Source organism: Gorilla gorilla, chromosome 1 (genome assembly GCF_029281585.2).
Source record: "Gorilla gorilla gorilla isolate KB3781 chromosome 1, NHGRI_mGorGor1-v2.1_pri, whole genome shotgun sequence".
Lineage (NCBI taxonomy): Eukaryota > Metazoa > Chordata > Mammalia > Primates > Hominidae > Gorilla > Gorilla gorilla.
The window spans coordinates 207,620,071-207,689,803 of NC_073224.2; the positions used below are offsets into that span (position 1 = coordinate 207,620,071).

Consider the following 69,733-nt stretch of genomic DNA (forward strand, 5'->3'; position numbering starts at 1 on the left):
GAGGAAGGACCAGAGCCAAGTCAGACAGGTTGTCAATGCCTCTGAGCCTTGGCCTTTCAATGGGGATGGAGATGCCCTTCAAGGTCACAAAGTCCCCCACGTGGGACTTTGCAGTGGGTCCAGGCTGAGGGCAGGAGGGCTTCAAGGTGAATCCGTCTGTCCCCACTCAGAATGACTGGCCACCAAGGGACTGAAAGGAGGAATGAGGGAAAGGCCTCACTAGTCCGACCAGAGTGACCCCGAGGCAAGTCAGAGCCCTCCGCTCCCCGGCTGGCCATGGCAGGCAGGCAGGGACGTGGGTGGGACCTCTGACCGCTCTCCAGGCCGGAGCGGGTGCCGAGCCCAGCGCAGGGGCCCTGCAGCTTCTATGACCACATTTCTAGAGTATAATTCAGGACCAGCCATCTGACGAGTCTGGTCGTGTGAGCCCTTCGAAGGGTTCAAGCGGGAGACTGCCAGCGGCTGCAGGACCAAGGCGTTGGGGGCGCTCCAGGCTGCGGGGGCGCCCACCGGAGAGGTGGAGCGGAGAGGATGGAATGACTGCCCGTCTCCTTCCTCCAGGCCCCCCGCCCCGCCCCGCCCCGCCCCGCCCCGCCCAGCTCGCGGGAGGACTGGCCTCGCTCCTGCCCACACCGGACTCTACCTGCCCCTGGGATTCGGGTGGGGTGGGGGGTACCCGACCGCCAGCGTCGCCTGCTGCGCAAGTGGGGCCTGCGAGCCAACCCCGCCTCCGCCCCTCGATTGGGCGCGCATTTAAATGTCCGGCCCCGCCCCGCGCTCCGGGCGCTTATATATAGGCAGCTCGGCGGGCGGCGGACGGCATTCTGGCGCGGAGCGGAGCGGCGGCGGGCGCAGCTAGCGGGTCGGCCGCGGAGCGGAGGTGCAGCTCGGCTTCCCCCGGCACCCCTCCCCCTCGGGCGCCAGCCCCACCCCTCCGCCGGCCGGGCCGACCCCGCCGTACTATCCCCTGCGGCGCGAGCCCGGGGCGGCTCCAAGCGCCCCCCAGCAGACCCCCATCATGGGCAGCCAGAGCTCCAAGGCTCCCCGGGGCGACGTGACCGCCGAGGAGGCAGCAGGCGCTTCCCCCGCGAAGGCCAACGGCCAGGTGGGTACGCTTGGCCCTGCCGGCCCCAGCCCCTCCTCTCGCACCTCGCCCCTTCTAGGGCCCGGGGCCGGGGCCGCGCGCTTTGTCCGGCCCGGGACACGCGGCGCCCCCTCCCCCGCCCGGTCCCTTTGTTCTCGGCGCCGCAGCCCCCGCGGGCGAAGCGAGGGGAGGGGCAGGGAGGGGGCGCCGGCCGGGCCCTGCCGCCTTCTTTGTTCGCGGCCCCGGCCCCCGGCGCTGCCCCCCGGCCGCCCCGAGTGCCGCGCGGGGAACAAAGGCGCTGCTGGGCCACGCCAAGGGGGCGCCCAGGGGCCGCGGAGCTGGGGCCCGGCGGGGAGCGCACTCCACCCGCCGACCCGACCTCGGTGGCCCACGGTCTTTTTTTTTTTTTTAAGGGGGAGCCGAGATGCGGGAGAGCCTGGGGTGGGTGGGGGCCACTTACACAAAGCGGGAGGCTGGGAAAATAGGCCGTCCAGGTGCAGAGAGACAGCGCCCCGGGGCGGCTTCCCGCCCAATGTCGCCTAGAGCGGCTCGCCCGCCTGCCCGGGATCCGCACAGCAGATCCGGAGCGGTTCCGCGCGGAATAGAGAGCGCGCCCCGGGGGACGGGGGTGGGGGCCACGGGACCCCAGCGCCTCCTGCCGGTCGCGCCCTCTGCGCGCTCGCTCCCCGCGCGCCCGTGAGGGGCGAGAGGGAGGTGTTTGACGGGATCCTGGGTGTGGGTGAGGCTGAAGCCAGACTTTCGGGTTGCAGTAGAATCGAATCGAGGACCCCTTCCTCTAGAAGGGATCAGAAGCGGGCTGGGGGAGGGGAAGCCCCTGCCCTCATTGCTATCCCTTCTGCCCTGCAGGAGAATGGCCACGTGAAAAGCAATGGAGACTTATCCCCCAAGGGTGAAGGGGAGTCGCCCCCTGTGAACGGAACAGATGAGGCAGCCGGGGCGACTGGCGATGCCATCGAGCCAGCACCCCCTAGCCAGGGTGCTGAGGCCAAGGGGGAGGTCCCCCCCAAGGAGACCCCCAAGAAGAAGAAGAAATTCTCTTTCAAGAAGCCTTTCAAATTGAGCGGCCTGTCCTTCAAGAGAAATCGGAAGGAGGGTGGGGGTGATTCTTCTGCCTCCTCACCCACAGAGGAAGAGCAGGAGCAGGGGGAGATCGGTGCCTGCAGCGACGAGGGCACTGCTCAGGAAGGGAAGGCCGCAGCCACCCCTGAGAGCCAGGAACCCCAGGCCAAGGGGGCAGAGGCTAGTGCAGCCTCAGAAGAAGAGGCAGGGCCCCAGGCTACAGAGCCATCCACTCCCTCGGGGCCGGAGAGTGGCCCTACACCAGCCAGCGCTGAGCAGAATGAGTAGCTAGGTAGGGGCAGGTGGGTGATCTCTAAGCTGCAAAAACTGTGCTGTCCTTGTGAGGTCACTGCCTGGACCTGGTGCCCTGGCTGCCTTCCTGTGCCCAGAAAGGAAGGGGCTATTGCCTCCTCCCAGCCACGTTCCCTTTCCTCCTCTCCCTCCTGTGGATTCTCCCATCAGCCATCTGGTTCTCCTCTTAAGGCCAGTTGAAGATGGTCCCTTACAGCTTCCCAAGTTAGGTTAGTGATGTGAAATGCTCCTGTCCCTGGCCCTACCTCCTTCCCTGTCCCCACCCCTGCATAAGGCAGTTGTTGGTTTTCTTCCCCAATTCTTTTCCAAGTAGGTTTTGTTTACCCTACTCCCCAAATCCCTGAGCCAGAAGTGGGGTGCTTATACTCCCAAACCTTGAGTGTCCAGTCTTCCCCTGTTGTTTTTAGTCTCTTGTGCTGTGCCTAGTGGCACCTGGGCTGGGGAGGACACTGCCCCGTCTAGGTTTTTATAAATGTCTTACTCAAGTTCAAACCTCCAGCTTGTGAATCAACTGTGTCTCTTTTTTGACTTGGTAAGCAAGTATTAGGCTTTGGGGTGGGGGGAGGTCTGTAATGTGAAACAACTTCTTGTCTTTTTTTCTCCCACTGTTGTAAATAACTTTTAATGGCCAAACCCCAGATTTGTACTTTTTTTTTTTTTTTTCTAACTGCTAAAACCATTCTCTTCACCTGGTTTTACTGTAACATTTGGAAAAGGAATAAATGTCGTCCCTTTAGTGGTGCTTTAATGAGTGGTCTTCTGGGGGTAGGGTGAGAAGATTGGTGGAAAGTAGTTCACCTCAAACCTCAAGGGAGGAGTTAAGGCAGGCAGGTAAGTTTATGGGGTTTTCTTGTTCAGGGGGTTGCCCCAATACTCATGGACACCAGAAGGGCAGGGAAGTAGAGTTGAAACCAACCCAGGGACACATAGGAAACAAGCTCAGGAGGATATAGAAATGTACCATTTTATTACAAAGAGGCTCACAAAAATGAAAATAGTATCTCAAAAAGGAAACTAGACTAGCAACCTCCACCTGCAGAATTAGGAGAAGACAGAGGGCAGGCAGTGTTTCTTGGCTCACTTGAGGCCAGTGGGAAGGTACGAAAACAGAACCAATCTAAAAATGGCTGATGTTACTTTAGGAGCCTGAAAAGAACAGGAGATCCTTGAAGACCCAACCACCCCTTCTAGAATGTTCAATAAGGGCACCTTTCCAAAGCTACTAAGCAGGCACTTGGCATTTCAGGATTTTGTCTTATGGTTGCATAAAAGTATCCCTTTCACCCAGACCTGGCACCCTTTATGGTTCAAAGTTAAGAACTGGGGAAGAATGGGTGGCAAGGTGGCTCCTGGAAGAGCTCACCCAGCACAGCTGCCCTGGGCTCGGGGCCTTGGTTTCTGTCCCTGGGGATATTTATATTTAATAAATTTTTATATAAATACACAGAGAAATAGAAAATATAAAATCTGAGGGGTTGGGGAAGAAACGTGAGGGACTCGGCAGGAAGCCAGAGCTGGAGAGGTCTGTTCAGGCCAACTTGACCTCCTCCTTGACCCTGTGGAGAGAGTAGAGACTAGCATGAGATGACCCAGCCCAGAGCCTCGGGGCAAAAGTGCAGACAGTGACTTCCACAGGATCCTAGGTGACTACTGGGGGCTGGGGCTCCTAGCTCTGCCTAGAACTGCAGAGCTGGACAGACTGGTCCCTGAAAGAGGCCTTTGTAAGCTGGACCAGCTGTCCCTGTGCCTTTCCTCAGAGTGGTGGGACAAAGGGGCTGGTGCTCCAATGCCAGGGAGATGGCCACAGGCAGCTCCTTCCTCACCCTTTGGCTTCTGGCTTCTCCTCCTTGGTTTTCTCCTCTTCAGTGACTTCTAGAACACAAGAGTACAGGGATGGCCAAGGGCAGCACTTCTGGGAAGACCCATGAGGTCTTCATTTACCCTGAGACCCCTTCCCCAACACTACAGCTCACTGGACATACAAGAGAGAAAAGCCCATCCCTGGTACTCCCAGTGAGCCCTGTTGAGAACAGGTTGGACCGGTTTCCCAGCCTGCTACAGCCAGAACCTGGTGGGCGGAGGCAGCCCCCTGGGAAACTGGGGTGCAGTGCTAGGAAAAGGGCTTGGGTGGTATGTGAGAGCCGTGCTCGGGCAGTAGAGGTTCATTGTTTTGTGGGCTCTGTCACTTCTGGGAGCCACTGAAAGGCTCAAGGAACTGAGGAAGAGCCCCACAGGAGCTGACAGGGCCTGAGTCACTCCCTCCTCCCACTGCCCTACATAGATTCATCCTCTCAGGCTGGAGACCCAAGTCCCGGCTGAACCCAAACCCACCTTTCTTCTCCTCTGGGTCTTTCTCTTTTTCATCCTCTGTTTTGACCCTCTTGGCTTTTTTGAAGTTGGAAGAGTTCTTGCGGCCCCCCTCTCCCTCCTCTTCAGAATCGGAGAACTCTTCCTCACAGGCAATTCGTTTGTCAGAGGAGCAGACTGGGAGGGAGTGGGAAGCATGGGTGAGAGGGCAGGCGGGTGCTGATTTAGCTCAGCGTCTATGCCCAGTGCTTCCCTGCGTGTCCTCCAAGAGACACCAAGGGAAAGGGAACCAGAAGAGGGAGGAACTCGGGCTCCCTAACCTGTTCCTACAGGCACTGGAACTCGAAAACAGATTTCTCTACAGGTGGGGAGCTTGGAGGGAGTGTGCAGCCAGGAATGGTGGTGGAAGTGGGAGCTGCCTATTGAATGGAAGGCATAGGGCTCTAGGTCCGAGTCTCACTCGAGATGCGCTTCTCAGGGTCTTCTTCGTCCTCATCGCCACTCTCCTCAGGGATGGCGTCCTCAGGAATCGCCTGCATTTGGACCCCAGGTGCGTGCGGCAGCATTCTAAGGTTCTCAAACAGTCGCTGTCTGTGGCCAATGGGAGAGAGTAGCAGGGCTCTGGTCAGGGACAAACCAAAGTCAGGAATGTTCAACCAAGGGGTGGCCGGAGGATATACTCACTTGATCTTCTCCAGGTACTCATTGGTGTTCTGGTTAGTCATATTGGAAGGACTGATGTGGAGCTTGAAATCTGGTCCAAAGTATTCAAAGTAGTCGTTGTATGGAAGCTCTGATTGGGGCAGGAGAGAAGACCGTCAAGAGACCTGGCCACCGCACCCTAACCATTTGCACGTAAGCACCCTAAAGCATTTGTAGGTTTCTTTGGGCCCATTTATCCAAACAGAGGAGAATGCCTCCAAGACACTGTGAGACACGGTACCTATGGGATTTCCATCTTTTTAACATCACTCTCCTATGTCTGTACCAGTGGTGTATATGTCGCTAGGAGAAGGCCCATGTCCCTGGTTTAGGACACTTGAGGCCATGCTCATTATGAGCGCTCCCTTCACTCGCTACTCCAGTTACTCTACAGAGTAGAAATTCCAAAGCTGTAAATTACCAATGAGAACTTTGTCCAGACCAAAAGCAGGAGGGAGAGGGGAGAGAGCTAAAAAAGACTAGGGAAAAAGTGATGGTATGGTCTGCTGATCACAAGAGGACAGGCAGGAGACTCAGTGACTAGTATCAGAAGAGGAGCAGTCATGTGACCAATGGGGAAGGGGTTATAAACTTAAGGACAGATGAGCTCCAGCTCCCACCCAGCCCAGCCGAACCTGGCCCTGCAGCTATTACCATTAGGGATCTCTGTATCCAGGGCCACAGCTGTCTCGTATGTCCAGCACCGGGCAACATTACGAATGGTGTAACCACCGCCTCCCAGCATCAGCATAGGCAGGTTAAAGCTCTTGACAAATTCCACACACTTGGCGTGCCCTTTGGTGGGAGAAGGGGAGCTGAGTTACAGGAGCACCAAGCAGGACCCCGCCCACCCATCCTTGTGCTACCTGGTCTCACCTTTGATAGTTAGATTGAAGCAACCTAACCGATCCCCAGATAGGGAGTCTGAGCCACACTGTAAGACCACCGCACTAGGCTGGAACATCTCCATTACTTTGGACATGACCTAAAATGATACATCCTGGTCACCACCAACCTCAAGAAAGCAATACGAGGTTTGGGGTGGTAAGGCTGGGTGCAACACTTTCCCACCCACTCCTACCTTTCCACTCTCCCTCATGCTATGTGGGAGAGAAAAGGGAGTGCTAGGCTGGAGCTCTTGCTTGCCCACTTGGGATTTCAATTTTCCAATTTAAAAAGTTCTCTAAGACCCTTCTAACACTCTAGTAACACTGAACCTAGAATGGCCTCCCTGTCAACTCCCTAAGTCTCTTCTGTTGCCCAAGCTCTAGTGCCACTTCCTCCAGGAAGCCTTCCTGACCTTTAGCTGCATCTACTCTACTCATTCGGTCTTACAGACTTGAAGCCTTACATTATTAGCAAGCACTTTTAGTTTATCTTATTCTCACAAGCAGAGTCTAATAATTACTGAGACCGAGACCGCAACTCCCACTTCTGTAGCCCTTATTAAATACTAGGCACATAGTGAGCAGTCAGTGTTTGCTGAATGACTACCTGACCTTATTAGGTTAAGCAGTTTCTTACTGTTTATAAGTGAAGATTTAACTCCTTGGCATGGCATTCAAGGCTCCCTTTGAAATACTGAGCCCAGCATACACTTCCCACCGCCTCCTTCAGCACTCCTCCCATACACCACACTGGCCTACATGCTGCCACACTGGCACCTCTGCACTTCTGCTAGTGCCGTTCCTTCTACTAAATGCCACCCTTACTGCTGTCACCTCCTTCTTTACATGGGCACCTCCTCGTTTTCCAAAGTCCAGCTTAAACATCAGCACCTCTGTGACATCATCCCTGGCTACCCTCCTGCCAGCCCAGGCAGTAGTTTATCTCTCATTCCTCTGATCATCCCTCAAAAACACAGGCACTAGGCCAGCCTACCCATGGAACATGCCACACAGCCTTTCCAGAATCTCTGGATGGGCTGACTGGTGAAGGGCTTTCCCAGACAAAGCCAGTCTGCAAAGACTGGAGTAAGTCCCTACTTCTTCTAATGTGCAGACATCAATGTAAGGCAATGAGGAACACAAAAAAACCAAGGAGACATACCACTACCAAAAGAACACAATAATCTCCCAGCAGCCCAAAGAAATGGAGATACAAAAACAGTACTAATCATAGACTACTGGGTATGTGCCTGCCTTCCCCACCATAGTCCGTGAGGGCAAAGATCACGTCTTAGATATTTTTGTATCCAGCAGAAGACCTGACCCATAGAAGGAACCAATAAATATGGGTGTTTGTTCCCCTAACTGACCACACAGCAATCCAGGGTTCAAACACTTCTATCTCCCCACCAGCTTTAGTAAGGAGAGATTCCTGAGGTATGGTGGGGGTGCTTTGCTCCCCTCCACCACCGACCAATCCCCTGTTTGTAGCCCAAGGGGTGGATAAAGCCACTTACCGGCTTGAAAATGGCCTCATAGGACTCGTCATCAATCCCGTCTCGGAGCGGGTAGTTAACAGCATAATACTTGCCTTTGCCAGCCCCGATATCCTAATTAAAAAGGCCATTAAAGTAAAACTGAAGGATGAAGCTTGAAGGAAGGTCAAGGATAGGGGCTGGAGGGATAAAGGAAGAGGTTCAAGAGAGACAAGCTAGGCCCGTGATGTGGGCCAGGACAGAACAGAGGTACCTTGTTAGTACCATTCTCTTCACTGGCAAATCTAGCTTCACTGGCAAATCATCTCTGGACATAGCATTAGCCAACCCCCAGGCTGAGAGCTGTTGATGGGACCAGAGATTGAATAGCCTACCCTATAGCACAAGATTTCTACCTTGGGATTGGGTTAGAGCTGGCTGGCAGGTGGGTCACAGAAGTGACAGCCACCCTAGACAACCCTTTCCACTCCAGAGAGCTCTAATGCTCACTCCTCTTCCCCCATGTTCCCTCTCTAGGGTGTTGTGGAGGGAAGGAGAGAGGTAAGAAAGTCCTTCCCAGTAACCTCAAAATAGTGAGTGCGCCTATTTAAGTCCAGCACTTTGGGAGGCTGAGGCGGGTGAATAACTTGAGGTCAGGAGTTCGAGACCAGCCTGGCCAACATGGCAAAACCCCATCTCTTTTAAAAATACAAAAATTAGCCGGGCATAGTTGCACGCACTTATAATCCCAGCTAAATCCCAGCTATTCGGAGGCTGAGGCACAAGATCGCCTGGAGGCAGGAGGCGGAGGCTGCAGTGAACCGAGATCACGCCACTGCACTCCAGGCTGGGTGACAGAAAGAGACTGTCTCATAAAAAAAAAAAAAAAGTGAATGCTCATTTATTCTAACGCTTGCCATGGCAAACAACTGAATTAGTGCCACTTTTTTACCCAAGGGCTACCGGGCATGGCAAAGCAGCTGATTTCACCACATTCATGCTAATAGAAGCAGATGGAACAGTTCAACGAAGTAGCTTCCAAGGATTCTTATCCTAAGGTTCATGGATGGGCTTCAGTAAGGGGACTTGTCTATTAACTATTCTATATCAGATGTAAAATCTCATGTACTTTTCTGGAGAGACAGTCCATAGTTTTCAGTCAAAAGGCTAAAGGGGAAAGTGACCCAAAAACATGAAGAACACTTGAGATGTCCTTCAGAGTCCCAATTCCTACCCCCAAACTCAAGGCTTATGAGACATAAGAATAGTGTGATGCAACCCAGCTGTGGCCAGGAGGAAAGTACAGTGAGTCAGGAGACCCCTCTTCTTTCTCTGGCCCTTTATGTCCCATCATTCCCTTCCTCCAGAATAAGGAAGGGAAAGAGATCAGGGCAAGTGCTTCAGATTGGGATGTGGTATTCTGATTGGCAGAAGAGGCAGGAAGCAATTTTTAGTGGCATGAGATAGGAGAGAGAAGTAGAGCTGCCAGCTGAGGGTAAGCTGGTTGGCTCCTAAAGGGCGTTCTCACCCGTAGGTCCCCAGTTCCTGGGAAGTACTCTCCATACTTATGAAAGGACACAGTCATGACCCGGTCCGTGGTATAGAAGGCCTCTTCCACGCCGTCGCCATGGTGAATATCAATGTCAATATACAGCACCCTCTGGTGATACCTAGGATCAGAAGGGGGTCAGGGGTCTGGGGGCTCTTTGGGGATGGGACGCGCCAAGGGCGCCAGCTCCCAGCTTACCGGGCTGGCTGCCTCCCTCAGGTATCTCTAAGCACCAGAGACGTGGAAACTGGCTGAAGGAAGGTGGAAGAGCGGCCAGGTGTCTCCAGAGGCCTGACCAAGCCGACCAAGTCCGATCTTCCTACTCTACAGCCAGGGTCAACTCCAGCCACACAGGGACACTCTGGAGGCAGGATCTGAGCAGCATCTGCCCCTGATCATGCCGTGGCTCAGATCAAACCAAGACCCCGTCAAGGAGATGATGGCCAGAGACACTCACCGAGCACATCCTAGCCAGCACATCGGTAGGAAAAGCAAACTAGGGAGGCAAGCCCAGGGGGAGAGGGAAATGGGAACCTGGCCTAAGGTGCTCTTCCAAGAGACAAGGCCAGGCAGGCATACTTTAGCAGTTCCAGGATGGCCAAGACGATATCATTGACGTAACAGAAGCCAGATGCCTCGGACTTCTTTGCATGGTGCAGGCCCCCAGCCCAATTCACAGCGATGTCCGTCTGCTGCTTATTAAGTTTCACAGCACTTGCTGGGCATGAGAAGAGAGAACATAAGCCTGTTACTAAGCCACTCTCCCCTTCCTCCAAGAAGCCCAGGGAACCTAGTGAGAGGTTAAGACCTGCCTATTCAACAGCTGTATTGTACAATTCATAGACCAGTCCCCTCCCTCCCACCCTACTCCAGCAGGGAATACATGATACTGTCTACTCTTAAAAAACGATTTTCCAAACTGAGGGTAGTAACCCATTAGCAGGCCTTAAAATTGATTTAGTGCATCATGATTAGTGTGTTTGTGTATATATATATATATATTTTTTTAATGAAATAGCATAGAAAAAAATATCAGAGTAACAGTAAGGGTAACTGCTCTTTTGCAAAACTCTGGCTTCAGAGTGAGTGAGTGTGTGCATGCATGCATATGTTATATGTATCCTGGATTGCATGTGTAAATTTATTTCTTACTATGGCTCATGGTCAAGGAACTTTGAAAAAATACCAAAGATAGGCCACGCGCGGTGGCTCACGCCTGTAATCCCAGAACTTTGGGAGGCCAAGGCAGGCAGATCACCTGAGGTCAAGAGTTCGATACCAGCCTGGCCAACATGGTTAAACCTCATCTCTACTAAAAATACGAAAAAATTTAGCTGGGCGTGGTGACATACACTTGTAGTCCCAGCTACCTGGGGAGGCTGAGGCAGGAGAATCGCTTGAACCCAGGAGGCGGAGGTTGCAGTGAGCCAAGATCACGCCACTGCACTCCAGCCTGGGTGATGGAGGGAGACTCTATTTAAAAAAAAAAGAAAAAGAAAAATTACCAAAGATAGTGCTGATACACTAGGTCAAAAAGCACTAGCACGAATAGGTCCCAGAAGAAGTAAAAGATAAATACACACCCATGTGTGCAAGTGCATTTGTGGCAGTGTTAATTTGTTGTTGTTGTTTTTTGAGATGGAGTCTCACTCTGTCACCCAGGCTGAAGTGCAGTGGCGCGATCTCGGCTCACTGCAACCTCCGCCTCCCAGGTTCAAGCAATTCTCCTGCCTCAGCCTCCCAAGTAGCTGGGATTACAGGCACACATCACCACGCCCGGCTAATTTTTGTATTTTTTAGTATAGATGGGGTTTCACCATGTTGGTCAGGCTGGTCTCAAACTCCTGACCTCAGGTGATCCACCCTCTTCAGCCTCCCAGAGTGCTGAGGTTACAGGCGTGCGCCACTGTGTCCGGCTGCAGTGTTGATTTTAACAGCAATAAAAGCATAGATTGATCCAAATTATCAAGAAGAGGGACAGATTATATCAACTCAAGTAAATCCACAACATGGAATAACCATAGAGCCACAAGAAAGCAAGCTGTAGAAAACTACAGACAATTTCGTTAAGTAGGAAATGCAGGCATAAAACCATATATATGTGATATGTATATAACCCACTTTTGTAAAATATAGATGTTGTATATGTGTGATACAGATATAAACACACACACAAAAGAATGGCCATACAAACACCAACGTGGTAACAGAGGTTATCCACCAACCCTGTGACTGTGGGTGATTGTGTTTTTTCTGTGCACTTCTTTGTTTTCTGTGATTATATTGGTGGGGCAGCGGGGATGGACACAATGATTATATTGGTGGGGGATCACAGGAAAATAAATATTTGTTAAGAAAGCGTTTAGAGTAATCCTGGAGATAACCCAAAAGTTGCAAATGGAAGTGGGAGATACATGAGGAGTATTTCTGACCTCTAAAGGTAATTACCATACTTTTTCATAGGACAGATTCACAGATGATGACACTTCCATTTCTATAGCACTTTGCAGTTCACAAATTGCTTTTACGTACAGCATCTTAACAACCCCAGGAGGTCTGTGGGGAACGCCTGTACATAAGATCTCTTAGTAGGAAAGGACAGTCAAGCACACCTGTCAGTACCATGTCAGAGATTGAACCTGGGCTGGGACTGAACCAGAAGGACATTTTAGAGGCTTTTTAAACTGTTTTTTTTTTTGGAGGCAGGGTCTTGCTTTGTTGCCCAGGCTAGAGTGTAGTGGTGTGACCACGACTCACTGCAGCCTCAACCTACTGGGTTTAAGCCTCAGCCTCCTGAGTAGCTGGTACTACAGGCACGAGTCACCATGCCCGGCTAATTGTTTTTACTTATTTTATTTTTTTATAGACAGGAGGGTCTCATTATGTTGCCTGGGCTGGTCTTGAACTCCTGACCTCAAGCAATCCTCCTCCTCAGCCTCTCAAAGTGCTGGGATTACAGGTGTGAGACACTACACCAGCCATTTTAGAGACTTAAGTAAAAACCACAGGACCATTCTACATGGTTTCAGATCAGCCAACTAGGATAGCAGCCTAAAAGGCAGACCTCACTAGAACAACCCAGTCTACCCCTGGGGAGAAGATGAATATTCCTTACCCACAGAACCACCAGTAGACAACTGACAGAACTCAAACAGGCCATCGAATACTGGACAGTCCTCACCAACGTTGACTTGAAAGAAATAAGCAAAAGGTTAGTTTCCACAATTTCCTTTAGTTTACATATTTATGAGCTGATGGAAAAAAAACACAGAATTTAAATTCAGGAGGTGTGGGTTCTAGTCCAGGCTCTACTACTTCCTGGCTGTATGACTGCATCAAGTTGTTTAACATCTTTGAGCTTTAGCCCATTATTATTTTTTTATTTTTTAGAGCCAGGGGCTTGCTCTGTTGCCCAGGCTGGAGTGCAGTGGCACAAACATGGCTCATGTGCAGCAGCTTTGACCCTCACCTCCTGGGCTCAAGCAATCCTTCCACCTCAGTCTCCCAAGTACTTTGGACTACAGGTGCATGCCACTATACCCAGCTAATTTTTTTTTTCTTTTTTTTTTTAGAGACAGAGTCTCACTATGTTCCCTAGGCCTCATGCAGTCTTCTTGCCTTGGCCTCCCAATAGGCACGTGCCATCACACCTGGTCTTAGCCCATTATCTATAACAAGCAAAACTGATATCCCACCTCACCCACTGGTCAGAAAATTAACAAAAATCTAATACGGAGAAGCAGTTAGCAACTTGGAAAATGTTGGTTCGTTTCTTGAGGGAGAAAAACTTATCCTCTGGCCCTCACGCCAGCTGACAAACAAGGGGCAAGAACAGACACCCAGAGAACTATCGTTCACTGCGCACTTACAACACGCCAGACACTGCGCTACATGCGTTAAATACCCGAGATCATTCATCTTCACACAAGCTTCTGAGGTAAGATTTGGTCCCATCTTATAAGTCGGGAAACAGGGCCTGGCACAGTGGCTCACACCTGTAATCCCAGCACTTCGGGAGGCTAAGGCAGGAGGATCACTTGAGGCCAGGAGTTCAAGACCAGCCTGGGCAACATGGAGAAACCCCATCTCTACCAAAAACATAAAAATTAGCCAGGTGTGGTGGCAGCTGCCTGTAATCCCGGCTACTTGGGAGGCTGAGGCACAAGAACCACTTGAACCCGGGAGGCAGAGGTTGCAGTGAGCTGAGATCGCGCAACTGCACTCCAGCCTGGGCGAGACAAGAGTGAGACCCTGTCTCAAAATAAATAAATAAATAAATAAGTAGGGAAACAGGTTCAGAGAGGTGAGCTGTTAGTAAATGGCAGAAGCAGTATGCAAGCCTCAAGCTTTGGTTAGTCTGTTTTTTTTTTTGAGACGGAGTTTTGCTCTTGTTGCCCAGGCTGGAGTATAGTGAAGTGATCTTGGCTCACTGTAATCTCCGCCCTCCAGTTTCAAGCCATTCTCCTGCCTCAGCCTCCCGAGTAGCTGGGATTACAGGTACCCGCCACCACACCTGGCTGATTTCCGCATTCTTAGTAGAGACGGGGTTTCACCATGTTGGCCAGGCTGGTCTCGAACTCCTGACCCTGTGATCTGCCCATCTCGGCCTCCCAAAGTGCTAGGATTACAGGCATAAGCCACCGTGCCCAGCCAGTCTGTGTGTCTTAAAAGCCTGTGAAAATATATCCTGGCCCTTTTCCAAGTCCTTTCACATATACAACCTCATTTGATCCTCACAGCAACTCTATGAGCTGGACAAGACAGATATCAACCCCACTGTGCGGAGGAACAAACAGATACCGAGAAGTTAAGTGATTTGCCCAAGGTTATAAAACCAGGCAGTAGCAGAACCAGAATCAGGGTCCCGATGTCTTGACTCCCGTAGTCCAGTGTCTTACTGCTACATTCACAGTGACAAGTGGAGTAAAGTTATTTCGGGCCTAATGGGGTAAAAGTACCAAGTAGTACATAATGTGGAAACATATGCAAACAATAAGGCAAATGAAATGAAAACAGGAAGGAAAGCACACCTGGAGGCTGTAGACTCACAGACCTAGAGGAACCTTATAGCTCCAAATCTCCTCTTACAGAAAAGGTAACTACTGGCCGGGCGCGGTGGCTCACACCTGTAATCCCAGCACTTTGGGAAGCCAAGGCAGGTGGATCACTTGAGGTCACGAGTTTGAGACTAGCCTGGCCAACATGGAGAAACCCCGTCTCTACTAAAAATACAAAAATTAGCCAGGCATGTGCCTGTAATCCCAGCTACTCGGGAGGCAGGAGAATCACTTGAACCCAAAACGTGGAGGTTGCAGTGAGCCGAGATTGCACCCCTGCATTCCAGCCTGGGTGACAGGGCGAGACTCCATCTCAGGAAAAAAAAAAAAAAAAAAGTAACTGCTGAGACATCAATGAGCTACAGGAAGTCAGAGGCAGGTGTGGGGCTGCATACTTATTCTCTTGCTCAGCCTTCTACTGTACCCACTGTTATCAACAAGATTTCCAAAAGTAGAGGAAGGAGCAGCCCTGGGGTGAGAGCAGAAGAGCTCAGTTTGGATTGTGCTGGTAAAATCTCAAGACACAGTTGAAGCTCAAGATCTACAATAACCACAAGAGTTACCAGCTCTGGTTCTGCACTAAACTTGGAGGGTGCCAAGATCCGGTGCTCTGAGGAAGAAGCATGGCTGCATGAGGTAGTGTGCAGCGGGTGGGTCTCTTCCTCACTTCCTGGGTAAACACTGGGAGGCTGTGTAAATAAGAACTTTGGTCCCTGGGCCCCGGCTGTTTATCCATTGGCAACTGATTTCCCTCTCTGGCCACTTCCTCCTGCACAGGGTTTGGCCTGCCTGCGTTTCCAAAGCTTTGTTTATACTCTTATTTGGGATACGGAGCCTCCATGGGAAGGAATGGGTGTTTTGGACGTGAGAAAAAAAATATATTTTTCTTCAGGCACCAAACCAACATGTAGCTCAAATGACCAGCCCTTTTATTCCTAGTGAATAAGCTATATGATTAGAGATGGAAAGGGGGCAAACGGAAGAGCAGATACTCATGTGAGCTAATCTGTGAGGCTAGGGAAGACTTCTCCATGGGTTTTCTCTCTTTCTGCTATAAACGCTTTTCTCATTCTCATACTAGCTTTAGACTAAAGGGAAGCAATACTGGGTGAGAGATGGAAGCAGACGTAGGCAGAGAAGGCAGTCAAATGCTCATTGCAAAGAGATGGGAAGATTAAACACTAACCTCAGGATAGTGCTTATACCTTGGCAGTGCTGGTAATGGGGTGGGAGGCTGGGGGAGTGGGAGAGAAAGGGTATGTGATCAAGGAAAGATGCCCAAGGGGGCGTCAACTGTATTGATAATGTTTTCTTTCTCAGGCTGGGTATTGGGCACATATGGATGTTCATTATATTATTATTATTTTTTTTTTTGAGACGGAGTCTTGCTCTGTTGCCCAGCCTGGAGCACAGTGGCGCAATCTCAGCTCACTGCAAGCTCCGCCTCCTGGGTTCACACCATTCTCCTGCCTCAGCCTCCCAAGTAGCTGGGACTACAGGCACCCGCCACCACACCCGGCTAATTTTTTGTATTTTTAGTAGAGATGGGGTTTCACCGTGTTAGCCAGGATGGTCTTGATCTCCTGACCTCGTGATCTGCCCGCCTCGGCCTCCCAAAGTGCATTATATTATTTTTTGATGCTTTTTGTGTGTGTCTAAAATATGTTTTTTTCTTTATCTGTTTTTTTTTTTTTTTTTTTTTTTTTTTTGAGATGGAGTCTTGCTCTGTCGCCCAGGCTGGAGTGCAGTGGCGTGATCTTGGCTCACTGCAACCTCTGCCCTCCAGGTTCAAACAATTCTCATGCCTCAGCCTCCCGAGTAGCTGGGATTACAGGCATATGCCACCACACACGGCTAATTTTTGTACTTTTGGTGGAGACAGGGTTTCACCATGCTGGCCAGGCTGGTCTCAAACTCCTGGCCTCAAGTGATCCACCCTCCTCAGCTTCCCAAAGTGCTGGGATTACAGGCATGAGCTACCCTGCCTGGCCTGTGTGTCTAAAATATTTTATATACACTATATTTTTTAAAACTACAGAACTGGGGGACTAGAGTTCCATTCTGCATTCTACCATCACCTTGCTGTGTGACTGGGAAAGTTTACATGTCTGTAAAATGGATGAGAATGTCTCCCAATTTTTTACCAATCCCTTTTATCATGTTTTCACCAAAAGCCCCCAAATGCATTTATTTGTGTTCCCATTTTCACTTGCTAAATATTAGGTCAGAACTTCTGGTCAAGGCTCTCAAAGTGACCAGAAAGGGTTTATTACATTTCAGCCACAAGCAAGGAAACCTGATTTACTCGATCTTATCACAAGCATAACTTCCTAGATGAGGTGTGTGGGATGTTTTTGTGTGTGTGTGGTTTTTTTTTTTTTTCTTTTTGAGAAGGAGTCTCGCTCTGTCGCCCAGGCTGGAGTACAGTGGCGTGATCTCGGCTCACTGCAAGCTCCATCTGTCGGGTTCACACCATTCTGGTGCCTCAGCCTCCCGAGTAGCTGGGACCACAAGCGCCTGCCACCACACCCGGCTAATTTTTTGTAAATTTTTAGTGGAGATGGGGTTTCACCGTGTTAGCCAGGATGGTGTCTCGATGTACTGACCTCGTGATCCGTCCACCTCGGCCTCCCAAAGTGCTGGGATTACAGGCATGAGCCACCATGCCTGGCCATGTGTGTTTTTTTTTATTGAGACGAGTTCTTGCTATGTTGCCCAGGCTGGAGTGTGGTGGCTAAATGAGACCATACCTCAATGCAGCCCTGAACTGGGCTCAAGGGATCCTCCTGCCTCAGGCTCCTGAGTAGCCAGAATCACAGGCATGTGCCACCATACACAACTAATTTTTTATTTTTATTTTTTTAAGATAAAATAAGAGATGGGGTCTCACTATGCTGCCCAGGCTGGTCTTGAACTCCTGGCCTCAAGCTATCCCTCCTCCCTTGCCCTTCAAAGCACTGGCATTACAGGTGCATGCTACCATGTCCAGCGCCTAGGTTAGATATTGGTACATATTCTAAAAGGGCAAGCTAAGGAATAAGGAATTTGAGGCTGCAGTGAGCAATGATCTTGCCACTGTACTGTACCCTGGATGACAAAGCAAGACCCCATCTCTAAAAACAAGAATAAAAATAAAAATAATTCTTTTTTTAAAAAGGGCTCATTACTGTCTTGGTAGATACCCCAGGTTATAAAGCACTGTGTTAAGTGACATCTAAAGTCTCTGTCTACTCTGACCCTCCATAACCCTACGAATCAACTCAGTGAGGTACTCTGAAGTTCTTAGAGAGGCTTATTCTTCCTGCCCCCATTTCTGATGACAGAAAAATCCAAGACCTAATTATTTTAATTAGAAAATTTTTTTTTAGAGACCAGGTCTCACTATATTACCCAGACTGGCCTTGAACTCCTGGGTTCAAGAAATCTTCCTGCTTCAGCCTCCTAAGTAGCTGGGACTATAGGCGCCCAGACTGAATTTTTTTTTTTTTTTGAGACGGAGTCTCGCTCTGTCGCCCAGGCTGGAGTGCAGTGGCACGAGCTCGGCTCACTGCAACCTCTGCCTCCTGGGTTCAAGCAATTCTCCTGCCTCAGCCTCCTGAGTAGCTGGGATTACAGGCATGTACCACCAAACCAAGCTAATTTTTGTATTTTTAGTAGAGACGGGGTTTCACTATGCTGGCCAGGCTGGTCTCAAACTCCCGACCCCAGGTGATCTGCTTGCCTCGGCCTCCCAAACTGCTGGCATTACAGGCGTAAGCCACCACACCCAGCCAGACTGAATTTTTTAATGTACAACTTTAGAATGCTGGATTTGGAAAAATTGGCACACCAGAGCAGAACCTGCACACTCCTCAGGGCATAGTATTTTGTCTGCCTTGATAAGTTTGTAAATAATAAAAATAGTAAGTCATAATAGCAAAAGTGATTATGCAATAGCAAAAATAGCAAAAGCAATTCATTGAGGGTAGATATATTATATATATTTAAATATATTATCTTCACTTATTCCCCCATCCTTGACTATGAAATAGGCACTAATGTCTTTTTTTTTTTTTTGGTCTCGCTCTGTTGCCCAGGCTGGAGTGCAGTAGTACAATCATGGCTCACTGCAGCCTCGACCTTCCAGGCTCAAAAGATCCTCCCTCCTCAACCTCCTGAGTAGCTGGGACCACAGGTGTGCACCACCATGCCCAGCTAATTTTTTAATTTTTTTGTAGAGATGAGGGTCTCACTATGTTGCCCAGGCTGGTCTCAAACTCCTGGCTGGGCTCAAGCAATCCTCCCACCTTAGGCTCCCAAAGTGCTAGGATTACAGGCATGAACCGCTGTGCCTGTCCTGTCTTCCTCTTAAAGAGGGAAAACAGGTCAGGCACAGTGGCTCAGGCTATAATCCCAGCACTTGGGGAAGCCGAGGCTGGCGGATCACCTGAGGTCGGGAGTTTGAGACCAGCCTGACTAACATGGAGAAACCTAAAAATACAAAATTAGCCGGGCGTGTTGGCACATCCCTGTAATCCCAGCTACTCAGGAGGCTGAGGCAGGATAATCGCTTGAAGCCGGGAGACGGAGGTTGTGGTGAGTAGAGATCGCCCCATTGCACTCCAGCCTGGGCAACAAGAGCGAAACTCTGTCTCAAAAAAAAGTGGCAGGGGCGGGAAATAACACCAGAGGGGCTAGGAAACCAAGGATTCAAACTAAGACATGAAAGCTTATTTTCTTACTTTAATAGCAAGTTGCTCCTCTAGTGAGAGCCCACTCTGCTGAGAGTAGAGCCTGATCCTTGGCCTAAATGGGTTATGGAAACCTCTAAAGCCACCTAAGGAAAGGCATGAATTTGCCTCATCTTGGAGGGAAATAAGACCCTGCAATTCAGAGAGCAAACACCTCACTCACAGCAGCTGGCAGCTCCTGGAGTTGTCGGTAGCAAAGAAGCTTAATGCTTCAAGGAAGGTCTCTGTGGTTCTGCCATCAATACCACTGTACAGTTATTATTAGTTGTAATAATAGTTATAAATAACTTTATTCCTTGGGAGTAAGACTACCTTGTGGTCGGCAGCAACAAACAAGTGCCGCATATTTTCTGACACTTCCATATAAGCTGTCATAAGTTAATCAAAACTTCTTCTGGACAGTGCTGTTACACTATATGAAGTCTTAGGTGCTAAGAGATAATTTCTAAAATAACACAAGGGGGAAGTCAGGTATGATAGTTTTGTCCCAAATTTGAATACTTTTTTTCCCCCCCTCACAGCTAAAATAATTCCCACGATTCCTACAAACTAAGCGTGGCTTCCAAGATGGGACCTGCTCTGAAGTTCAAGTCCAAGGGATCAGGGGCAGCATCACCTCATCTCAAAGATTACACCATCTAGAATCTGTCCTGAGTGGCCTCTAAATTCTCAATTAATACCCACTAAGTCAAAACAGTTACAGTTGGACAGAAATTAGAGATCATGTGGCCCAGCCCACTTTACAAAAGAAGAATCTGAGGGGAAGTGACTTGCCCACTCAGCTGAGAGTTAGAGTTAAATTTTACTGTATCTATTGTCTCCCCGTCCCAGGTCAGTGCTTTTTCCACTACAATAATTACAGTACTCTTGGGACAGTGTTGTGAACATAACCAGAAAAAGTACTACCTCTATCGTTTACAAATCAGGAAACATGAAAAATCCGACTTGAGGGGAAAAAGCACTCTGGCACCTTTAGGAGGTAGGGGAAATCAGGTGTCCACTGAATGGGAGGTGCGAGGACGGCAGAACGGGCCTCTACAGTGGAAAGGGAGATGCAACTGGGGGCTTCAGAGTGTGAGGGAACAGAATGGACTTACATCTCTGCATCTGCTTGCTGTACTCCGACATGTTATCTGGACGGATGGAGCGCAAGAATTTAATGTAGTCATCGCTGTGGTACTTGGTCATCTCCTCAGCATTGGCTTTGTGAGGGCGCTAGAGGGCAGAAGGGAGAAAGGGCAAGTTATTTTTGACCACGGCCAGTCCACTCAATCTAGTTTGAATATTTATATTTCCTGCGCAGCATGGAGCTAGGTGCTATAAAGAATAAAAAGAAATAACTGGTTAGATTCAGGCTTCAAGAAATTTACAATCTAACTAGGCAAACAAGATTATCAAAGGAGACAGAGTATCAGAAGACCTACAGCAGCTCAAGCTCTGTTGCTTAGGCAAGTTACTGTCTCTTGAACCTCCATTTCCTCATTTACTAAACAGGGACAACATGGACCACACAGGGAAGTTGAGAGAATTGGAAGAGGTTGTTAAATCTCTTTGTAAACTGTAAGGTGCTTTACAAAATTATTACTTTTTTTTTTTGAGACGGAGTCTCGCTCTGTCTCCCAGGCTAGAGTGCAGTGGCGCGATCTCGGCTCACTGCAAGCTCTGCCTGCCGGGTTCACGCCATTCTCCTGCCTCAGCCTTCCAAGTAGCTGGGACTACAGACGCCCACCACCACGCCTGGCTAATTTTTTTTGTATTTTTAGTAGAGACAGGGTTTCACCGTGTTAGCTAGGATGGTCTTGATCTCCTGACCTCGTGATCCGCCCGCCTCGGCCTCCGAAAGTGCTGAGATTACAGGCATGAGCCACCGTGCCCGACCTTTTTTTTCGTTTTTTTTGTTTGTTTGTTTGTTTTGAAGCGGAGTCTCACTCTGTCACCCAGGCTGGAGTGCAATGGCACGATCTCGGCTCACTGCAACCTTTGCCTCCCGGGTTCAAGCGATTCTCCTGCCTCAGCCTCCCGAGTAGTTGGGATTACAGGCGCCCACCACGACGCTGGCTAATTTTTGTATTTTTAGTAGAGATGGGGTTTTACCATGTTGGTCAGGATGGTCTCGAACTCCTGACCTCAGGTGATCCGCCCTCCTCGGCCTCCCAAAGTGCTGGATTACAGGCATGAGCCACTGCGCCCGGCCTATAAAATCATTACTTATTATTATATAAAACTGGCCGAGTGCAGTGGCTCACGCCTGTAATCCCAGCACTTTGGGAGGCCGAGGCAGGTGGATCACCTGAGGTTAGAAGTTCGAGACCATCCTGACCAATATGATGAAACCTGGTCTCTACTAAAAATACAAAAATTAGCTGGACGTGGTGGCATGCACCTGTAATCACAACTACTCGGGAGGCTGAGACAGGAGAATCGCTTGAACCTGGGAGGTGGAGGTTGCAGTGAGCTGAGATTGTGCCACTGCACTCCATCCTGGGCAACAAGAGTGAAACTTCCTCTCAAAAAAATAAATTAAAAAAAATATATATGTATATATATGTATTACAAAATTATGGACAAAATGGCTCCAAGAGTTCACGAAAAAAGGGTATCTAATGAAAACTGAAACAGATGGGAAATCCTTTATAAGTCATCACATCAACAATTTTGATCACATCCTCCCCACTAACACTTCCTTGACAAGCTAATTTCCTGGTTATCCCAACATTCTGACTCCTCCTTCCCTTTTTAAAATTCTTTCCTTTTCCTCCCATCCCTTAAAGGTAGGTCTTCTTCAAACATGACCCTCTGCCTTTCTAATTACCAATACAACAAAAGTCCTCACTTAATGTCATCCACCGGTTCTTGGAAATTGTAACTGTAGACAAAACAATGTATAAAGAAACCAATTTTACCATAGGCTAATTGATATAAATAAGAACTTAAGCTCCTACAGCATACTTCTGTCACAAAAACATCACTAAAATTCTAAATAAAGACCCAAAACACTTCAAACATCAAATACTGAAATAAATGTGAAATATCCCTTTTTTTTTTTTTTTTTTTTTGAGACGGAGTCTTGCTCTGTCACCCAGGCTGGAGTGCAGTGGCGCGATCTCGGCTCACTGCAAACTCTGTCTCCCAGGTTCACACCATTCTCCTGCCTCAGCCTCCCAAGTAGCTGGGACTACAGGCGCCCGCCATCACACCTGGCTAATTTTTTGTACATTTAGTAGAGACGGGGTTTCACCATGTTAGCCAGGATGGTCTCAATCTCCTGACCTCGTGATCCACCCGCCTCGGCCTCCCAAAGTGCTGGGATTACAGGCATGAGCCACCTTGCCCGGCGAAATATCCCTATATTTAAGAAATATTTATAAAAACAAGGAAGATCATTATTTGGCTGGGTGCAGTGGCTCATGCCGAAAATCCCAGTACTTCGGGAGGCTGAGGCAGGTGAATCACTTGAACCCAGGAGTCTGAGACCAGCCTGGGCAACATGGTGAAACCCTGTCTCTACAAAAATATAAAAAATTAGCTGGCTGTGGTGGTACTTGCCTATAGTCCCAACTACTCAAGAGGCTAAGGTGGGAGGATCACCTGAGCCCAGGGAAGTCCAGGCTGCAGTGAGCTGTGATCTTGCCACTGCACTACAGTCTGGGCAACAGAGCAAGACCCCGTCTCAAAAAAAATATACATTATTATTTACCCAATTTTTGGTGAATCACTGAGTGATGGCGGTTGTTGTGATGGTGGATTAAATCAAATAATAAATGTATGCAAAGTTAAAATTGCAAGGAGAACCTTCTACCATCATGCAGTTCAAAAACGAACAATAACAAATATGGCAGGCTCGCTGAGTGTTTCTGTATCACATCTTTTGTTGTTGTGCATCTGTATGATTATTGTCTACTTTATGAATTTTTATTTGACAATAATTTGAATTCAATCATTCATTTCCAAGGGTGGCCAGAGCCTGTCCCGCAGCTCAGCACAAGGAACCAACCTTGGACAGGACGCCATTCCATCACAGGGTGCACTCACACCCATATCCACACTTGCTCAGACTAGGACCATGGAAACATGCCAACTCACCTCACATGCACATCTTTGGGATGTGGGAGAAAAATGGAGTACCCGAAGAAAACCTACACAGACATGGGGAGAATATGCAAACACCATACAGATAGTGGCCATGCCAGGAATCAGTTATTTTTCTCCTCAACATTATAACTAAATGATGCTGAGTGAAGTGATGTTATTTGAGAACCTGCCATATTTTCTGCAGTTTATAAAGCATTTTCAATACACAGCCAACATTTATTGTTTCCTCTGTGACAGTCACTCTTTCAGGCACTTTAAACGCTATCTCATATGATTCTTACAACAACCTTTTAAAGATCTAAGCCCTGGAGGATCGCTTGAGCCTAGGACTTCAAGGCTAGCCTGGACAACATAGTGAGACCCTGTCTTTTTCTCTTTTTTAAAATAATTATCGGGGCCAGGCGCAGTGGCTCACACCTGTAATCCCAGCACTTTGGGAGGCCGAGGTGGGCGGCTCACCTGAGGCCAGGAGTTCAAGACCACCCTGGCCAACATAGCGAAACCCCATCTCCAATAAAAATACAAAAATTAGCCGGGCGTCATGGCAGGTGCCTGGAATCCCAGCTACTCAGGAGGCTGAGGCAGGAGAATTGCTTGAACTCAGAGGCAGAGGCTGCAGTGAACTGAGATCATGCCACTGCGTTCCAGCCTGGGCAACAAAGCGAGACTCCATCTCAAATAAATAAATTAATTAATTAAATTAAATAAGTTATTGGGCAATCTCTCCAGGCCAGAATATGTTCAGATTCCTAAGACCCCATCTCTGAAAAACAAAACAAAACAAAAAAAACACCTTTTAAAGTTCATGGCCAGGTGCGGTGGCTCACGCCTATAATCCCAGCATTTTGGGAGGCCGAGGCGGGAGGATTGCTTGAGGCCAGGAGTTTCAAACCAGTCTGGCCAACATGGCGAAATCCCATCTCTGCAAAAAATACAAAAATTAGCTGGGCGTGGTGGCAGGCTCCTGTAATCCCAGCTACTCAGGAGGCTGCAGCATGAGAATCACTTGAACTTAGGAGGCAGAGGTTGCAGTGAGCCCAGATCGTGCCACTGCACTCCAGCCTGGGCAACAGAGCGAGACTCTGTCTCAAAAAACAAGCAAACAAACAAAAAAAAGTTCATAGCCAGGCACAGTGGCTCATGCCTGTAATCCCAGCACTTTGAGAGGCTGAGCGGGGCAGATCACTTGAGGTCAGGAGTTCGAGACCAGTCTGGCTAACATGGTAAAACCCCATCTCTACTAAAAATATAAAAAAATAGCTGAGTGTGGTGGCGGGCACCTGTAAACCCAGCTACTCGGGAGGCTGAGGCAGAGAATTGCTTGAATCCAGGAGGCAGAGGTTGCAGTAAGCTTAGATCATGCCACTGCACTCCAGCCTGGGCAACAGAGTGAAACTCCATCACAAAGAAAAAATTTAAAAAAAATTTCATACTATTATTATCCTTATTTCACAGGGAGGAAACTATAGAAGAGAGAGGTTAAGTAATTTGCCTGGGGTTACACAGCTGGTAAACTGGAAGGAATCCAGAGATCTGGCTCTGGGTATTTTGACTCTCATTTAATCCTCACTTAATTTAATGAGGCATAATAAGACTGAACGACAGATACTGTTTTATCAAAAACAGCCATAGTGAAGCCAGATGCAGTGGCATGCACCGTAGTCCCAGCTGCTCAGGAATCTAAGATGTAAGGATCACTTGAGCCCAGGAGTTCAAGGCCAGCCTGGGCAAACATAGTGAGACCCTGTCTCTAAAAAGGCAAACCAAAACACCCACAGTGAAAGAAAAAAGACTTAGCTCCAAATACCAAGTTGTTTTTTTTACTATACTAAGCCCTTTACTCTCTTCCTAATGTCATCAAAACTTTGGTCTGGCTATCCCTTCTACACAGATGACTGCACAAACTCCATTTTGATCTTAGTTCTGAGCTCCAGATTCACAGTTCAAATAGCTTCTCAGTCTGCTCCACCCACAAATCCTAAAGGCACTTCAAATTCAACTGGACTCAACAATTTGTTGTTGAGAGCCTAGAAACACTCAAATTCCACTTAACTTCCAGAAGTTCTCTTTCATTATTTTTGTTAATGATACCAACATCCACTCAGGCTGAAAACCTAAGTGTCATTTTAAACTCTGTCCTTTTTTGCCTTCCTGTTTCAATCCATTGCCAATCTCTCTCATTATGCCTCCATAATCTTGATTGCATCTACTACCCTATTTTTCCTATGTCCTTCTTTCCCGGGTTTCCTATTCTCAGCACCAACCACCTAGTTGTTCAAGATCGAAGCCAGGGTATCATCTTTGTTTTTTTTTCGAGACAGAGTCTCACTCTGTCGCCCAGGCTGGAGTGTAATGGCACGATCTCGGCTCATTGCAACTTCTGCTGCCCAAGTTCAGCGATTCTCCCGTCTCAGACTCCTGAGTAGCTGGGATTACAGGCATCCGCGACCACGCCCGGCTAATTTTTGTATTTTTAGTAGAGATAGGGTTTCACCATGTTGGCCAGGCTAGTCTCAAACTCCTGACCTCAGGTGATCTGCTGGCCTTGGCTTCCCAAAGCGCCAGGGTTACAGGCATGAGCCACCACACCACACCAGGCAAGAATCATCTTTGATTCTTCTTTTTTCATCCGCTACATTCAACTTCTCTTGAAACTACCACCAATGTATTATCTGTCAAATCTGTCCACTTCCATCCTGGGCTACCACTTTTTTTGACTTGGATTCTGGCAACAATCTCCTAACTGGTATCCTAGCCTCCTTCTTAACCATTGTTAATTTATGCTGAATACTACAGGCAGAGTTTTCTGTCTCTCTTTTTTTTTCTTTTCTCTCTTCTTTCCTTCCTTTCTTCCTTCCTTCCTTCTTTGTCTTTCTCTCTCTCCCTCCCTCTCCCTGTTTCTTTCTCTCTCTCTGTCTCTCTATTTTTTTTTCTTTTTTTCACCGAGTTTCACTCTTGTCACCCAGCTGCAGTGCAATGGCACAATCTTGGCTCACTACAACCTCCGCCTCCCAGGTTCAAGCAATTCTCTTGCCCCAGCCTCCCGAGTAGCTGGGATTACAGGCGCCCACCACCACTCCCGGCTAATTTTTGTATTTTTAGTAGAGACGGGGTTTCACCATGTTGGCCAGGCTGGTCTCAAACTGCTGACCTCAGGTGATCCATCCGCCTCAGCCTCCCAAAGTGCTGGGACTACAAGCGTGAGCCACTGCGCCCGGCCTGTCTTTTTCTTTTTTATTTAGAGACATAATCTCCCTGTGTTGCCCAGGCTGGTCTCGAACTCCTGGGCTCAAGTGATCTTCTTGCCTCAGCCTTGCTAGTAGCTGGGATTACAAGCGTGTGTCACTGTGCCTGTTATAGAGTTATCAGTCTTAAAATGCAAACTGAATCATGTCACTCCCCTCTAAAAACACTTCAAAGGCATCATTACTCAAAATATCAAGTTCAAACTCTTTAACCTGGCTTGGAAAACCAGAATAATCTGATCCCTGCTCACCCCTCTTACACTCACCTAAATATTTTGTGCTGTATGCCAGGGAACACCAAACTCAAATCACTCATAAGCGCCAGTCAGTTTAGCTAGCTTAAAACAAACATAAACAAAACACTGGTGAGCAAAGGACAATCTTTATTTACATAGCTCTAGCTGATGGCTGCCATGAGGGAATTTGGGCCCAACTGCCAGATCCTTTCTGGACAATTTCATTTTTTAAATGTTGGCCACTAACCTAAAGCCCTTAAAATACTTTGAGTTAAATAAAACATGTTTGAGAGACTGAATTGATCTCATTCACTGTGCCAATCTGCCAAGCACCATTTTGCTTGCACTTCCCCAAGGGCCATCTCTCTCACATTTAGGCCTTTATACATGCTATGACCTACAACACTGTTCTCTTCACACCCTCTACTCAACCTTTAGGTTGCAAATGAAAAGTCAACCCAGGCACACACTTGTAGTCTCAACTACTTGGGAGGCTGAGGCAGGAGAATCACTTGAGCACAGACAGGAGTTTGAGGCTATAGTGCATTATAATCTCACCTATGAATAGCCACTGCATTCCATCCTGGGCAACAGAGCAAGGCTTTTTTTTTTTTTTTTTGAGACTCTGTTGCCCAGGCTGGCGTACAGTGGCGCGACCTCAGCTCACTGCAATCTCCACCACCCAGGTTCAAGCGATTTTCCTGCCTCAGCCTCCCGAGTAGTTGGGATTACAGGCATCCACCACCATGCCCGGCTAATTTTTGTATTTTTAGTAGAGAGAGGGTTTCACCATGTTGGCCAGGTTTGTCTTGAACTCCTGATCTCAGGTGATCCGCCTGCCTCAGCCTCCCAAAGTGCTGGGATTGCAGGCGTGAGCCACCGCACCTGGCCAAGGCTGTCTCTTAAAAAAGAGAGAGAGAGAGAAAGAGAAGAAAAGCCAATTCCCCCAAAAAGCTGTCCTTGACCTCTCAGAATCTCAGTTAAGTAACTCTCTGAAATGCTACCCTGAGAAGCCTGTACTTCCCTTATCATAACACTCACCAAACTGCATAGAAATTGCATGTTTGCTTGGTCTACTCTGGGAGGCCAGGAGCAGGTTCTACCTTTATTTGAAGCAACAAGCATGGTGCCTGACATATAGCAGCTGCTCAATGAATAACTGTTGACCTAACAAATTAACTCTTGGCTGGGCGTGGTGGCTCATGCCTATAATCCTAACACTTTGGGAGGCCAAGGGGGGCAGACTGCTTGGGCCCAGCACTTTGAGACCAGCTTGGGCAACAAGGTGAAACCCCATCACTATAAAAAATACAAAAATTAGCCAGGTATAGTAGCACACAGTGTAGCCCCAGCTACTCAGGAAGCTGAGGTGGGAAGATCACTTGAGCCCAGGAGGGTGAGGCTGCAGTGAGCTGTGATCACATCACTGCACTCCAGCCTGGATGACAGAGCAACCCCCTATCTAAAAAAATAAAACAGGCCAGGCGCCGTGGCTCACGCCTGTAATCCCAGCACTTTGGGAGGCTGAGGCAGGCAGATCACGAGGTCAGGAGATCGAGACCATCCTGACTAACACAGGGAAACCCCGTCTCTACTAAAAATACAAAAAATTAGCCAGGCGTGGTGGCAGGTGCCTGTAGTCCCAGCTACTCGGGAGGCTGAGGCAGGAGAATGGCATGAACCCAAGAGGCGGAGCTTGCAGTGGGCCGAGATTGCACCACTGCACTCCAGCCTGGGTGACAGAGCAAGACTCCGTCTCAGAAAATAAATAAATAAAAATTAAAAAAACAAAACAAAACAAAACCCATACACAAATTAAATCTCACTTGGAGTATTTTTGGCCTCCTAATTGGTCCTATTTCTATCCAGCCGTATCATCTTCCATCTTCCATATTGGTATCACAAAAATCTTAAAACGTTAATGTACTGCTCTCATTCAATGACACCCTGTTGACGAAGTAAATATTCTTTTTTTTTGAGACGGAGTTTCACTCTTGTTGCCCAGGCTGGAGTGCAATGGCATGATCTCGGCTCACTGCAACCTCTGCCTCCCAGGTTCAAGCTATTCTTCTGCCTCAGCCTCCCTAGTAGCTGGGATTACAGGCATGTGCCACCATGCCCAGCTGATTTTGTATTTTTAGTAGAGATGGGGTTTCTCCATGTTGGTCAGGCTGGTCTCAAACTCCCGACCTCAGGTGATCCGCCCACCTTGGCCTCCCAAAGTGCTGGGATTACAGGCGTGAGCCACTGCGCCCGGCCCGAAGTAAAGACTCTAAGCTCTTTGATATAGCAATCAAGAAACTTCACAAGGTTCCTTTCCCAATTTAATTGCCCCTGCTCTCTTTCACAAATATTATACTCCAAACAACTCTTCCTTAAGATCTAGAGAGGTATAGAGCTTTTCAACAGTGTCTGTGCTCATGTTCTTCCTATTATTTGAAATTCATCCCTTATCCCAAATCTCTGAAGGAAAGGGCTCATCTCAAATGCCACCTCTTTTACAAAGTAAAAGCAAATCACCTTCTAACAATCCATCTTCATCCCAGGACTCAAAGTTCCAAAGAATACAGCAGTGACCTCTTATCCTCAGTTTTGGTTTCTACAGTTCCAGTTACACACAATCACTGTCCAAAAATATTACATGAAAAATGCCAGAAACAAGCAATTCATAAGTTTCAAATTGTGAACCATTTGTTATGAAATTTTGTAACATCCAGCTCTGTCCCCTGGGTGTGAATCATCCCTTTATCTGGCATATCCACACTGTACACTACCCAACTGTGAGTCACTTAGTAGCCCTCTCAGTAATCAGATCAATTATTAAGGTATCACACTGTTTGTATTCAAGAAGCCCTTATTTTACTTAATAATGGCCCCGAAGTCCACGAGTAGTGATGCTGGCAATTTTGATATGCCAAAGAGAAGCTGTGCTGTGCTTCCTTTACATGAAAAGGTTGAAGTTCTCAATATAAGGAAAGAAAAAAATCCTGTGCTGAAGTCGCTAAGAGCTAAGATCTACAGTAGGAATGAATCTTCTTTTTTTTTATTTTTGGGAAGGAGTTTCACTCTTGTTGCCCAGGCTAGAGTGCAATGGTGAGATCTCAGCTCACTGCAACCTCTGCCTCCCAGGTTCAAATGATTCTCCTGTCTCAGCCTCCTGAGTAGCTGGGATTACAGGTATGCGCCACCACATCCGGCTAATTTTGTATTTTTAGTAGAGATGGGGTTTCACCATGTTAATCAAGGTGGTCTCGAATTCCTGACCTCAGATGATCCACCGGCTTTGGCCTCCCAAAGTGCTGGGATTACAGACATGAGCCACCACGCCCAGCCAGGAATGAATCTTCTATGCATGAAACTGTAAACGGCTTATTGCTATAATTGTCCTAGTATATTGTTAATTTCTTACTGTACCTAATTTATAAATTAAGCTTTATCAGAGGTATGTACGTATTAGAAAAAATATAACATATATAGGATACAGTACTATCCATGGTTTCAGGAATCTACTGGGCGTACTAGAAAGTATCCCCCCTCAGATAAGAGTGGGCTACTGCATTATCCCACAGTCAAAAATCACAAAATACACAGGAAACACAGTCCAGGATCCTACAGAAACAACAACAAACAACAGAATCAGATCTACATAGACCTTGGTGAATTAGTATATCAAAATCGTAATTAAATTAAAAAGAAGTGCTACTCAGGAGGCTGAGGAGGGAGGATTACTTGAGTCCAGGAGCTTGAGGCTGCAATGAGCTATGACTGTGCCACTGCACTCTAGCCCAGGCAACAGAGTAAAACCCTGTCTCTAAAAGAGAGAAAAAGAGGCCGGGCGCCATGGCTCACACATGTAATCCCAGGACTTTGCGAGGCCAAGGCGGGCGGATCACCTGAGGTTGGGAGTTCGAGACCGGCCTGACCAACGTGGAGAAACCCCATCTCTACTAAAAATACAAAATTAGCTGGCCGTGGTGGCGCATGCCTGTAATCCCAGCTACTAGGGAGGCGGAGATTGCGGTGAGCCAAGATCGCGCCATTGCACTCCAGCCTGGGCAACAAGAGCAAAACTCTGTCTCAAAAAAAAGAAAAAAGAAAAAGAAAAAGAAAAAAAAGTGAAAGGGCAAATAGCCAAATCACTTTTTCAGAAGAACAAAGTGGGAGGACTGTGCTACCAGATAACAAGACTTACTATAATATAAAGCTACTGTAATTAAGCCACTGTGGTATTGGCATATGGGTCAATAAACAGACCAAGTCAACCGAACAGAGAGCCCAAAACCAGACACACACATATTGCCTGGCACAAAGTAGGTGCTTGATGAGTATATATACAATGAATGAATAAAAATGGACATTTAATATATAAAAGAAATGGGTCAGGCACTGTGGCTCATGCCTGTAATCTCAGCACTTAGGGAGGCCAAGGTGGACAGATCACTTGAGCCTAGGAGTTTCAGACCAGCCTGGTTAACACAGCAAAACCCCATCTCTACAAAAATATAAAAATTAGCCGAGTGTGGTGACATGCACCTGTGGTCCCAGCTACTCAGGAGGCTGAGGTGGAAAGATGGCTTGAGCCTGGGAGGCAGAGGTTGCAGTGAGCCAAGATCGCATCAGTGCACTGCAGCCTGAGTGCCAGAGTGAGACACTGTCTCAGGAAAAAAAAAAAAAAAAAAAAAGACAACCAAATGGGAAAATGGGCAAAAAGGTTGAATAGGAATTTCAGTAGGGGAATATAAATTAAAATAATAGTAAGATACCATTTCATGTCTACCTAAATTAGCAACAGAATTGAAATCTGACAAAATCAAGTGTTGGCAAGGACTCAGAGCAACTGCAATTCTCCTACATAGCTGGCAATTGGAAACCATTTTGGCTTTATCTAACACAGGTGAATATGTGCATATGTCCTGACCCAATTCTAATCCTAGTATATCCTTTAGTGAAACTTTAGCATATATGCATCAAGAGACATGTTCAAGGAAGTTCATAGCAGCAGTATTTGCAATAGTCAAACCCCAGAAGCAAATCAAATGCTCATCAAAGAGATAACAGACTAGAATACATTTATTTCAATGAAATACAGTAAAAATAAATACAGCTACATGTATCAACATGGGTGAGTCTCAAGAACATGTTTAGCAAAAAAAGTCAGTCACATAATAAATACTGTATGGCTCCATCTATTTAACAATCAAACATGTAAAACTAAAACATACTGTGCTTGGAACTGCAGGTAAAAAATAAAAATCATTTTTATAATTTTTTAAAAAGAATACAGGCATGGTGGCTGATGCTTATAATCTCAGCACTTTGGGAGACCAAAGTAAGAAGATCTCTTGAGGCCAGGGGTTTGACACCAGCCTGGACAAAACAGCAAGACCCTGTTTCTACAAAAAAATTTTTCTGAGTTAGCCAAGAGAGGCTGGGTATGGTGGCTCATGCCTGTAATCCCAGCACTTTGGGAGGCCGAGGCAGGCGGATTGCTTTGAGCTCAGGAATTTAAGACCAGCCTGGGCAAAATGGTGAAACCCTATTTCTACCAAAAAATTAGCCAGGCATGGTGGCTTACACCTTTAATCCCAGCTACTTGGCAGGCTGAGGCTGGAGAATCACTTGAGCCCAGAAAGCAGAGGTTGCAGTGAGCCAAGATTGCACCACTGCACTCTAGTCTGGGTGACAGAGTGAGACCCTGTCTCAAAAAAAAGAAAAAAATAAAATAAAGCCAGGCATGGTGGTGCCTGCCTGTAGTCCTAGCTACTTGGGAGGTTGATGTGGGAAGATAACCTGAGCCCAGGAGTTCAAGGCTGTAGTGAGCTATGATCACACCACTGCACTCCAGCCTGCAGGGAGCAGAGCTCTAGGGAGCAGAGATAGTCTGCTCCCTAGAGTACCTAAAAATATCTTCTGCCTTTTCTGTTTTTCATTCCCAGCTGCCTTCACACCTAAAAAAGCTCCGTAGTCCCAAGGTCTGTCTACTCCTCTACTTTCCTTCCTTGCTTCCCCAGTTGCCTCCACTGGCTCCAGAGACATGACAAGGCCATCTAGGAAAGAACACTCATCTCCTTTCAGTCTCTGGAATGGTGACAAAAATACCACTGTTGGTAGGTTACTCAAGCTGTAGAAACAGACTTTAACCACAGATTCTTATGTAGTAAGGCAACATCACCTCCAGCCCCTCTTTATTTTCTCATTTGGACTCTTGTAACAGCCACTTACCTAGCCTCCCTGCTTCTAAAATACATGCCCTTTCCTATCTCTCTTTCATTTAAAACCCTTCACTTGTTCCTCCTCACTGTCTCCAGAGAGGTTAAAACTGGGAACCATTGGACCTATTTGGTCTACAGATGTACTAATGTGTTTGGTTTGTATACATGCTTAAAATAAAAACCAAAAAGCAAAAACTCTGAGTTAACTTTTTTTTTTGAGACAAAATCTCATTCTGTCATCTAGGCTGGAGTGCAGTGGTGCAATCATGGCTCACCGCAGCCTTGGCCTCCCAGGCTCAAGTGATCCTCCCACCTCAGCCTCCCAGATAGCTGGGACTACAGGTGCAGGCCAGGATACCAGCTAATTTTTTTCGTATTTTTTGTACAGACAAGGTTTCTTGGGATAACATTTTAAACCTAGGAGATTTTACATAATAATCCGGATTTCCAGCTTCTCTTTAAAATCTCAAAGATCAGTGACAAATCACCTGTAGCTGAATCTACAGGTTAGACCATCTATACTCTCTAATAACTAGAGATTTGGCATCTGCTTCAACATGGTCCCAATCACTCTTATTTAGGCATTAAATTTTTGGTTTTTTTGTTTTGTTTTGTTTTTTTGAGACAGGGTCTCACTCTGTCGCTCAGGCTGGAGCACAGTGGTGCAATCACGGCTCACTGTAACCTCTGCTTCCCAGACTCAAAATGATCCTCCTACCTTAGGCTGCTAAGTAGCCGGGACTACAGGCATGTGCCACCATGCCTGGCTAATTTTTTGTAGAGATGAGGTCTTGCCATGTTGACCAGGATGGTCTTGAACTCCTGGGCTCAAGCAATCTGCCCATCTCAGCCTCCCAAAGTGCTAGGATGACAGGCATGAGCCACCGCACCTGGCTTTGTTTTTTTAAGACAGAGTCTTGCTCTGCCCCCCAAGCTGGAATGCAGTGGCACAATCATAGCTCACTACAGCCTCGACCTCCCAGGCTCTAGCAGTCTTCCCACCTTAGCCTCCCAAGTATCTGGGACCACAGGCACATGCCACCATGGCCAGCTAATTTTTAAATTTTGTTGTAGAGACAGGGTCTCCCTATGTTGCCCAGGCTGGCCTAGAACTCCGAGGCTCAAGTGATCCTCTTGCCTTCACCTCCTGAAGTGCTGTGATTACAGGCGTGAGCCACCATGCCCAGCCAAAAATCTTTATCATTTACAGTACCTGCCTTGTAACAGCAGTCAACATGCATTTGATGAATGAGTGAATGAGTGGTGGAGAAAACGAGATAATGAATGGCATATGGGGAACCAGAGCAGATGAGGTTAGGGAGCGGTAGCACTTCTGGTAACTCACATAGATTTCCATTTTTCGGTAGAGACCATAGTTGAGCAGCAAATTATGAGTCATGCGGATTCGGTGAGGCTTCATTGGGTGGCCTTGTCCATAATAGTAATTTCCAACATCCCCTGAAGAAGAGAGAGTGACAGCTTCACTAACACAGTTAGGCATACACTACCAGGAGAACCCAGGAATTTTTACAGCAAACTCCCAGTCAAATTCTTTCTGGCTCATTTCTAGTTTCCAAGATTCTCTCCCACCTTTTGAAGGGTAACTCCAGAAGAAAAAAAAAAAAAAAAAGCAGGGACCCTGGTGAGGTGAACATTTAAGGTTCAGTCTAGCTCACTTTCTTCTGGAACCCACAGGCACTACATAGCAAGAGGGGTTCATTCCAAAGCTACTGGGGAACAACAGCCAGTGAAATGATTCACCTCACTATACCTCCAAGGAATTCCCTCCCACAACAGAAAAATTACCATTGCTACTCAGAATTATTAGAAGCCACAATTCACCTCTTACATATTGTAACACTTACGGTGTCAAAGCACATTCACTTCGTTTTCTTACTGGATCCTCACAGTAACATGGGTAGGACAGGGGGTATTACTATTCTCACCTTACAGATAAGAAAACTAAAACTTATCACATGCTTAATCTATAACACTAGCCTTCTAATTGGTCCCTCTACCTTCAATTCACACTACCTGCCACACTGTCACCAGAGTTATTTTCCTAATCCACAATTCTGATAACATCACTCCTTCGCTCAAAAAATCCTTATGGCTCCCCATCCCCTACAGGATAAAGAGTAAAGAATAACTTTAATAGAGATAGGCATGGTGGCATGAGCTTGTAATCCCAGTTACTCTGGAGGCTGAGGCAGGAAAATCACTTGAGCCCAGGAGTTCAAGACCAGCCTGGGTCTCAACATTTAATAATAATAACTTCAGAAGACTGGCATTCAAGGACTTTCTTTTTTTTGAGACAAGTCTCGATCTGTTGCCCAAGCTGGAGTGCAGTGGTGCAATCTCAGCTCACTGCAACCTTCGCCTCCTGGGTTCAAACAATTCTCCTGCCTCAGCCTCTCAAGTAGCTGGGATCACAGGCATGTGCTACCATGCCTGGCTAATTTTTGTATTTTTAGTAGAGAAGGGGTTTCACTTGTTGATCAAGCTGGTCTCAAACTCCTAACCTCAGTTGATCCACTCACCTCGGCCTCCCAAAGTGCTGGGATTACAGGTGTGAGCCACCGCACCTGGCCAGCATTCAAGGACTTTCTTTTATTTTATTTATTTATTTTTTTGAGACAGAGTCTGGCTGTGTTGCCCAGGCTGGAGTGCAGTGGCGCGATCTCAGCTCACTGCAAGCTCCGCCTCCAGGGTTCACGCCATTCTCCTGCCTCAGCCTCCCGAGTAGCTGGGACTACAGGCGCCTGCCACCATGCCCAGCTAATTTTTTGTATTTTTAGTACAGACGGGGTTTCACCGTGTTAGCCAGGATGGTCTTGATCTCCTGACCTTGTGATCCACCCGCCTCGGCCTCCCAAAGTGCTGGGATTACAGACGTCAGTCACCGCGCCCGGCCAAGGACTTTCTTAATCTGCCTTTCCAGCTTCATCCAAGGACTTTCTTAACCTGCCTTTCCAGCTTCATCTCCTGCTACCACCCTTTCCCACAACACACACACACTCACTCTCTCTCTCTATTTGCTCTAGACTGGAGTAGGCAAACTATGGCCCTGGGGACAAATACAACTAGTTGCCTGTTTTGGTAAATAAAATTTTATTGGAACACAGCCATGACCATTCGTTTACAGTTCCTCTATGGCTGTTTTCACACTACAGTGGCAGAGCTGAGCAGTTTAGTTGCCACAGACACCCCACGCATATGGCAAAATAAAGCCTAAAATATTTACTATCTGGCCCTATATAGAAAAAGTTTGCCAACCTGTGCTCCAGACACACCAGATTATGATCAGTATCCTGAACATGACATTCACCTTCACACCACAGTATCCTCTGTGCAGACTATTCCTTTGACCTGAAATGTCCTCCTTTCTCTGATGATGCTCATACTACAAAGCCCACCTCAAGCTCCAAACCCTTTCTTGATGAAAATAAATGGTCTTTTCCTCTACATGCAATTTGTATACAGCACTTCATTAGTTTTCTTTTCTTTTATTTTTTTATTTCTTGAGACGGAGTCTCACTCTGTCGCCTAGGCTGGAGTGCAATGGTGCTATCTCGGCGGCTCACTGCAACCTCTGCCTCCCAGGTTCAAGCAGTTCTCCTGCCTCAGCCTCCTAAATTGCTGGGATTACAGGTGCGTGCCACCAAACCCAGCTAATTTTCGTATTTAGTAGAGGTGGGGTTTCACTATGTTGGCCCGGTTGGTCTGGAACTCCTCACCTCAAGTGATATGCCCATCTCAGCCTCCCAAAGTGCTAGGATTGTTTTATATCTGAATTATTTACATGACTATATCCACAAGACTGGGTACCCCTTGAAGGCAAGGATTAATATGCCTTGTATATCACAGAGGCTCAATAAAGATTCAATGAATTGAATTGAGACTCAGAGAAGTTAAGTGCCTGCTCAAGATCACACAGCTGATGACTGATCTGGAGTCCACTCTTCGGACTCCAAATCCAATATGCTAAAAGCTACATTGGATTTTCCTTTTTTCTTTTTTTTTGAGACAGAGTCTCGCTCTGTCACCCAGGCTGGAGTGCAGTGGTGCGATCTCGGCTCACTGCAAGCTCTGCCTCCAGGGTTCACGCCATTCTCCTGCCTCAGCCTCCCAAGCAGCTGGGACTACAGATGCCTGCCATCAAGCCCGGCTAATTTTTTTTGTACTTTTAGTAGAGACGGGGTTTCACCGTGTTAGCCAGGATGGTCTTGATCTCCTGACCTCGTGATCCGCCCACCTCGGCCTCCCAAAGTGCTGGGATTACAGGTGTGAGCCACCGGGCCAGGCCCTATATTGGGCTTCTCAGGTACCTACTTCAGTTTGCACTTAATCTAGAGGGCTCTATAAGTCTACCTGATAGAAGATTCCTTGAACAATGTTGCAAAATCAAGTGAATTACACACCCAAAGATCTCTCCTTAGAGATTTATTAGGATGAGGCAGAGCTCTAGGCACCCAGTTAAAAAAAGGCATGAGCCTTGACCCCTAGCAACTCCCTTGCCTATCAAGCCTGGATCCAGCCAAGGCTCAGACCTGGGGGACTAAGATATCTTATCCAGAAGGTTAAGGGAGTATCTGAGGTGAGGGTAGTGAGGGTGGGGCTCTGAGACAGCATCCTTTTCTTTTTATGTTTTTTTTTGTTTGATGTTTTTGTTTGTTTGTTTGTAGAGATGGCATCTTGCTTTGTTGCCCAGGCTGGTTTCAAACTCCTGATCAGCCTTCTAAAGTGCTGGGATTACAAATGTGAGCCTCCAACAGTGCAGGCCAACCATCCTTTTCTTAACAGTTTTTAATTAGTTTGCCAACCCGTGCTGTGTGTATTCCTATACACATTGACAAATGCTATGACGGGGGAGCACACAGCATGAGGGGCACTGTCCACTTCCTTAGAATTCCACCCTGGATCCTCTTCTATATAACTTCTTGGGTGACTGCATCCTTTATGATTAAATTTACTATAATTAAAATAAAGATATATCTCTATATCTTAATCAGGTTGCTGAGAGACTTTAAAAGAAATGGTCCTTTTTATTTAGGTACTACTTAATTTTAATTTTTATTTTTGGAGACAGAGTCTCACTCTGTCACCCAGGCTGGAGTGCAGTGGTGCGATCTCAGGCTCACTGCAACCTCTGCCTCCCGGGTTCAAACAATTCTCCTGCCTCAGCCTCCTGAGCAGCTGGGATTACAGACATGTGCCACCACGCCTGGCTAAGTTTTGTATTTTTAGTAGAGTCAGGGTTTCACCATGTTGGCCAGGCTTGTCTTGAACTCCTGACCTCAAGTGATCCGCCCACCTCGGCCTCTCAAAGTGCTGGGATTACAGACGTGAGCCATGGCGCCAGCCATATTTTAAACTCTTAAAGAGCTTTCCCATCATTGTTCTCATAATAGGAACTCCTATCATTTTGATTTTATAGGAGAGTAATCTGAAATGTAAGGTGACTTGCCTGATATTACAAAGCTTCTCAATGGCAGAGCCAAATCTGAATCCCAAAGTAATGACCTCACTGCAAAACTCAGTTTCTCAAGTAAGAAGTCTATTCCCGGCTGGGCCTAGTGGCTCACGCCTGTAATCCCAGCACTTTGGGAGGCCAAGGAGGGTGGATCATGAGGTAAGGAGATCAAGACCATCCTGGCTAACACGGTGAAACCCGTCTCTACTAAAAATACAAAAAATGGCCGGGCGCGGTGGCTCATGCCTGTAATCCCAACACTTCGGGAGGCCGAGGCAGGCGATCATCTGAGGTCGAGAGTTCAAGACCAGCCTGACCAACATGTAGAAACCCCGTCTCTACTAAAAATACAAAATTAGCCGGGCATGGTGCCATATGCCTGTAATCCCAGCTACTCAGGAAGGCTGAGGCAGGAGAATCGCTTGAACCTGGGAGGCGGAGGTTGCAGTGAGTTGAGATTGCGCCACTGCGCTCCAGCCTGGGCAACAAGAGCAAAACTTGGTCTCAAAAAAAAAAAAAGGCCGGGCGCGGTGGCTCACGCCTGTAATCCCACCACTTTGGGAGGCCGAGGCAGGCGAATCACAAGGTCAGGAGATGGAGACCATCCTGGCTAATACGGTGAAACCCCGTCTCTACTAAAAATACAAAAAATTGGCCAGGCGTGGTGGTAGGCGCCTGTAGTACCAGTTACTCGGGAGGCTGAGGCAGGAGAATGGCATGAACCTGGGAGGTGGAGGTTGCAGTGAGCCGAGATCACGCCACTGCGCTCCAGCCTGGGTGAAAGAGCAAGACTCCATCTCAAAAAAAAAAAAAAGAAATTAGCCAGGCGTAGTGTCACGTGCCTCCAGTCCCAGCTCCTCGGGAGGCTGAGGCAGGAGAATGGCATGAACCCTGGAGGCAGAGCTTGCAGTGAGCCAAGATCGCGCCACTGCACTCCAGCCTGGGCGACAGAGCAAGACTCCGTCCCCCCCGCAAAAAAAGAAGTCTATTCCCTTATCTAAAGACTGAGGTCTTTGTACTTTTTCTTTTTCTTTTTTTGAGGCAGGGTCTTGCTTTGTCACTCAGCCTGAGTGCAGTGGTGCCATTATGGGTCACTGCAGGCTCCACCTGGGCTCAAACCATCCACCTGCCTCAGTCTCCCACCTCAACCTCCCAAGTAGCTGCGATTGCAGGCAAGTGCCACCACACCCAGCTTATTTTTTTGTGTTGTTTTGTAGAGCTGGGGGAGGTCTCATTTTGTTGCCCAGGCTGGTCTTGAACGCCTGGTCTCAAGTGATCCTTCCGCCTTGGCCTCCCAAACTACTGGGATTACAGGCGTGAACCACCATGCCCAGCCCATTTTTTTCTTCTTTTAAACTGACAATGTTATCATAAAACTGTGCAAAATGATACGACTACAAAAATCACAGGTTCCAGCCTCAAAATGATTCTCATCACTGCCAGCAATCCTTCCAAATTTCTTTCCCTAGCCCCCCACTTTTGCAAAAGCTATTTAAATCTCCTCTCTTCAAGATTCCTGCTCTACCAACTGCCCTACCCCACCCTCAGGAAAAGGAATATTCTCTTTCCTGATCTTGAGAACTCCCCCAACTTTCTCCTTATCTTCTCCTCTTCAAACTTACCTCCATTTGAACTTTTCCTTGACATTTACCCTCGCATCACAAAGGAATTTGTTGAAGGTTAGTGTCTCTAGCTGGGCTCCGGTTTCTATCTCCCCTGGTCTCCTCAGGAAGCTCCATCACTACCAGTCCCTTTCCTGTATCTTCAGCCTCTCCCTCTCTTCTGGCTGTTTTCCATAAGAATTATTTCAATATGCTCAACTTTTAGCCACTACATCTCCATCTCCCTTATCAACAATCCTCTCTCCCTACCTCACACAAGCTTCCCTTTAAAAGGGTTCAACCAGCTGGGCATGATGGCTCACGCCTGTAAACCCAGCACTTTGGGAGGCCGAGGTGGGTAGATCACTTGAGCTCAGGAGTTTGAGACCAGCCTGGGCAACATGGCGAAATCCTGTCTCTAAACAAAAGACAACCATTTGTCTTCTAAACAAAAAATACAAAAAGGGTGCACACCTGTGGTTCCAGCTACTTGGAAGGCTGAGGTGGGAGGACTGCTTGAGCCTGGGAGGCAGAGGTGGTAGTGAGCCAGGATCGTGCCACTGCACTCCAGCCTGAGTGACAGAGTGAGACCCTGTCTCCAAAAAAAGGGTTCAACCTGATGTCTCCTCTTCAGCTAGCCATCCATGTACTGCAATCTACCACAATCTAGCTTCTGCCCCAGTTGCTGCCAACACTTGCCCAGTCCCTCCCTTCTTTAGCTTCTGTAACCCAGTACTTTCTGGTTCACCTACCTCTCCGGCCCCTCACTCTATATCATTATACATTTAATCAACAAATATTTATTGAGAACCTACCATGAGCTAGGCATTGTTTTTGGTGCTGAGGATACAGGGTAGACAAGGCACGGCCCCTTTCCCTAAAGAGCCTCCTGTCTACAAGAAATATGACCAAGTAAATGGGCAATTCCTCTATACAGTGACAAATACTATCACGGGGGAGTACACAGCATGAGGGGCACTAAACTTTTCCTCAATCCACTTCCTTAGAATTCCACCCTGGAATTCTATATAACTTCTTGGGTGACTGCATCCTTTATGACTAAATTTACTACAATTAAAATTGCTAGCAGCCAGGAATGGTGGCTCATGCCTATAATCCCAACACTTTGGGAGGCTAAGCCCAGGACTTCAAGGCCAGCCTGGACAACATGGCAAGACAACATCTCTACAACAAACAAACAAACAAACAAATAAAATAACTATCCATATGCTGATTGCTATGGTCTGAATGTGTCCCCCAAAATTCATGTGTTGGAAACATATTCCCCAACGCCAACAGTGTTTGGAAGTGGAGCCTTTTGGGAGGTGTTTAGGTCTCAAGGGCTCTACCATCCTCACTAATACATAATGGCCATATAAAAAAACAGAGTTTATCCTTTTTTGCCTTTCCACCTTCTGTCATATGAAGACACTGAATTCAAAGCACCATATTGGAAGTAGAGACCAGACCCTCACCAGACACCAAATGCTGGAACCCTGATCTTGGACTTTCTAGCCTTGGACTTCTCAGCCTCCAGAACTATGAGAAATACATTTATGTGTTTTTTTTTTTTTGACACAAGGTCTCACTCTGTCCCCCAGGCTGGAGTGCAGTGGTGCGATCATGGCTCACTGCAGAGTCGACCTCCCAGGATCAAGTGATCCTCCCACTTCAGCCTCTACAGGCACATGCCATCATGCCCAGCTAATTTTTTTACTTTTTGTAGAGACAGAGTCTCCCTAAGTTGCCCAGGCTGGTCTCAAACTCCTGGGCTCAAGAGAACCATCCGCCCCAGCCTACCAAAGTACTGGGATTATAGGCGTGAGCCACCACATTCAGCAATTTCTGTTCTTTATAAACAGTGTTCTGTTATAGCAGACTAAGATACTGATGACTACCAAAAAATTTCTATCTTCTAAACTGCCTACTGGATGCCTCTACTTGGATGTCCCCTAAACATCTTAACAGTTATCAATAGTTATTTCTAAACAAACAAACAACAACAACAAAAAACCAGTGGCTTAGGCCTGTAATCCCAGCACTTTGGGAGGCCAAGGTGGCAGGATTGCTTGAGACCAGGCCCAGGAGTTCAAGACAAGCCTGGGCAACATATTGAGACCCCATCTCTAGAAGTTTAAAAAAAAAAAAAAGTTGGGGCCGGGTGCAGTGGCTCACACCTGTAATCCCAGCACTTTGGGAGGCCGAGGCAGGCGGATCATGAGGTCAGGAGATCCAGACAATCCTGGCTAACACGGTGAAACCCTGTCTCTACTAAAAATACAAAAAATTAGCCCAGTGTGGTGGCAGGCGCCTGTAGTCCCAGCTACTGGAAAGGCTGAGGCAGGAGAATGGCGTGGACCTGGGAGGTGGAGCTTGCAGCAGTGAGCCGAGATTGCGCCACTGCACTCCAGCCTGGGCGACAGAGCGAGACTCCGTCTCAAAAAAAAAAAAAAAAAAAAAAAGTTATCAACTGACATGGCATTCTCCAAACCTCCAAACACTCACCATCAAATTGCCCACATCAGAGGCCAGGAAGTGTGGCTCATGCCTATAATCCCAGCACTTTGGGAGGCTGAGGCAGATGGAGCACTGGAGGTCAGTTTGAGACCAGCCTGGCCAACATCGTGAAACCCCATCTCTAATAAAAATACAAAAATTAGCCAGGCATGGTGGCGCACGCCTGTAATCCCAGCTACTCAGGAGGCTGAGGCAGGAGAATCCCTTGAATCTGGGAGGTGGAGGTTGCAGTTGTAGTGAGCCGAGATCAAGCCACTGCACTCCAGCCTGGGTGACAGAGCTAGACATCGTCTCAAAAAATAAATACTGCCCACACCAGGAGCTTGGGATCCATGCCGTCTTCCTTACCCCTACAATCTGAATTTTTTTGTTTGTTTTTTTTTGAGACGAAGTCTCGCTCTGTTGCCCAGGACGAGTGCAGTGGTGAGATCTCAGCCCACTGCAACCTCTGCCTCCCAGGTTCAAACAATTCTCGCACCTCAGCCTCCTGAGTAGCTGGGACTACAGGCATGTGCCACCACACCTCGCTAATTTTTTTTTTTTTTTTTTTGAGATGGAGTCTCACCCTGTTGCCCAGGCTGGAGTGCAGCAGCGCAATCTTGGCTCACTGCAACCTCTGCCTCCTGGGTTCAAGCGACTCTCCTGCCTCAGCCTCCTGAGTAGCTGGGATTACAGGTGCGCGCCACCACGCCTGGGTAATTTTTGTATTTTTAGTAGAGACGGGGTTTCACCATGTTGGTCAGGCTGGTCTTGAACTCCTGACCTCATGATCCGCCCGCCTCGGCCTCCCAAAGTGCTGGGATTACAGGCGTGAGCCACCGTGCCCAGCCTAAATTTTGTATTTTTAGTAGAGATGGGGTTTCACCGTGTTGGCCAGGCTGGTCCTGAACTCCTGGCCCCGAGTGATCTGCCTGCCTCAGCCTCCCAAAGTACTGGGATTAGAGAGGTGTGAGCCACTGCACCTGGCCCCCATGACTTTAATTTCTAAGGTATAAACCTGATGATGTCACTAACCTGCATAAAACTTGAATCACTCACAAGTGCCCTCAATAAAGTCCAACTTCCTTGGGACAGCATGCCCAGCCCTTCATGGTCCGGTCCCTATTTACATCTTTTTTTTTTTTTTTTAAGACAGAGCCTCGCTCTGTTGTCCAAGCTGGAGTGCAATGGCACGATCTCAGCTCACTGCAACCTCTGCCTCCCGGGTTCTAAGGGATTCTCCTGCCTTAGGCTCCAGAGTAGCTGGGATTACAGGAGCACGCCACCATGCACGGCTAATTTTGTATTTTTAGTAGAGACGGGGTTTCACCATGTTGGCCAGGCTGGTCTCGAACTCCTGACCTCAGGTGATCCACCAGCCGCGGCCTCCCAAAGTGCTGGGATTACAGGTGTGAGCCACCGCGCCCGGCCAAATGCCTGTTTTTCAAAGGTCCTGTCCTCTCTCTTGCCTCTGAAACTTGCTGTTATCTTTGCCTTCCCTGTGCCTGGCTAAGAACTCCTGTTCTTCAGGTCCTAACTAAGACGTCCCCTTCTTCGCTGACTCCTCAGGTGGAGTTCGGTGCCTCTTCTCTGTGCTCCCCTAACACTCTGGGCTCTGACACGGAGAGAACTTCGGTCACTGGGAAGGGTGACCCGATCAACCCCACGGCCCCAGCCCCTCAACACTTCCTCGAACACAGTAACCTGCTTGAGAGATTAAGTGAGAAGTCTGTTTTAACAGGTTGCATCCTTCTCCTTGCAACCCCTGGCGCCCCACGTCGCAGTAGCAACCGCAGGCCCCGCTCAGAGGCTGGGGGAGGGGAGGCGGGCGACCAGTAGTGCAGGACTCTTCCCCCAGAAAAGATGAGGAAGGGACGGGGCAGGGAAGAGCTTTGGGTTCTCGGCAAGAAAATGTATCCTTGCAGCCGTCTCCATCAGATTCAGCCTCCCCGCTCCGACGCACCCTCCCCTCTAGGAGTCCCACTCAAACTCTCCACATCAGACTTCCTCAGAATCTTCCCACCAAGATTACCTCACGCTTCCCCCACGCGATCCCCTCTTGGTCTCAGCTTCGATCTCCCTTCCTCGCAGCCTCCTCCCTCAGCCTCGACTTCCCCCTCGCAGCCTCCTCTCCGAGCCTCTCCCCAGCGCCTCAGCCTCCCGCAGCCTCCCATCGGCGCTGCAGCCTCAGCCTCCAGGTTCCCGGTCCGGCCCGGCGTGGCCCCGCCCCCGCCGCGAGGACGGTGCTCACCGTCGTAGTAGTAACAGACTTTCCTCCGGGTGCCCTGCGTCTGCGCCATCTTGCTCGCCTCCCGTCCCTACCGTCAGTCGGTCCGTCCGCCCTCCCGCCCGCGGCTCCGCTCAGCGTCCGACCCAGGGGGGAGGGGGCGGGCCTCCGGCCCGCCCCGCCCGTCCCCTCCTGGGCTCACCTATAGCCGCGCAGCCCGGGCACCGCTCCAGCCAATCAGCTTGCGCAGACACGGGCCCGGAACTCGGCAGGGGGCAAGGGCAGCCCGGAGAGGCCGCCGAGGGCCCCCTGGGCCTGTACCAAGGTCTGCGACAGATGGGTGGGGAGCCGCCCGGGGACCGTACCATCAGTCCCGGGGGAGGAAAGCAGCTCTGTAAACTTAACAGTACCACTTCGTCGTGAAAAGCGTGCTTGGAGATCGGAGGCCAACTTTCTGATTTTACGGAGAATAAACCGAGGCCTACAGGGGAAAAGTGACTTGCACAAGGTCACTCAGCCAATAAAAGGGCTGAACCTGGGTTAGAAAGCGAGTTTGTGACCGCAAAGGAGGGCTACAGAAAAATAATTTAAAAAGAAAAGCAACACGCGGGTTTGGAGAGGAAGAAACTGACAAGAAAGGGAAAGAAAGCTAATGTTTGTCGAGGGGCTGCTGTGTGCCAAGTACTGTGCGACAGTTTACCAATGTTATTTCAGTTTTTCCTCAAAAGAGCTCTCGGCCAAGGGCTTTTTACCTCCATTTTACAGGACAGGATAAAGAAGTTCAGACTTCTGTGAATTATTCAAAGTTACACAAAGTAATTAAATTCAATTTTTCAATTGTACAGGGTTTTTTGAATGCCTTCTTTGCACCAGAGGCACTGTAACAAAGTGACAGAACCCAGCCTTTCAGACTCCAAAACCTACCTCCCTGATGCACTCACCCAGGATGACTAAGTAGGCGTCTCTTTAGACAGGAGGAAATGGGATTATCCTATGATAGGAGGGCAGGTTTCCTTTCTTTTCTTTCGGTTTTTTTTTTTTTTTTTTTTTTTTTTTTTGAGACAAGAGTTTCGCTCTAGTTGCCCAGGCTGGAGTGCAATGGTGTGATCTCGGCTCACCACAATCTCTGCCTCTGGGTTCAAGCGGTTCTCCTGCCTCAGCCTCCTGAGTAGCTGGAATTACAAGCATGTGCCACCATGCCCGGCTAATTTTGTATTTTTAGTAGAGACTGGGTTTCTCCGTGTTGGTCCAGGTGGTCTCGAACTCCTGACCTCAGGATCTGCCCACCTCGGCCTCCCAATATGCTGAGATTACAGGCGTGAGCCACAGCGCCCGGCCTAGGAGGGCAGGTTTCTCAGCCTGGTAGCTAATGACATTTTGGGCCAGGTAATGCTTTTTTGTAGGAAGCTGTTCTGTGCATTAACAGCTTCTGTGAAGCTGTTCTGTGCCTGGGCAACTAGAGCGAAACTCTTGTCTCAAAAAAAAAAAAAAAAAAATTAAGCAGCATCCTTAGCCTCTACCCACTAGATGCCAGTAGCACCTTCCCCCCAGGCTGTGACAACCAAAGTTGTCTCTAGACATTGCCAAGTACTGTGCAATAGCTTTACCATTGGGTTGGGGGGAAGATTAGTGGGGTGTAAGGGAGTGTGAAATTGCCCCCAACTCTACCATTAAGAACCACTCCACCAGATCATCAATTATCAACTGATCATCACTGAAAGCTGAAAGACCTAAAAGCGCAATGCTGGGCTATTAAAATAACTACAATAATGTCAATATTTAATGAGTGCTTCCTATGTGCCAAACATTGCTCTAAGTTAGCCGCCGACTTGTGGTCCTACAGTCAACAAGAGGCTGGGCACAGTGGCTCACGCCTGTAATCCCAACACTTTGGGAGGCCAAGAAGGGTGGATCACTTGAGCTCAGGAGTTCGAGACCAGCCTGGGCAACATGGCAAAACCCCATCTCTACAAAAAATAGAAAAATTACCCAGGTGTGGGGGCGCGCTCCTGTAGTTCCAGCTACTCAGGAGGCTGAGGTGGGATGATGGCTTGAGCCCAGGAGACAGATGTTGCAGTGAGCCAAGATCATGCCACCACACTCCAGCCTGGGCAATAGAGCCAGGCCTTGTCTCAAACAAAAGAAAACAACAAGATACATCTTTATGCCTCTTTAGAGGGTGTTTGGGACTTGTGTTTCTCACTCAGAAACTGCATTTGAGTCATTAATCATAAGGTAACAGAAAATCTAAGACTGGGTGGCTCTATAATAGAAACAGCAAAGGGCCAGGGAACAAATTCTACTCCCAGTTCTCTGTTGCTAATTCTCAGCTAGCCCTGGGTGGATTTACTTAACCATTCTGGGCCTCCATTTCCCTTGTTATAAAATGGGGAGGAGGCCAGGCGCAGTGACTCACGCCTGTAATCCTAACAATTTGGAAGGCTGAGGTGGGCAGATCACCTGAGGTCAGGAGTTCAAGACCAGCCTGGCCAGCGCGGTGAAACCCCGTCTTTACTAAAAATGCAAAAATTAGCTGGGCGTGGTGGTGTGTGCCTGTAGGTCCCAGCTACTTAGGAGGCTGAGGCAGGCGATTCGCTTGAAACCGGGAGGTGGAGGTTGCAGTGAGCCGAGATCAGGCCACTGCATTCCAGTCTGGATGACAGAGTGAGACTCTGTCTCAAATAAATAAGAAATAAAATAAAATAACAAAAATGGGGAGGATAGGAATACAAAGTTCATTGACGCTATGGCTGTACACAGTATCCCAAAGAGAAGAGTGTGGGGATCAGATGAGATCATGAGGTGTGGCAGCAGGTCAGTCAGGTGATAGATTTACATTATTATGACTCAGATGCTCTTTGTTTGCATATATATATATATATATATATATATATATATAAATTTTTTTTTTTTTTAGACGAAGTCCCTCCCAAAGTGCTGGGATTACAGGCATGAGCCACCACACCTGGCCCTTTTTTTGTATATTTTTAAAATTACAAAAAATAAATAAAATAAAAATTAAAATTAAAAAAATAAAAAATAAAAATTAGAGGCCGGGCGCTGTGGCTCACTCCTGTAATCCCAGCAGTTTGGGAGACCGAGGCGGGCAGATCACCCAAGGTCAGGAGTTTGAGACCAGCCTGGCCAACATGGCGAAACCCCACATCTACTAAAAATATAAAAATTAGCTAGGCGTGGTGGCAGGTGCCTGTAATCCCAGCTACTAGGGAGGCTAAGGCAGAAGAATGGCTTGAACCTGGGAGGCAGAGGTTGCAATGAGCTGAGATCGTGCCATTCAGCCTCCCGAGTAGCTGGGATTGTAGGCACCTGCCACCACTCCCAGCTAATTTTTTGTATTTTTAGTAGAGACAGGGTTTCACTATGTTGGCCAGGCTGATCTTGAACTCCTGACCTTGTGATCCGCCTGCCCCGGCCTCCTAAACTGCTGGAATTACAGGTGTGAGCTACCGTGCCTGGCCGACATTTCCCTATCTTTCATCAAACACTCTGCCATCCTCAGGTATCTTTAATTTTCTCACTTTTTAATGGAAATGTGGGTGCAAAAAACCATTTTCTTTATTATACCATTTATTAAATGGTATAATACCATAATATAATTTTCTTTATTATACCATTTATTGAACCATTTATCTTTATTATAAGAACAACAAGCATGAGCTTGGTGGTAAATAGCTACTAACACTCAGTTTCATTGTCTAAGACCAACAGGGAGTGGTGGGGACTCTGGCAAAGGTAGAGTTCAGGCCCTACCTGGAGGGGTGGCCATTATTCAGCTCCATGAGGACAGGTAAGTCCAACATAGCTAAATCTTCCCTTTTTTTTTGAGATGGGGTTTCGCTCTCTTTTTTGCTCTGGCTGGAGTGCAATGGCAGGATCATGCTCACTGCAGCCTTGACTTCCTGGGCTCAAACTATCCTCCTAAGTAGCTAGGAATACAAGCTTGCCTCCTGAGTAGCTGGAGCTGCAGGTGTGCACCACCACACCCTGCTAATTTTTTTTTTTTTTTTTGGTAGAGACAGGGTTTTGCCATGTTGTCCAGTCTGGTCTTAAACTCCTGGGCTCAAGCAATCTGCCCACCTTGGCCTTCCAAAATGCTGGGATTATAGGAGTGAGCCAACGCACCCAGCCCCTATTTTTCAAGAGAAGGCAGAAATCTGTAGTTTTATGCAAAATCTCCCCAGTTTTATAAACTGACTAACTCAGTCTATTTTCAAGACAGCAGTAAGAGCCATCCTTTTAAAATGTAAGTCAGGGCTGGACACTATGGCTCACGCCTATAATCCCAGCACTTTGGGAGGCTGAGGAAGATGGATCACTTGAGCTTAGGAGTTTGAGATCAGCCTGGGCAACATGGTGAAACCCCATCTCCACCAAAAATACAAAAAATTAGCCGGGAGTGGTGGTGTATGCCTGTGGTCCCAGCTACTTAGGAGGCTGAGGTGGGAGGATTGTTTGAGCCCAGGAGGCAGAGGCTGCAGGGAGCCGAGATTTCACCTTTGTTCTCCAGCCTGGGTGACAGAGTGAGACCCCATCTCAATTAAAAATAAAAAAAAGAGGCCGGGTGTGGTGGCTCACACCTGTAATCCCAGCACTTTGGGAGGCCGAGGCAGGCAGATCACAAGGTCAGGAGATCCAGACCATCCTGGCTAACACGGTGAAACCCCATCTCTACTAAAAATACAAAAAAATTACACAGGCTTGGTGGTGGATGCCTGTACTCCCAGCTACTCGGGAGACTGAGGCAGGAGAATGGCGTGAACCCAGGAGGCAGAGCTTGCAGTGAGCCGAGATTGCGCCACTGCACTCCAGCCTGGGCGACAGAGCAGGACTCTGTTTCAAAAAATAAATAAATAATAAAAATAAATAAATAAAATAAAATGTAATTCAGATCATATCAGCTTTGCAGAGATTCCTGCAAAGTTTCCTCAAAATGGCTTCTGCAGAGGCCACAAGGCCCCAGACCTGTAGGATCTATCCCCCTCTCTCAGAGCATGCCCGGTAAATGCCTGCCTCACCCTGTTCCCTCTGGCTGACTGCTCCTCCCCCTCCTCCATACAAGGCTCACTCCTTCACCTTGGAATCTTTGCTCAAAAGCCACCTACCTTCTCAATGAAGCCTTCCCTTTTTTTTTTTTTTTTTGAGACAGGATCTCCCTTCGTCGCCTACTCTGGAGTGCCACAGTGGCACAATCATATCTCAAGCAATCCTCATGCCTCAGCCTCCTGATCTGCTGGGACCACAAGCATGAGCTACTATGCTCAGCTAAGTGTGTTTGATTTTTTAAAACTTTTTTTGAAGACCAGGATCTTACTCTGTTGCCCAGGGTAGCCTTGAACTCCTGGCCTCAAAAAAGTAGTCCCAGGTACTTGGGAGGCTGAGACAGGAGGAGCATTTGAGCTGGAGAGGTTGAGGCTACAGTGAGCCGTGATCATGCCACTGCACTCCAGCCTGGATGAAAAAGCGAGACCCAGTCTCAAAAAAAAAAAAAATCTGAGGATAGTTACAGATTTATTTGTTCCTCCTCCATTCCCGCTGCTTCATTTGACTAGCCTTAAAAAAACAAAATCTGAGGTCAAATATAGCCCTTGAACCAGTGAAAAATGCTGTTGCCCTTTTATAATGGGGAGGAAGGTCCTTTGACACACCCATTCCCTAAGGGATTCCAGGTAGGAGTCACCCTGAATCCTTTGGGGAGGAGTAAGGAGCACTGTCCCATTTGAAGGGGTCTGCAGAGCCTCCAGACATCCACTCATCCCATCTTTCACCCCAACTCAGGGTGACCTAATTACCATTTTCTTAACCCCCACTGCCCACCCACAAAGAGTGGACAGCAAAGAGATGTACAACAGTCATCAACAGACATTTATTGAGCTCCTGATGTGTGCCAGGCCAGGCACCAAGGAGGAGCACACAGAGGTATTAGATAAAGTCCTGGCCCTTGAGGAACTTCTGGATGATCTGAGGAAAGAAAAGTAGGTGGGCAGAAGCTTCTGTCAATCCCAGGCTTCTCCCCTCTCTCTGTGGTCTCAGGAAATGGGAGAGCCAGAAAGGGGTACCTTGTACAGTGTCCAAGACATACATGCACAGGCTACACATGTACAGGACACATGTGCAGAGTCCACACAACTACAGGACACGTGTACAGACACAAGGTGCATATGTGTCACATGTGGGTGGGATTCATGTGCAGAGTCCATATGTGCATAGGCCATGTGACTATGGCACAAGAACTCCATCTCCCCAAGTCAGGCTGGAGAGAAAGGGGGAGAACCCCAGGGCCTCTCAAGGCCTCTCAAGGCTGAGGCTGGTACTGGCCCTCCGTGGCCGTGAAGAAGTCCTCCAGCACACTGCGCAGGTAGTCAAAGGTGGGCCGGTCCTCTGGGCGCTCCTTCCAGCACAGCCTCATGAGTTGGTACAGCTCCTCTGGACAGTTGTCAGGGCGCACCATGCGGTAGCCTCGCTCCAGGTTCTGAATCACCTCTGGGTTGGTCATCCCTAGGGGTTGATGGGAGAAAGGACATCAAGGTCAGGCACTGGAAGCCCACAGGCAAGGGTAATGTTCGGAGTATTTAACTGGCACAGTGTGAGCACCAATCCAAAAGAATCTTGGTCTTCATCAATGGTAAGGTCACACTAGAGGTACTTGTTGAATGTCAGTCACACCACTTGGAGTGCCTGGTATAGATTATTTCCTTTTTTTTTTTTTTGAGATGCAATTTCACTCTTGTTGCCCAGGCTGGAGTGCAATGGTGCGATCTCGGCTCACCGCAACCTCCACCTCCCAGGTTCAAACAATTCTCCTGCCTCAGCCTCTCGAGTAGCTGGGATTACAGGCATGCACCACCACGCCGAGCTAATTTTGTATTTTTAGTAGAGACGGGTTTCTCCATGTTGGTCAGGCTGGTCTTGAACTCCTGACCTCAGGTGATCCGCCCGCCTCAGCCTCCCAAAGTGCTGGATTACAGGCGTGAGCCACCGTGCCCAGCTGATTATTTACTTTAAAAAAATGTTTTAGATAAGGGATCTCACTATGTTGCCCAGGCTGGAGTGCAGCAGCTGTTCACAGGCACAATCATAGCACATTGCAAATTTGAACTCCTCGGTTCAAGTGATCCTTTCACCTCAGCCTCCTAAATAGCTGGACAACAGGTGCACACCACCGCGACCCGCTCCCCTGGTGTAAATTAAATGCTCAATAAGACACACATGTTAGTTGTGGAACCTTGGGCGAGCCCAGTTTCCTTATTTGGAAAATAGAGTAAATAACTGTTCCTACCTCACAGAATTGTTATGAGGATTGAATGAGATTGTGCACAGAAAGCATCAAATATAGTGCACAGGCCAGGCATGGTGGCTCATGCCTGTAATCCCAGCACGGTGAGAGGCCAAAGCAGGCAGATCACTTGAGGCCAGGAGTTCAAGACCAGCCTGACCAACATGGCAAAACCCCATCTTTACTAAAAATACAAAAATTAGCCAGGCTTGGTGGTATGGGCCTGTAGTCCCAGCTATTTGGGAGGCTGAGTCACAGTAATTGCTTGAACCTGAGAGGTGGAGGTGCAGAGTTGTAGTGAGCTGAGACTGCACCACTGCACTCCAGCCTGAGCAACTCAAGCCAGACTCTTGTCTCAAAAAAAATAAAAATAAAAGTAATATATATATATATATACATACACAGAAAGCATGAAATCTATCCAGGCACAGAAGGTCTGGATCGGAGATGCTTCATAAAGGGCACCTGAGGCCATCTGCGGTGGCTCACGCCTGTAATCCCAACACTTTGGGAGGCCAAGCCGGGTGGATCACCTGGGGTCAGGAGTTTGAAACCAGCCTGGTCAACATAGTAAAACCCTGTCTGTACTAAAAAAATACAAAAATTAGCTGGGCGTGGTGGCACACACCTGTAATTCCAGCTACCCGAGAGACTGAGGCAGGAGAATCGCTTAAACCCAGGAGGTAGAGGTTGCAGTGAGCTGAGATCATGCCACTGCACTCCAGCCTGGGCGACAGAGACTCTGTCTGAAATAAATACATAAATAAATAAATAATAAAGGGCACCTGGGATTATTATTATTTGGTAGGAATGATGAGACGGTCAGGGCCCAGGGCAGGATGGGCACCCACAACCAAGACAGTGGTGAGGTCTCTCCAGTTTTAAGACCAGGCACATGACATCCTGCATCAGGAAGCCAAATGGACCCTGGGCCTCGCAAAGCAGACCTTGCTTGGGCTTGAGAAGGTTCCCCAGGCCCCTCCATGACCCAGATGAAATAGTCTTTGGGCTGGTTCCCTCCCTTTATGCTGGTCCTGGCCCCTCTGGCAGGCTTTTGGCATGTAGACCCCAAGAAGAGCTGCTCTGGAGAACTACATGATCACAGCAGTAACATAGCTCCCTCCTTCCCTATTTCTAAATTGCTCATGTAGTGTCTGGTTTCTCCTTCAGTCTTCTGAACAAACATTGTGACAAGCAGTTCCCAAAGACCAGAACCTTATAGGGTATTTACAAAATCAAAGTTTTGCTCCTGGAAAGCTTGGGACTAAAGCCTGGTCAACAGAGACCCTTTTTCCCCAGGACTTGTACAAGGGAGCCTCTGCCTATGGGACTCTCACAATTTTTTTTTTTTTTTTTGAGACAGAGTCTCGCTCTGTTGCCCAGGCTGGAGTGCAATGGTACAGTCTCGGCTCACTGCAACCTCCGCCTCCCATGTTCAAATGATTCCCCTGTCTCAGCTTCCCAAGTAGCTGGGACTACAGGGGCATGCCACCACACCCGGTTAATTTTTGTATTTTTAGTAGAGATGGGGTTTCACTATGTTGGTCAGGCTGGTCTCCACCTTCTGACCACGTGATCCGCCCATCTCAGCCTCCCAAAGTGCTGGGATTGCAGGCGTGACCCACCACGCCTGGCTGGGACTCTCACATTTTAAAACTGGGGCATAGGAGGACATAGGCCACGGAACTAAACACCCATGGCCAGAGTTAAGGGTGCAAGCCCTTAACTAAATCCAGCTAAATCCAGGCTAAATCCAGCCTGCGTATAGCCCACAGATCCACTTTGGATTGGCTGGCCCTAGAGTGGTTTTATTTATTTATTCATTTAATTAATTTATTTATTTAATTTATTTATGTTTATTTTTGAGATGGACTCTCACTCTGTCACCCAGGCTGGAGTGCAACGGCGTGATCATGGCTCACTGCAACTTCCGCCTCCAGGGTTCAAGTGATTCTCCTGCCCTAGCCTCTTGAGTAGCTGGGACTACCGGTGCCCAACACCACGCCTGGCTAATATTTTTGTATTTTTAGTAGAGGCAGGGTTTCACCATGTTGGCCAGGCTGGTCTCAAACTCCTGACCTTGTGATCCACCCACCTCAGCTTCCCAAAGTGCTGGGATTACAGGTGTGAGTCACCGTGCCCGGCCCCTAGAGCGCTTTTAAACAATTTGAATCAATCGCCAATAAATGGAAATGAACAAAATTTCCTAAAACTCCAAGTTTGGGCTTCTCTTAAAAAAACAAAAGATCTGTTTTTTTGGGTCCCCCACGCCTTAATTGCAGCCATCTGCTGGAGCAGCTGCAAGTTTACCAAGGTCCCCATTTCTCCCCATTGTCTCCCTGACCCTAATGCTATATGTCAGTTGCCATTTATCATCATGCTTTCACTGCCTATTTTCTTCTAATAGATACATTCCCTATGGGTTTGCCTCTGCGGGAACAGGGAAGGAGCAGTGAGGACCCCTGGCAGGATAACTGGAGAATATTTCTGTATTTCCAGCTCCAGCACTACCCCTGGACGCTGGTTTGGGGCAAGCCCAGGGCAGGGAAGCCCCTCAGCTTTTCACCTGTCTCCAAGGTGGTTGATTTTGTTTTTGTTTTGAAACAGAGTCTCGCTTTGTCGCCCAGGCTGGAGTGCGGTGGCATGATCTCAGCTCACTGCAATCTCTGCCTCCCGGGTTCAAGCAATTCTCCTGCCTCAGCCTCCTGAGTATCTAGGGTTACAGGCGCGTGCCACCATGCCCAGCTAATTTTTATATATTTTTTTTTTAGTAGAGACGGGGGTTTCACCATGTTGGTCAGGCTGGTCTCGAACACCTGACCTTGTGATCCACACGCCTCGGCCTCCCAAAGTGCTGGGATTACAGGTGTGAGCCACTGCATCCGGCTTTCCAAGGTGTCTTTACCTTCCTTGGAGCAAAGGTCTGTTCACCTTGCTCTGGGGATATGGGAAGCTTCTACAAATCTAGCCACTGTGCCGCATGACCTCCCTACTCCTATCTTTGTGCTCCATTTCCTTTCCCCAGAGTTTCTTAGCAAGTTCCTTTCAAAAATTCCATCCCTGTCTTGGCTGAATTCAGGGGTAAAGTGCTTTGTCCAGGAGATGGTGGGAGGAGTCAGTGTATACTGACAACCTACTATGAGTCAGGCTTTTTCACAAATGGTCTCTCATTTTTTCTTTTTTCTTTTTCTTTTTTTTTTTTGAGACAAGTTCTCTCTCTGTTGCTCAGGCTGGAGTGCAATAGAACAATCATGGCTCACTGCACCCTCAACCTCCTGGGCTCAAACGATCCTCCCACCTCAGCTCCCAAATAGCTGAAACTACGGGTGTGTGCCACCATGCCCAGCTAATTTTTAATTTTTTTTTTTTTGTAGAGATGGAGTCTCTCTTTTTCTTGTTTTGAGACAGGGTCTTGGTCTGTTGCCCTAGGCTGGAGTGCTATGGCATGGTCTTGGCTCACTGCAACCTCTGCCTCCCTGGCTCAGGTGATCCTCCCACCTCAGCCTTCTGAGTAGCTGGGACTAGAGGCACATGCCACCAAACCTGGCTAATGTTTGTTTTTGTAGAGGTGGGGTTTCGACCAGTTTCCCAGGCTGGTCTCGAACTCCTGGGCTCAAGCAGTCCTCCCACCTTGGTCTCCCAAAGTTCTGAGATTATAGGCATGAGCCACTGTACCTGGCCTAGTCTCTTATTTTTAGTATCAGGAAACTGAGGCTTAGAGAAGTGAAGTGACTAGCTTCACTAGTAACAGTAATGATCTGAACAAAGCCAGACAGAAAGTTAGCAACAGTGGCAGATCTGCTGATAAAAGGTAGGCCTCTTGTTCCTGAGCTAGATCTTCTTCTACCATACTAGGCTGCCTGTGCCAGAACTAAAGAAAAGAGCTGGGGCCGGGTGTGGTGGCTCACGCCTGTAATCCCAACACTTTGGGAGGCCGAGGCAGGCCAATCACGAGGTCAGGAGATTGAGGCCATCCTGGCTAACATGGTGAAACCCTGTCTCTACTAAAAATACAAAAAATTAGCTGCGCATGGTGGCACGTACCTGTAATCCTAGCTATTTGGGAGGCTGAGGCAGGAGAATCACTTATACCCAGGAGGTAGAGGTTGCAGTGATCCGAGATGGCACCACTGCACCCCAGCCTGGGAGACAGAGCAAGACTCCGTCTCAAAAAAAAAAAAAAAAAAAAAAAAAAAGAAAAAGAGAAAAAGAAAAGAGCTGGGGTTATTAAAGAGAGATACAGAGATGGAAGCCAGCCCTGGGAGATGTGGCATCTGCCTGGGGATGTTGGACTCATACCCCTGAGAGGATAGAGGAGATGCAGCTACAAAGTTTCAGATTCTGAGACTGGAAAGAATTGAATGGGAAGACATGGACTTGCTGCCCTTCCCATCACCCTTTCAGTTCCTGCCCTTGGCTCTAACCTGGGTAAGGGATGCGGCCGTGGGTGACAATTTCCGTCAGCAGGATTCCAAAAGACCACACATCTGACTTGATGGTGAATGTCCCGTAGTTAATGGCTTCTGGCGCTGTCCACTTAATGGGAAACTTGGCCCCTAAGGAGGAGGCAGAGTGAGGTCACCTGGGTCTGCTTGGCCAGACCCAGCAGGGCCCAGACCACCCTTAAATCTCACACGTACCCTCCCTGGCTGTGTACTCGTTGTCCTCAATGAGGCGTGCTAGGCCAAAGTCTGCAATCTTGCAGCTCAGGGTGTCAGACACCAGAATGTTGGCAGCCCGAAGGTCACGATGAATATAATTCCGCTCTTCAATGAATGCCATGCCTTCTGCAATCTGCAGGCCAAACACAGATCAGCGGTCCTGAGCCAGATGTCTTCACATCACTGGCCTGTTCCCTTGCCCAGCCCCCCTCCCCAGTCTCCTTACTTGGGCTGCCATGTCCAGGAGTTTGTTGATGGTCAACTTGATGCCTGAAGGGGTCTTCAGAAAATCCACTAGACTCCCTGTGGGCAGAAGCAAGAGTTGCTGGCCCAAGTTGTCCCAGGGGGAGGCCCCCAGACCTTTCTCCTCCAACTGGGAGTCTAGAAGTGTGTCTGACATGTGAAAAGGAAGATTGAAGAGTGAGAATGGAGGAGTGTGTGTTCAGGGTAAGGATGCCCAGGATATGTAAAGGTTTTTTTGCGGAGGGGCTAGGGTAGAGCATGCTGGGAGGGATCTGTAGGTTTTTCATCACCAATAAGGTAGAACCTAGAATCCTCAACTAGTATCCTAAGCTTGGCATGGTCCACACTGGTAGCTTCTTCTCTTTCCCCCGCTCTGCCTTTGACTTCAAACACTTTAGCAATTTTGAGATCCTGCACTCAGACCACTAGGCTCTCACCCCAAAGCCTCTTTGTTTCATCTCTGCCTGCTAAAAAAAATTCTACTTTTCTTTCATGGCCCAGCTAGACTGCCCCTCTAGGAAGCCTCTCTAGATCCTACCAGGCATAATAAACTGGATCATCATCTACACTTCCATGGGCATGCTGGAACTTTCCCATGGCACAAACTCTGGTTTCCCCAGTAGCTGTAACTAAAATCAGGTTTCCCTGACAACAGGAACCTTGTTTCATCCATCTATGTTCCTGGTGCCCAGCCGAGAGTAAGAAACAATAACTATGTGCTGAATATATTGGATGGAATAAGAAAGAGGAGGTCTGGGGGTCTGAGGGACCACCCTCTCTAATAGTGGAGGGCAGCTGGACATGGATGGGAGTTGCTAGGATGCAATGAGTGACCAATGGCCCTTCCCAAGAGATTAAAACCCTGTAAAAGGATGACAGCAACCTGAGTGTCCCCACTTTGAGTGCTGAACTAGTTACCAAAGATAAAGACCTCACCTACACACAGCAAATACATAGACATAGATATACTGCCATTCTTCCATTGTATCCATGGCAGATGTTACTAATCATTCCTGGCACTCACTTCCAATGAACCTCAGAATCCTTCTCCAGCACTACAAGCAACTACCAATCAAAGTCGATACACATGATAGGCTGGGCATGGTGGCTCACACCTGTAATCCCAGCACTTTGGGAGGCCAAGGCGGGAGGATCACCTGAGGTCAGGAGATCGAGACCAGCCTAGCCAACAAGGCGAAAACCTGTCTCTGCTAAAAATACAAAAATTAGCCAGGGATGGTGGCACATGCTTGTAGTCCCAGCTACTTGGGAGGCTGAGGCATGAGAATCATTTGAACCCAGGAGGGGGAGGTTGAAGTGAGCCGAGATCATGCCACTGCACTCCAGCCTGGAGGACAGAGTGAGACTCAAAAAAAATAAAAGATACACATGACATAATCTATTTGCCATTTCCCATTAGCCAATGAACAGCTTGTTTCTCTTCCTGAAAAAAGGATAGATCTTACACTCCCAAAGAATCAGAGCCAGATAACAGCAACAAACTTGTTGATCAGTTACTATATGGTAGCCATAGTTTTGTGGGTTTTTTGTTTTGAGACAAGGTCTCGCTCTGTTACCCAGGTTGGAGTGCAGTGGTGCAATCACAGCTCAGTGCAGCCTCAACCTCCTGGGCTCAAGTGATCCTCCCACCTCAGCCTCCCAAGTAGCTGGGACTACAGGCATACACCACTATGCCCAGCTAATTTTTAAACATTTTTTTGTAGGAATGAGGTCTCGCTATGTTGCACAGACTGGTCTTGAACTTCTGGGCTCAAGTGATCCACCCACCTTGGCCTCCCAAAGTGCTGGAGTTATAGGCTTGAGCCACAGCACCTGGAAGTAGGCATAGTTCTAACTGCTCTGTATGCATTAATTATTTCATCCTCACAAGACCCTGTGAGGAAGTTACTAATGCGTTATTATAGTAGGAAACCATGGCAGAAAGAGGTGATATAATTATCACGAAGCCATAAAATCATGAAGCCAGGCTTCTGACCCAGGCAGTCAGACTCTAGAGGCCTTGATGAATACTCTGTATTATTTCTGGTGAGCCCATTTAGATTTCTGCTGTTATACTTGGGGAAACTGAGCACCAGAGACAGTGCAGGCACTTGGCCTGTCCCACAGCAAATTGGTGTGAACAAAGCTGAAGCTAGAAACTCATATTCCTCTTCCTGGGGCTCTCACTCTGTCCAGTAACAGACCAAGAGGGGTGCAGGGGTGGGGGTCTCACTCAGAACTGAAAAAGAGGGCTTTGGGGGCAGATCTGCCCTCCTAGGGCTCAGGGGCAGAAGGGAGAGAAACAGGGCTAGGGACCCACTTGCTTTCTGAGATCAAGCATCCTGAGATCAAGGTAGGGCTTTGAAGAAGGCAAACAGAATGGCAGGTTAGGGAAGGTTGGGGTGAATGCTCTTCCAGAACATTCTTGCCACCTTAGGCTTGCCCCCAGACAGGATCAGATCAGAGGATACACCTTTTTCTCATGCCTGGAGGTGAGTCTTTTTTTTTTTTTTTTTTTTTTTTTTGACACAGAGTCTTGCTCTGTCACCCAGGCTGGAGTTCAGTGGCATGATCTCAGCTCACTGCAACTGTAGCCTCCACCTCCCGGATTAAAGGGATTCTCCTGCCTCAGTCTTCTGAGTAGCTGGGATTACAGGCATGCGCCACCACACCTGGCTACTTTTTGTATTTTTAGTAGAGACGGGGTTTCACCATATTGGTCAGGCTGGTCTCGAACTCCTGACCTCGTGATCTGCCCGCCTCGGCCTCCCAAAGTGCTGGGATTACAGGCCTGAGCCACCGCGCCCGGCTGGAGGTGAGTCTCCAGGGGCCAGGAAAGCTCAAGAAACCCTCCTTGCTTGAGCTTTGGGTCAGAAGAAAAGGTGTATTTCCACCCTCTGGCAGGGACAGCGGGGAGAGCAGTATCCCCTGGTAGCCGACTCGGGTAGCACCCACCATTCTCCATGTATTCAGTGATGATGTAGATGGGCTCCTGGGTGACCACAGCGTAGAGCCGAACCAGCCGCTGGTGTTGCAGCTGCTTCATGAGGTTGGCCTCGGCCAGGAAGGCGTCCGGGGACATGCTGCCCTGCTTCAGGCTCTTCACCGCCACCTTCGTGTGCCCGTTGTAGTACCCTGGGTCGGGGAAGGGAAGGAGTGGGAAGGTCGCCAGGCAGCTGTCCTGGGACTCTCATCACCTCAGCGGCCCCTCCCGTTCCCCTCTTCCCAGGCAGTCCTGGAGGCCACACTCACCCATCCACACCTCCCCGAACTGTCCAGCCCCCAGCCGCTCCACCAGCTTCAGCGTCTCCCTGGGAACCTCCCACTCGTCCTCCCACCACGGCTTCTGGGGCTTCTGGGTCTGGCAGGGGCGGCTCAACCGTGTGCACAGCCCATCTGAAGCATCTGCGAGGACGAGGGAGGGGTGAAGGCTGTCAATAGGGCAGGCCTCTTATTGACACCACCTCCCCCACTTCTCCAAGCCCCCATCTAGGTGAAGTGGACTAGCAGGGGGGTGTGGGGCTGTCACCCAAACACTTGGGGCCGTAGGGTCAGGTTCCACACCTCACCCACTGCGGGGAATGGAGGAGCGCATTGAAAGATGGATGGGGGACACCTGAGGGGGACTGAGGGGAGATAGGCTGATAGGGCACGGGGGAGGGGTCCCGTCGGGCTCACTGGTGTAATGGCGGACCAGTTCATGCAGGCCGGGAAAAGTGATTCGGGGGGAGATGTAGAAGCCACCGTTGTCCAGATTACGGATCTTGTAATGTTTCACCACCTCTCCCTGGTTCTGGTCGAAGTCCCGGACCGACAGTGAAAACGATCCTGAATGAATGAATGGATGGACAAAGCGACGACAGAACGCAGTGAGTCTGGCCCGCCACCGCGCCCCCACCTTGGGCTCACCCAGCACCCCCAACTCGGGGCCACCCCGCGCCCCCACCTCGGGCTCACCCCGCGCGCCCCCCTCCGTCTCACCCCGTGTCCCCACCTCGGGCTCATCCCGCGTCCCCCTCCGACTCATCCCGTGTCCCCACCTCGGGCTCACCCTGCGCCCCCCCTCGGGCACACCCCGGGGCACCCCCGCGCCCGGTCGAGACCGCCGCCCGCTCACCCGCGGTGCTCTCGCTCTCCCGGATGAGGAAGGAGCCGTGAGTGTTCCCGGGCGCCAGGAGCTGCCGCTCCGCGTCCTTGCGGCTCAGGTTCTTGAAGAACCAGCTGTGCAGGGAGGAAGCGAACGAAGGCCGTCGGCTGTCGTCGGATCTTCCTCCGTGGCCCTCAAGCCTTCACCGCCACCCCAGGCCCACTCCCTGCTCCAGGATCCCTAGATCTGCTCCCACCCACCCCCACGACGGGTCCCCACTTACGGTTCGGGCTCCAGGCTGTTCGCTTTGGCCACAAAATTGAAGGGGATGAAGCCTTCCTGGCCCGTGGTCAGGGACTGCGCCTTCCACCACTCGCCGCTCCTGCGCCACGGAGGTGGGTCAGTGTGGCTCGCTCAGCCGTCGACCTGAGACCCACCCTCAAAGACCCCTCTACCCCTTAAGCCAGCCTCCCCGAACCCTGGCTCAGCAATCCTGAGCCTCGAATTTTGTCCCAAGGGCGGCCACCCCGAGCTGGTCAAGGGTCGCAGGAGGGCTGCGGGTCGCGGAGATCGCCGCTCCCTCACGGACTCCGCCAGAGCAAGGTGGAGAGGGACTCACTGCTCCAGGATGCGGAGCTGTTCCCCCTTCTCAAAGCCCAGATCTCCGTCGTGAGAGGGCTCATAGCTGTGCAGAGCGATAACCAGGTTGTCTGTAAAGACAAGGGGCATCAGAGAGAACCGGGCTGGGATGGGCAGGAAGCCTGGAGTTACAGGGTGGGGGACAAGGAAGGCAAGACCGGGGAGAAAGTAGGTGGGGGAGAGGTGGAAGCCAACAGCCAGGGATCCGCAGGCCTTGTCTTTCAGGCCCTGCTGCCTGGGGTCACCTTGCAGTGGGGAAGCCGGCGGATTGGAGCCTTCGTAGGTAACCAGTGGGTCCCGCACCTCAGAGCCATTTCGGATGAGCAGCTGTGGAGTGGGGGATGAGGGTGGGGTCAGAAAGCAGAAGATTGGGTCAGACCCTGGCCCCCTTCCCCCCTGCCCTGCTCTCAGCCTCTCCAGCCTGGTTAGATGTTATCCCTGAGTTTACCAACTACTTGCTGTGTGATCTTAGGAGATTCCCTTCCCCTCTCTGGGCCTCTTTTCCTTTCTGTATTTCAGGGGAGAGGCCCACTCTATTCTTTCAAGGGCCTGTAGTGCTGGTCATTTCTTTCTCCTGGGTTGCATTCTCTACCCAACTCCCTCACCAAGGCCCCTGTCTCGCCTCTTACCGTGCCCTTGCCATCCAGTGGGACTATGGGATAATGGCAGTTCTCACACACATCGATGTTTTCCATCCAGTCATCTTCCGGGTGTGAGCTGCAGCCACAGCCCATGGTCCCTGAGGGAATGGAGAGGGGGCTGAAGGGGCTCCCCCAAGATCTGCTCCCCCAACATCAGATATCATGGGGCCTTGCCCTGGAAAGTTCCAAAAGTACCTGAGATTGTGAGATCCTGGGATCCCCATTCACCAGCCACAGAAAAGCTAAAATAGGGGGTCCCAGCTCCAAACCGGTGCTCCCTCTGAGCCCTCAGGCTACAAGTAAATTCACACACGGCCCCTGAGCCCTAGCTCCACCCTCCCACCTGGGATGGGCAAACCGCCACAGGCACCTTTGTTAGTCTAGTTACCCACTTCCTGCCTCTGCCCCCTCCCTCTCCCTCTGCCAGTACCCTGTGTTGGGAGGACCACCTCCTAGAGATGACACACACTTTCCCAAGCCTGGGAGAGACCTGACTTATCAGACCCTCCCCTACTGGAGAGGTGTGCACGCCCCACCTCCTATTATAATTCCCCTGTCTAGCTGAAGAGGCTGAGAAAGAGGCTTCTGCTCCCGAAGTCCACCATCAGGCCCCAGCTGTTCCCCTCACACAGCCCACAGCCATCTCACAGGGTTCCTTCAAACACGGGCTTGCTTCTCCCCAGCAGAAAACCCTCCAGTGACTCTGTTGGCCATAACTTTTTTTTTGTTTATTTGCCTGTTTTAGCAGTGGAATTTTTTTGTCTGATGAAATCAAGCAGAACTCCATAGATAAAGCGATAAATGTGTGCCTGTTTTGCCTGAAGCAGAGTGGGGCCCTCACTTTGAAGCCCCCGGAGTCCCTGCAGCTCCTCCTTCTCTAGGGCTGCTCCTCAGAGTGCTTGGAAAGCGCTGTCCTCAAAGTTTAATGTACCGTGCATTCCAGACCTTTCATATCAAGATCAAATCCACCTCCGCAGTCTATTCTGCTACACACACACTCTCTCACACACACACACTCACACACACCCTATACATATACACACCCTACACACACACACACTCTCACACACACACAGAGGCACCCCCATCCCACCTCCACAGAGGCATCCACACACACACACTTTCACATACACACACTTTCACATACACACACACTCACCCCTCACAGGTACCCCCCAACACACTCACACACAGACTCACCCTCCCACACACAGGCACCCACACTCACACTCAGTAGACACACACACTCACCCTCCACAAGTGCCCCCCCGACACACAGAGACTCACCCCCCACACACAGGCACCCACTCTCACACACATACCCACACACACATTCATGCACACACCCTATACACACAGGCTCCCACACCCACGAACACACACACTCATCCACACACCCACACAGTCACACCCACAAACACACACCCACATACACAAACACACGCATTCGCCCCCACACACACGCACTCACCCCCCCCACACACATTCTCCCCTCCCCCAACACACATTCATACACACACACAGGCACCTGCACACACCCACACCCATGCACACACCCACACACTCACCTTACACACACCCACAGGCATCCCCTCCATACATACCCCCACACACCCACACTCACACACACAAAAACACCCACACACAGGCACCCCCACACCCCCCCACACACACAGCCTGTGTTCTGAACTATTCTTGCCTTTCCCAAACACCCCATGCTATTTTCTTACTTAATGCCTTTGTACTTGTGGTTCTCCCTGCTTTGAAATGCGCGCCCTCTCTCTCTCTGTTTCTCTCTCTCTTTCTCTCTCTCTCTTGAGACAGGGTCTCCCTTCCTCTCCCAGGCTGAAGTGCAGTGGCACAATCCCCTTAGACCTCCTGGGCTCAAGCAATCTTCCCACCTCAACCTCCCCAGTAGCTGAGACTAAAGGTGCACACCATCATGCCCAGCTGATTATTTTTTTGTAGAGATGAGGTCTCACTATGTTGCCCAGTCTGGTCTCGAACTCCTGGGCTCAAGCAATCCTCCTGCCTTGGCCTCCCCAAATGCTAGGATTATAGGCATGCACCACCGAACCCAGTCGGCATGCTCTCTTTTGTCCAACTGCTGAATTCTAACTCAACCTTCAAGGCTCAGCTGAAATATTACCTTTTTTTTTTTCCTGCAACCTCTACCTCCCAGGTTCAAGCAATTCTCCTGCCTCAGCCTCCTGAGTAGTTGGGATTACAGGCATGCACCATCACGCTTGGCTAACTTTTGTATTTTTAGTAGAGACAGGGTTTCACCATGTTGGCCAGGCTGGTCTCGAACTCCTGGCCTCAAGCAATCCTCCTGCCTCAGCCTCCCAAAATGCTGGGATTATAGGCACCTGGCCTAAATATCACCTAGTCTGAAGACTTCCCAATGCTCTTTGCTTCCCTCTCACCCCAGTCTCCTGCAACATTCTATTCAGACCTCAATAATCAACTTAGACACAGAGTTCCATGATTACTGATTTACATGTCAGCCCCAGGGTCCCACTGCCTCTCCCATACCTTTGATGAGAGTGGGGGTTCATCAAGAGCAGAAGCTGTAGTTTATTTGTCTGAAAGCCACCAGCACCCAAAATTAGTTAATAAATGTCAACTGGAACATGCAGTGTTAATGCACAGAGTCTCCCATCTGCAAAGGTCTTAGAAACCAGCAAGCCTAATCTCCAATTTTATTATTTGTTGATGTATTTTTGAGATAGAGTGTCACTCTCTTGCCCAGACTGCAGTGCAATGACCCAATCCTAACTCACTGGAACCTCAAACTCCTGGGCTCAAGTGATCCTCTAACTTCAGCCTCCTGGGTAGCTGGCGTCACTGAGCCCGGGTGATTTTTTATTTGTTATAGAGATGGGGGTATTGCTATGTTGCCCGGACTGGTCTCAAATTCTTGGCCTCAAGTGATCCTTCCTTCTTGGCCTCCCAAAGTGCTGGGATTACAGGCATGAGCTGCCATACCTGGCTAAACCTCTGATTTTAGATGAGCAAACTGAGGCCCACAGAGGTATGCTTAAAGTCACACAACCTATTTGGAATAGAGCAAAGCTGGAGTTGCTGGCCGGGCGTGGTGGCTCACATCTGTAATCCCGGCACTTTGGGAGACTGAGGCAGTAAGATCATTCAAACTCAGAAGTTCCAGACTAACCTGGGCAACATAGTGAGACCTCATCTCTAGAAAAAAAATCAAAAAATTAGCCAGGTGTGATGGTGCATGCCTGTAGTTCCAGCTACTTGGGAGGCTGAGGCAAAAAGATCACTTGAGCCCAGGAGCTCAAGGCTGCAATGAGCTATGATTGTGCCACTGCACTCCAGCCTGTGTAACAGAGCGAGAGCCTGTCTCAAAAAAAAAAAAAAAAAAAAAGGCCAGGCGTGGTGGCTCACACCTGTAATCCCAGCACTTTGGGAGGCCAAGGCGGGAGGGTCACAAGATTAAGGGATCGAGACCATCCTGGCCAACATGGTGCAACCCTGCCTCTACTAAAAATCCAAAAATTAATTGGGCTTGATGGCAGGTGCCTGTAATCTCAGCTACTCAGGAGGCTGAGGCAGGAGAATCGCTTAAACCCGGGAGGTGGAGGTTGCAGTGAGCCGGAATTGCGCCATTGCACTCCAGCCTGGCAACAAAGTGAGACTCCGTCTCAAAAAAAAAAAAAAAAAAAAAAAGTCCGGGCACGATGGCTCACGCCTGTAATCCCAGCACTTTGGGAGGCTGAGGCGGGTGGATCACGAGGTCAGGTGTTCAAGACCAGCCTGACCAACATGGTGAAACCCCGTGTCTACTAAAAATACAAAAATTAGCCAGGCATGGTGGCACACGCCTGTAATCCCAGCTACTCAGGAGGCTGAGGCAGGAGAATCACTTGAACCCGGGAGACAGAGGTTGCAGTGAGCCAAGATCAAGCCACTGCACTCCAGCCTGGATGACAGAGCGAGACTCCATCTCAAAAAAGCAGGCTGGGCACGGTGGCTCATGCTTGTAATCCCAGCACTTTGGGAGGCCAAGGTGGGTGGATCACCTGGGGTCAGAAGTTCAAGACAACCAGCCTGGCCCACAATGGTGAAACTCTGTCTCTACTAAAAATACAAAAAAAAAAAAAAAAAAAAATTAGCTGGGCATGGTGGCAGGAGAATTGCTTGAACTCAAGAGGTGGAGGTTGCAGTGAGCCTAGATCCTGCCACTGCCACCGCACTCTTCACTCCAACTTGGGTGACAGAGACTCTGTCTAAAAAGAAAAAAACAGAGACAGAGAGAGAATTCATGCTGGGTCTAAGTGGAAGCAGGGAGCAGTGGAAGTTTCTCATTAGCAAAACTCAGAAGACTGTCCCCATAGTTAGAGACCTAAATTCAAATAGCGATTTTGACACTTACTGTGTGACTTTGCTGAAATCATTCCTCCTAAGCCTTACTTTTCCTCTTCTGTCAAATCGGGCTCTTCATCCATTTCTCATAAGTTCACATAAATGTTAGCTTAGTTTAGTGCTTAGAAACACTTTCACCAGTGCACATTCTGTCCTACCAACTCCTGCTTTGGAAGGTGGAAGAATGGGACTGGGTAATTAATCTCGTTTGCTTTAGACTCCTGTTTCTTTCTTTTTTCTTTTTTTAATAGAGTCTCGGCTGGGCGCAGTGGCTCATGCCTGTAATCCCAGCACTTTGGGAGGCTAAGGAGGGCGAATCACAAGGTCAGGAGTTCGAGACAAACCTGGCCAACATGGTGAAACGCTGTCTCTACTAAAAATACAAAAATTAGCTGGGCGTGGTGGTGCACGCCTGTAATCCCAGCTTCTTGGGAGGCTGAGGCAGGAGAATTGCTTGAACCATGGAGGTGGAGGTTGCAGTGAGCTGAGATCACGCCATTGCACTCTAGCCTAGGTGACAGAGCAAGATACCATCTCAAAAGAAAAAAAACAGACAGAATCTCACTCTGTCACCTAGGCTGGAGTTCAGTGGTGTGAACTTGGCTCACTGAAACCTCCACCTCCCAGGTTCAAGTGATTCTCCTGCCTCAGCCCCCTGACTAGCTAGGACTACAGGCATGTGTCACCACGCCTGGCTAATTTTTGTAATTTTAGTAGAGATGGGGGTTTCACCATGTTGGCCAGGCTGGTCTTGAACTCCTGACCTCAAGTGATCCGCCCACCTCCACCTCCCAAAGTGCTAGGATTACAGGCGTGAACCACCATGCCCAGCCTAGACTCCTGTTTCTTTTCTCTCTTTCCTTTTTTTTTTTTTTTTAGACTTGCTCTGTTGCCCAGGCTGGAATGCAGTGGTGTGAACTGGGCTCACTGCAAGCTCTGTCTCTCTTCCCTTGGCCTCCCTAAGCAGGTGGGACTACAGGTGTGCACCACCACACCTGGCTAATTTTTGTATTTTGTGTTTTGTATTTTTAGTAGAGACAGAGTTTTGCCACGTTGGCCAGGCTGGTCTCGAACTCCTGACCTCAGCCTCCCAAAGTGCTGGGATTACAGGCAATGAGCCACTGTGCCCAGCCCTAGACTCCTGTTTCTTTTCTTTTCTTTCTGTCTTTCTTTTTTTTTTTTTTTTTGAGACGGAGTTTCGCTCTTGTTGCCCAAGCTGGAGTGCAATGGCATGATCTCGGCCCACCGCAACCTCCGCCTCCCAGGTTCAAGCGATTCTCCTACCTCAGTCTCCCAAGCAGCTGGGATTACAGGCATGTGCCACCACGCCTGGCTAATTTTGTATATTTATTTATTTATTTATGTATTTACTTTAATGGGTATCTGGTAAGTATATATGTTTATGGGGTACATGATATATTTTGATAGAGGCATACAATGTGTAATAATCACAAAAGGGATAAATGAGCTATCCATCACCTCAAGCAAGCCTCTTATTATTATTATTATTATAAAAACTAGCTGGGCATGGTGGTGCATGCCTATAATCCCAGCTGCTTGGGAGGCTGAGGCAGGAGGATCACTTGAGCCCAGGAGTTCAAGGCCACAGTGAGCTATGATTGCGCCACTGCACTCCAGCCTGGGTGACAGAACAAGACCCCTTGTCTAAAGTAAATAAATAAATGAATAATAATAATAAATTTTTTTAAGTTTTGAAAAGAAGCCCACCATACTGCCAGGCATTTGCATTTCTCTTTCTGCATTTGCATTTCTCTCATTACTTTTTTCTTTTTTATTTTTTTTGAGACAGAGTCTCACTCTGTCTCCCAGGCTGGAGTGCAGTGGCGCGATCTCAGCTCACTGCAACCTCCGCCTCCTGGGTTCAAGCGATTCTCCTGCCTCAGCCTCCCTAGTAGCTGGGACTACAGGCGCGTGCCGCCACACCTGGCTGATTTTTTGTATTTTTGGTAGAGATGGGGTTTCATCGTGTTAGCCAGGATGGTCTCAATCTCCTCACCTTGTGATCCTCCTGCCTCGGCCTCCCAAAGTGCTGGGATTACAGGCGTGAGCCACTGTGCCCGGCCTTATTATTATTATTTTTTGAGACAGAGTTTCGCTCTTGTTGCCCAGGCTGGAGTGCAATGGTGTGATCTCGGCTCACTGCAACATCCACCTCCCGGGTTCAAGTGATTCTCCTGCCTCAGCCTCCCAAGTAACTGGGATTACAGGCATGTGCCACCACACCCGGCTAATTTTGTATTTTTTAAGAGACAGGATTTCTCCATGTTGGTCAGGCTGGTCTCAATCTCTCGACCTCAGGTGATCTGCCCGCCTCGGCCTCTCAAAGTGCTGGGATTACAGGCATGAGCCACCACACCTGGCCCAATTTTGTATTTTTAGTAGAGACAGGGTTTCACCATGTTGGTCTGGCTGGTCTTGAACTCCTGACTTCAAGTGATCCGCCTGCCTCGACCTCCCAAAGTGCTGGGACTACAGACGTGAGCCACCGCACCCAGCTCGACTCCTGTTTCTTAAACTGAGATACTCAGCCTCCCATGGGTACCGGAAGTCATGTCACGGTGTGCATTTTTCCAGAGCATGAGTGTTTCCTGACCTTATTCATGTAAGTTAAACAAACATGACCTATTATGGAGGAAAATGCAAAATGTGCATGGAATTTTAAATCAAATCAAGAAACTTTCCAGGAAAAGGGTACGTATTCACTCTTTCCCCTACTGTTAGGAGTCCTGAGGGGAGGTGGACATTTGGGAAATCCTGCTAGACCAGAGCGCACCCATCTGTGACTGCAAATGACTTTTTGACTATTATAGCCTGAGAGTAATTAGCAACAAAAGCCCCCAGAAAAGGACTAACAGCAACCTGGAACTGGTCTCAGATAAGCTGAGCTGTTTTGTGAGGTAGTGAGCATCCTGTTGTTTGTGATAGTTGTATGAGACTTGGGAAGCCACAAATTGGTTGTGTTATAAAGAGAATATCAACATCAGATGGAATGT

The 69,733-nt window shown here is 48.7% G+C and overlaps 3 protein-coding genes across 8 annotated transcripts in view; 1 reads left to right on the top strand and 2 right to left on the bottom strand.

The window, feature by feature from the left end:
* Nucleotides 1–607: 607 nt before the first annotated feature.
* On the top strand, nt 608–3,212 carry MARCKSL1 (MARCKS like 1). The gene is made up of 2 exons (XM_004025377.4): nt 608–1,105; nt 1,952–3,212. Exons 1-2 carry the CDS (start codon nt 1,019–1,021, stop codon nt 2,450–2,452), a joined length of 588 nt encoding a protein of 195 aa, XP_004025426.1. The 5' UTR covers nt 608–1,018; the 3' UTR covers nt 2,453–3,212.
* A 212-nt stretch (nt 3,213–3,424) lies between these two features.
* HDAC1 (histone deacetylase 1) lies at nt 3,425–45,139 on the bottom strand. Of its 2 annotated transcripts, none has more exons than XM_004025370.4 (14): nt 44,790–45,139; nt 34,314–34,426; nt 20,281–20,398; nt 12,512–12,586; nt 9,976–10,114; nt 9,376–9,517; nt 7,890–7,982; nt 6,362–6,470; nt 6,140–6,280; nt 5,468–5,576; nt 5,244–5,374; nt 4,808–4,960; nt 4,300–4,348; nt 3,425–4,032 (listed from the first exon to the last, which is right to left on the bottom strand). In XM_004025370.4, the coding sequence occupies exons 1-14, from the start codon at nt 44,836–44,838 to the stop codon at nt 4,005–4,007; spliced, it is 1,449 nt and encodes a 482-aa protein (XP_004025419.3). In that variant the 5' UTR covers nt 44,839–45,139; the 3' UTR covers nt 3,425–4,004. The 2 variants fall into 2 exon arrangements, with proteins under 2 accessions (XP_004025419.3, XP_063556777.1); XM_063700707.1 differs by lacking the exon at nt 44,790–45,139 and adding an exon at nt 44,571–44,664.
* Nucleotides 45,140–50,630: 5,491 nt separating this feature from the next.
* The window catches only part of LCK (LCK proto-oncogene, Src family tyrosine kinase), a 35,004-nt gene continuing 15,901 nt past the window's right edge, over nt 50,631–69,733 (bottom strand). Inside the window, exons 1-13 of one of the 5 annotated variants that reach the window (XM_004025367.5) lie at nt 62,526–62,639; nt 62,319–62,428; nt 61,935–62,016; nt 61,670–61,760; nt 61,334–61,432; nt 61,081–61,184; nt 60,642–60,791; nt 60,216–60,368; nt 59,919–60,098; nt 56,947–57,023; nt 56,700–56,853; nt 56,484–56,615; nt 50,631–51,281 (exon numbers count right to left, since the gene is read on the bottom strand). In XM_004025367.5, the coding sequence (XP_004025416.1) occupies nt 51,079–51,281; nt 56,484–56,615; nt 56,700–56,853; nt 56,947–57,023; nt 59,919–60,098; nt 60,216–60,368; nt 60,642–60,791; nt 61,081–61,184; nt 61,334–61,432; nt 61,670–61,760; nt 61,935–62,016; nt 62,319–62,423 (1,530 nt within the window). In that variant the 5' untranslated portion in view covers nt 62,424–62,428; nt 62,526–62,639 and the 3' untranslated portion in view covers nt 50,631–51,078. Of the gene's footprint in view, nt 51,282–56,483; nt 56,616–56,699; nt 56,854–56,946; nt 57,024–59,918; nt 60,099–60,215; nt 60,369–60,641; nt 60,792–61,080; nt 61,185–61,333; nt 61,433–61,669; nt 62,017–62,318; nt 62,429–62,525; nt 62,640–69,733 lie in introns of those variants that run through there. The other 4 variants (XM_004025368.5, XM_055390673.2, XM_019014562.4 and 1 more) reach the window with 4 other exon arrangements.

What these genes read in the sequence shown, in the direction of transcription:
- MARCKSL1 (XM_004025377.4), top strand. Translation starts at nt 1,019, where the DNA reads ATGGGCAGCCAGAGCTCCAAGGCTCCCCGGGGCGACGTGACCGCCGAG. An exon ending in CCGCGAAGGCCAACGGCCAG is followed by an intron (nt 1,106 to 1,951) that starts GTGGGTACGCTT and finishes TCTGCCCTGCAG; the next exon opens with GAGAATGGCCACGTGAAAAG.
- HDAC1 (XM_004025370.4), bottom strand. Translation starts at nt 44,838, where the DNA reads ATGGCGCAGACGCAGGGCACCCGGAGGAAAGTCTGTTACTACTACGAC. An exon ending in GAGTACCTGGAGAAGATCAA is followed by an intron (nt 5,375 to 5,467) that starts GTGAGTATATCC and finishes CATTGGCCACAG; the next exon opens with ACAGCGACTGTTTGAGAACC. An exon ending in AGACCCAGAGGAGAAGAAAG is followed by an intron (nt 4,349 to 4,807) that starts GTGGGTTTGGGT and finishes CTTGTGTTCTAG; the next exon opens with AAGTCACTGAAGAGGAGAAA.